This window comes from Takifugu rubripes, chromosome 5, assembly GCF_901000725.2.
Source record: "Takifugu rubripes chromosome 5, fTakRub1.2, whole genome shotgun sequence".
NCBI lineage: Eukaryota > Metazoa > Chordata > Actinopteri > Tetraodontiformes > Tetraodontidae > Takifugu > Takifugu rubripes.
Window position 1 is genome coordinate 3,398,302 of NC_042289.1, and position 59,908 is coordinate 3,458,209.

Consider the following 59,908-nt stretch of genomic DNA (forward strand, 5'->3'; position numbering starts at 1 on the left):
TAGGCCGACGCACCATGGAATAGGCAGCACGACACAAGCGGGCCAGTTGTGCACCGCGCACGCGCACGTCCATGCGCACCCCGCTGCGCCGTCGACCTCGGCCACGCCGTGCAGCTTCAGCACAAACAAACATCCGCTGTGATTGGCTGACGTGCGTCGACGCGTGTCTCGCACATCACCGTAAATCAAAGCCACGAGTGCCAAAGGAAGGTGAATCGCCATGGCAACACAGAGCAGGGGTACGGAGAATTTCAATGATGAGCAATACGTGCACGAGTCCCTGTAGGCGACAGAAGAGCAGCTCCTTTCCGAGTCCACTCTACCCTCGTTTCAGCCTCCAAAGTTTATTGGAAACAAACGTACGAGACACTTTATTTGCTAAACTTTAACAAACGCTGAGTTTGGTGGATTCAGACTGTGCAGAGACGACGTTGCCGAGTCACAGGCGGAGCTGAGCCTGTGATCCGGTGGAGTTCCACCATATGGGCGGAGCTCCTGCTGCCGTTTAGGGTGGTGCAGACAGTCTGGCCGCTCATCGGGCCAGTAAATTTCTGTGCGTCTCGCCAGAGCAGTTTGGATTTTATTCGTACTTACGCACTTCAGGATTGGATGCTAACGCATTTCGTGCCTGTGTACTTGGACATGTGAATGACCAATAAAGTGAATCTAATCTAATCTAATCTAATCTAATCTAATCTAATTTCTTGAATTCTGAATTCTGCTTTTGTGATTAGGAATAGGGAAGATCTGTCTGCGTTCCTGGGTTCCTCACAACCTGGTTTGAAGACCCGGTTGAGTCATTAAGAATTCGAGCCTGCTTGCTGGTCTGTCTTCACCGAAATCTCATGATTTGCTCGTCCCTCTGCTGCCTCTAACAGTGTCAGAAGGAGACGTCGGACGTTTGTCTCCGTCCACCCACCCGATCCTCCGTGCTTCATCCTCTCATCCCGACTTAAGAAAGAATTTCAGCCCATAAAGGACCGACTGGCCTCACGATGTTACAGAACATCTCCAAAGCTGTCCTTTTTTTATGCGGCACGCTCTCATGGTTAGAAATATCAACTTCCTGAAGGTCTAATCAACAAGTCACAATTGTTCTCTTATTTCGAGCAGTTTTGCAGCATTTAAAGCCTCGTTGGAGCTGTTGGAACTCGCCTGTATTTCATCGACTGTCCGCCTCAGTGCTGAGAGGTTGGGTCCATTCCCAGTCAAGGCGATAAGCTGCACAGGAGAAGTGGGTAAAACAAATAGCTCAGTTCAAAAAGGAAGAAAAAAAAGTCAATAAAGGCAAATAAATCAATCGAGAATGCATTTAAAGGCAAGAACCCGGGGCAACCTTTCATTACCGTTATTCTTATGATTATATGCTCTTTTATTCTCTTTGTAAATCCAAGTATATCTGTTGGAAGCTTCAAATTCCCCAAATGGCCTTTAGTGCAACGCACTGAGTGGGACACATCTAATAAAGCACAAATGCCATTTAAATGTCACGCAGGGATATGTGACTGAAAAAGAAAAGGAATAAGACAGGAAGCCGCAAATATATCCAATAGAATTACGCAAGGATTCTGCCATCAAGGGTCGGACACAAAAATAGGCATTTCGATTGAGGAAAAGGAACTCACCGCTGCATTCTCCTCTTCAATCTCAAGCTTATTTCCAGCCGTTATCGCTCTTTAACTGTTGCCAAACTCCCTTCTATCTGCCAGGAAGCTCCTTCTCCTTCTTCTTCTCTCTTCTGGGTGGATGATTGAAGACAAAACACAGGGAAAAAAAGAAGAACAAGGTACCTTCTGAGCCTCTGTGGTCCCTGTAGGCTTGACTAGATAACTTTGTGCTTCTGCTTAGATCACAAAGGTGCGTAGGATGTGACGCTGAGAAAAAGAAACTGAGCGCGTCTGGCAGCCGAGGATCCTGAGTGTCCCCCCTCCCGTCCTTCTCTGGGGGTCTCCCCTGGTTACTCCTGTTCACCTCCCACTTCTAAGGCAAATGGAAGACGCTGGAGCGAGGTGTGTTTGGTCGACTGGGGCACCTGGTGTGTGGTTCCAGTTACGTTCTGCGTCGGGTGAAGCGCTGGGATGCAGACAGAAGTCTGTGTTCACTGTAATTCTGAAGCTGTTGAGGTATATAGTTGGTCGAGACGTGAGGCTATTATGAGCGCGTGGCCGCTGAGCTAACTATGCTGTGTCTTCTAATGATGGATCGTTACGATCTAGGCTTTGGGTGGGCATGAGCTGGCAGGCGGCGAGAAGACCGAGGTCACTGCTGCTCATTACTTTTGCACCGAGGTGAGCTTTAAGAGGCATGGAGGTTGTCACTGGTGAGGAGAGCGTGAGGTCACAGGTAGCTTCTTGATCCGCTTGGCTGATCTGGTGGAGGAGGTAGGCAGTGGGAGAAAAATCCCTGAGGTAACAGAGGAAGCAGAATCAGACACTAAACCATCCTGTAGGTCTCCAGGAGGCGGAAAGCAGATGAGGTTGGCCTGAAACAAGGGAGGGGCGATGGCGGCTGGAGGTCAAACTGCGCTGCATCTGGCTTGATTCGGTTCTTCTTAACATGCATTGGGTCTCCACCTGTAGGACACAAAAACATGCAGACAGGTTACAATACGACACAGGAGAGGAAAACATGGCGTTTTACGATACAGCGTGCGGTCAAAGTCATCTGTAAACACAAAAAGACTGGATCTTTTGCATTTCTAGGACAGGCTCTATTCAGCCACAGGCAAATGTCCCATACAACAACTAAGACCCTTCGTGTCACTGCAGCAGTCACCTGACCACCTCAGGTCAAATGTAGATTAATGTGGATTACTACAATTCAACCATATCTCCATCACTAATCTAGTTATCCACACATGTTTATGACTGTGCTATAAGAGAAAGGCTGTATTTTCAGGACACCACGAGCGTGCACGGGCCAGGCGTGCACGCTGGACAGTTCCAGGCACACACATTTGTGGTGGCATCAACAGGGTACTTGAACATCTGCTTTTGGCCCCGCGGGCCACCAAAAACACGGATCGAGTGGCAGCTGAATTAGAAGAGAGGGAGTTTTTTCCTGCTGTAATTGCAGTAAATTAGGAGCGTCGCGCTACAATCCGCCAAACACGCGACTGGCTGCAATTATACGCATACTAAAAAAAGACGTGCGCTGTCAGCTACCAGCAACGTGCCCATCATAACAAGCCATTGTATCATTTGCATATACGATGACACAGGCCCTGCTGCTTCAGCTGTACGATTTTCTCAACAACAACGACAACAAAAAGTGACAAATAAAAAGGGTTAAATGAGTCTCTATGATCAGCGACGGCTACAACCTCAGGGGAACGCGCTGCGCAGCAGAACATTCCGACTTTCCAAAGATCTACTTAAGCGTAGCGATGGCTAACGTCTTTCTATTTCCATAAAAATAACTGAAGGATTCAAAAGTGGGGGGGGGGGGGTGTCTCCAGTGGTGTGTATTTATGCTGGGGTGTGTGTAACACACAGCAGGGCTGATTGAGCTGGGTTCTCTATTTCAGAAAGATTTCCAAGGCTCAGACATGGATTTGAATCCGAATAACCTTTCAGGAAGCGCAGTTCCTCTCTGCATTGTCTTCACAACAAATGAAACATGCAAATGAAGACACAGAGCGATCTATGGGAAATGTCAGCATGTTCCATACATTCATGTTGATTAGAATTTTTAATTCTTTACCCTTTGGTACAGCTGCATTTTCCGCATTGGGAAGTTTATCCCTCACTATATTTGAAGAAAAGCCTTTGGTCTCTGTCAGACAAAATGAATCTTGTCTTATTATATTTGAAAATGAAATACAAATGTGCTACATATACATTCACATCATGTATAAAATGGGCCCTAATCAAGAACATGAAAAAAAACTCAACTCAAGCGGAGGTGACATTTGTCGAGTCCCTCTGTGGTTTCCACCTTAAGCAAGCTAGTAGCAATAACATGACTGCACTCCACAACGACGGTAGTTTGTAGGCTCAGAAGTCTGTCTGACATTCAAGAAAGGGGCAGCAGCAGGACGGGGGGTGGGGGGGGGGTGCGGAGGAGCTCATCGCTGGCTGGAGAGCAGCTGCAGAGCAAACGGTGCTATCAGTGTCAGACTGTCTGTGCCAAATCACACTCGTCAACCAAAATAAAGTGGCAAAGCGAGTTTATGATTGGCTAACCTGCTACGAGTCGATTCGTATCCCAACACGGTATTTAAGTACAGAAGATACAACACTGCTCTTCTGGAAACAGGAAAACATGGACACAGAACTGATTGGTGGGATGAAAAGGAATTAGAATGTATCCTTCAACCGCGTCTGGAAACTAATCCCCATTCACCTATAGGACCCCCTGGGAAAACGTGCATTATAATGGCGGCCATGTTGGTTTTCTGTCATTTTGGGAGGAAACTGTGGAAAGGCGGGAAACCGAACCCTGAGAACCAAACTCAGAGGCCCTGGACCCTGGACCGTCCGCAGTCTTTGCCCCTGTAGCCAACACTGGTTTAGCACAAAGACTGAAGCCCAGTCACAACATCCATCCTCGGCTTCAGGATTTTTAACCCACAGGTCTCAGCACGGGAACGTCAGTGGGGAGCTATCGTCTCCTGGATGACCAGGGGCGCTGATGTTCATGGCGACCCGATATGGACGCCACAACAGAATAATTCTGCCTAAATACGACTGTCTTTACCTGAACATGGACCTAAGTGACTTTGGTTTTCATTTATTTGCCTGGAATGTGTTAATAAGCCTCAAAAACAAGAACTGGCCGCAGCGTCCTGTTAAGTTAGGTCATTTTAAACAAAGGTTTAGAGCTTCGCTCCTGCAGCAAATGGATCTCTGAACAACTACAATAATGTGTCCTTATTCTGTATTAATACTTTTCTTGTCCAGGCTGAAATTCACAGCATTCTGGTACAAGCAGAGTGTGTTCCACAGGTCTTTTATATACAGCAGTGGTAAATAATCATTTTCTCCGTTTCAGAGGTGAAACTTTCAAAGCTGGACTTTGATTTCTATTTTTTTTAACTGCAAAAACGGGTTATGTATCAGCTCTATATAGTGTGATATACTAGCAGTGGCTAAATCCGAAGATAAAGAATGCGTTCCAAATTCTGAGCTCCCCACGGTGAGCAGGAGAGCCTTGAAGGATTCTGGATTTCAAATGCAGCTCTTGTCCATCATGTCTCTCACCAACACAACGAACCTACTGTATGATGATAGAAATGAAGTGTGCTTCTGTAAAAACCCTCAATCCCCCTAAAATGGCCCAACAAAGTGGACTATGATGCTTTCATCCTGCAGGTCCTTGTCTTCATATTCCAGGTGTGTACTGCTCTCCCAGCAGCTTCTTCATCTTCTGGAATACATGATTAATAAGCAGTAACTCAAAAAATATACAGCTCTAAAAGCTCCCAATAAAAGGTCATTCTGACACAGAGGTGTTGAGGCTCTACTGTAGTGGTTCAGAGAGTCCAGGGAAGGACAAGTAGGACAATGTAGGACAAGTAGGACAATGTAGGACAATGTAGGATAATGTAGGATAATGTAGGACAATGTAGGACAAGTAGGACAATGTAGGACAATGTAGGACAAGTAGGACAATATAGGACAAGTAGGACAAGTAGGACAATATAGGACAAGTAGGACACAAGATGGACCAAATTGGAAAAAGCTGAAGAATGTTGATGTTAGAAGTCTGGAATATTCCCAAGAGTTCTGATCAAACAAGGAATGTTGCTTATCACTGTCGTGTCGTTGCATCAGGCCATTTTTCGCCTCTGTAGTTATTTGTGAATGACCTTTGACCCCTGAATCACAGTCTTCCGCTCTACTGACTCAGTTTAAAATTCTGGATAAACAGCCTCCAAAAATGTAGTTTGTTGCCCTGATTTGCACAGAATTTGCACAATTCCTTTGTGTTGGTTGAACAGCGGGTCCCTCATAACCCCAAAACCCCCAAAACTAGACACCAACTTAGTGATGGAAAGTGAACCAACCAGAAGATTCTCTAAGCTACCGCTGGAGCTACGCAGCTATAACGGACACTGCAACAGAAAAACTCTCCTTCAGTGTTTCATAACCATTGTTGATTCAAAGCTGAGCGCAACCAAAGTGGGTCAGCGCACAGATGTGGCAGAGCCCTGGTAACCTGACCTTTGACCCCAGATTGACGGCGGTTCATCCCGCACTCAGTTAGCAGCTATTGATGCGTTCATCAGGATCAACAAAGAGACAGACGGACGATGGATAAAAGAACAAGAATTTTCTTGTCACCCATTCTGGCTCTAATTTCTGGCTCTGGCGCCTCGTGCACGATGATTAAAACTGAACCGCCGGCATCTGACGTTGGGCTGAAAGCGCTTGGAGCAGCAGAACACAAACACAAACCCTGTTGAGACGGGACGGCTGGATGACGTGAGCCGCTTTATTAATGCCTGATGGATTGGAGCTGCAGGCTTTATGGTGGAGTCAGTGCTGCAATCAAGCCTCAACAAAACAGAGCGATCCCTCAAACGATGAGCAGAAACCAGAGCTACTATTCAATTTACATCTTTTATTTATGTTTACAACAGCGTTCTTTAGGCACCAAAGTGGGCCAGAACAGATTCAAGAGGAGAGGAATCAGTAAGACGGCATCTCCTGCATGGTGTCGCTATATAAATAAAGATTGATTTGATTTTGATTTGACCTTCACAGGCAACTTCCAAAGCTCAGGAGCAGCAGCAACACTGTTCTGAGGAGCTTCTTCTTCCCCCTTCAAGGATGAGCCCGGCTGCCCACCAGGAGACTCATCTGCCTGGAGGTGGGATCCAGTTGGACCATTCCATTGTCCCACTGCTTGTCCATAAGATTCCGGGATACTTGAATCGTTTCCAACGTTCTCATCTTAATCAACCAACACCTCTCAATAGCACCTCCATAATGTGAGGAAAGAAGCTCCTCTGTCGGCTCTGTTCCACCCTTAGTGATGTAATGAAAATGCACTGAGCTAAAGTGCACGTGTTCCACAAAGTACAATTACGCCATTTTAATATTTTATGGGACTCTTGAGACCTGAAGGAATAGTGGGAAACATCAGGGTTCAAAGACTAATGAGCTCCAACTGTGTTGCACTGTTAAAAACACGCCTGTCCGGATTGTGTGTGCACACACACGTGGATGGACACAGACAGCTTGACCCTTTCCTGACTGTCTGCTCTACTTTATCCAAGGCTTTGCCTCGCCATCAGGTATTGTTCACGCTCCTTCTCTTTTTCCTGGTGGCACCAATTAACAATGAAGACATCAATTTAATGTGAAACCAGGCTACTTCTTAACCCAATTACCACATGTATTACCAGAGGTTTAGATAAATCGTGGCTTTTACAGTACATTTCAGGAAAACATAAAAAAGACCTCATCGAGCAGCAGGGGCGCTAGCAGGCTAACTATGTACAGGCTCACCATGTACAGGCTAACCACATACAGGCTTACCATATATGTACATTTTAAAATTGTTATTTATAATTGTTACTTATTAATTATGATGTACAGATTTTAGTGTGTGTGTGTGTGTGTGTGTCTGCTGTAAATAAGTATGCAAATTCAAAGGGGAATAAACGCATTGCAATAATGTAAGGTTCACTTGCCACATAACAGTGATTATTAAACATAAACACGTACAATTTTTCATATTAAGACAGAAAGAAATACAGTACAGTGAATTAAAACTCTTGGCAAGTATCTTTGAGAGCCCTCACAACATGATACTTGCCCAAAAGATTGGTTTCCATCTAAATGCAAATTGGATGTTTCTCAGGTTCCAAATTCAAATTAGTCCCAATTTTGTCTAATGGACTTTTAAAGTGCACCAGTGCTCCCAGAACATCTGGACTGATGAGTTTATAAGCACAAACTAAACTCCAGAGTCAAAACACACAAGTGGGAGTGAAAAAGGAAAAGAATGTGAGGGAAAAAAGAGTTCTTTTTTAGATGAGCAGGAAAGACAAAGTGATGATGATGATGATGATGCTGATGATGATGACGAAGCACGTCATCAGAGCAACAGCCATCAATGTTGCTCTGTAAAATTTGGGCATTTTCATCAGACTGCGTGACCCACAGACTCTCATACATATTTTTGATCTTGTGATTATAAAAAAAGCACAAGAAAAAAGGGCTCATTGAACATTAAAAAAACCAAACAGCACTGTGTATTTATAAGAAGAAAAGAGCTCATGTGGTTGAAAACAGTGGCAATTTTTCTAGAATGTCCCCTTCAGTTGCCTGCTCACAGCACTGACAACTGTCTTCATTACAAATAATAAAGGAAATGACTAAAAACTGGTGGATTTGGGGCCGTGGACATTTGGTCAGCCCTGTGGGTCCCTAACATGGCGCATGGTGCATGATGTGCACCCCACGCTACCCATGATGCACCTGGTTTTCTGTAAGTCCTTTCACACCTAATGTTGCAATCACACAACTGTCAGCTAAACTACTGCTTCAATATGAGTTAATCATTGTCGAAAATGCAACTTTACACCCAGGCACACGTCACCATTTAGTCTAGAGAACCACAGACAGAAGAGTCCAAGAGACTAAAGAGCGCCTGAAGACATGAAGGTCTGTAGAAGCTCTGCAAAGAGTGCAACACAACAGCAGCAGCAGTGCAGCCAGTGGTTCTGGCGCAGCAGCCAGTGGTTCTGACGCAGCAGCCAGTGGTTCTGGCGCAGCAGCCAGTGGTTCTGGCGCAGCAGCCAGTGGTTCTGGCGCAGCAGCCAGTGGTTCTGACGCAGCAGCCAGTGGTTCTGGCGCAGCAGCCAGTGGTTCTGGCGCAGCAGCCAGTGGTTCTGACGCAGCAGCCAGTGGTTCTGATGCAGCAGCCAGTGGTTCTGGCGCAGCAGCCAGTGGTTCTGAGGCAGCAGCCAGTGGTTCTGATGCAGCAGCCAGTGGTTCTGGCGCAGCAGCGGACCGCTTCATGCCAGAACCCTTCCCGACCAGCCCCATTCTCAAATCTCCATTGGAGGCTCATCATGTTGTAACTGCGGCAGAAGAAATGCAGCCGAGCTTGAATGCAGGTTCGTACATCCCTTCGCTGTGTCTCTGACTGGATTCTGGCTCCACTATTGAAAAAACTCTTTTTTAGGATCTCAACAAATTGGATTTCACAAGATCACATGATTTTAGTTAGATTTATTAACCTATTTTGTCCATTTGGAGTCATTTAAAGAGCCTCCAAGTCGACCCGGGATCAGGAACATCGTGCCCTCTTTACTGGGGTTTCATGTCTTATCTTGTGGATCTTTTCTCTGAAGATACTGAAACTTTGTTTAGAGCTGCGGCTTTATTAACATCTCGTTAAAGAACCGCAGTTTACTCAGTAACATTTTGGCTTTTACACTGTAGCTTTTTTCTTATTACCTCCACTAAAAATGTGACACAACGTTGTGTGGAGCACCTGTGCATCCTGCTATATAAACTTTATTAGCATTAGTGCTAATAGTGCTATCGGTAGTAGCAGTAGTAGCATTGTAATTATCTTTATTATTACTAGACCTGTTGTGCCAACACTAATTTAACACAACAATGTATCAAAGACGATCTCTGTGCACCAGGAGCACACCTGCCAGGCCAGGAGTGAACCTGTGATCAGGTGCTGTGATCAGGTGCTGTGATCAGGTTCAGTGGTCAGGTGCTGTGATCAGGTGCTGTGATCAGGTTCAGTGATCAGGTGCTGTGATCAGCTTCTGTGATCAGGTTCTGTGACTTTTCTTCCATAGTGATACTACTCAGCATACACGCCAAACATGCCACACCTGTGGCCGAGTCTTTAACGTGGCTCCATTTCACCTGATTCTTGCTTTAAGTGATCCACTCGATCACCTAATTGCTATGCCCTTCTGCAGGCGCTGAGTCAGCTGATCGTACACAGAGCCGAGGAGCTCTTAAGTGGTTCCATCAGACATTAAAATCACTGTTGCAGGCAGATGTGGATGAACGTGACAGGAGGAAGGTTTGTCTGGTTGTTGATGGCAGCGAGGGAGGTGATGCAGGGGATCGTGGGGAGATCTGGAGAGGATTACTGGCTGCCAGGAGGAGGAGGAATCAAACTATGTTAATGGGGGTAACCTTGTGTTCCCTGCGTCTACAGAGCCGACAAAAGAAAAGGAAGGGCATTTAAGAGCGACAAGTTGCAGCTTTACTTAATAGGAAGGCGCAAAAATGGTCCCTCATAAGATTTGTAACAGATGTTTGGTTGTATTTTATTTATAGTTGGAATGACAGTGTAATGAGAGGCAGATAGGCTCATTTCTGCTCTGGTAACTGACTGTTGCAACACTGAAAACGTCCCCACTGTGGGACGAATAAAGGTTCCTTATTCTTATTAGTTCAGTACAAAACGACACCTTTTGTTTTAGAAAACAAAAGTAAACATGCTTGGTTACCTTCTTATATCGGCTATGACTTCAAATCCACTACAGAGTTGGTTGTTTTCTAAGCTAACGTGAGCTAACGTCCACTCGACTCACACTTGACTCGGACTTGGACTGGAACTCAAGCTTGACCGGGAACGTGGTGACCTGAACTCCCCCGCTGGCCCGATCCGTTACAAGGATGGAGCTTCAAGGCCAACCCGCTGGGCTTCACGCATGAAATTAGCAGAGCATTAGCTTGAATCATGGATTTAATTCCGTTAACGTCTCTGTGACGTTTATACACCGTTAATAATTGAGCAGCTTACATCACGGGGTTGTTTTTCTGTTTTAATCAGGTTTAGTACTTTTAGATGCTTCAGTCCAGGGAAAACTGACCTGCTTCATAGTCCAATTTGATTAAGAAGCCCTTGAGAAGCTACTACCTACTATACATTCGTCTTTTTTATTTAGCATATTATTTCTCCTAACTTTAAGGCATAAAATCCAGCTATGGAGTAAACATCCAATCAATAGACATCAATGTTGGAGGAGTCCCAAATTGGGTCAAATCAAATATTGAGAAAAGGAATTTGGCTCCCGTCAGTTGTTGATCGTTACAGAAATATGCAAATAATAATGAGATTGCTGATTCATACAGGCCTAATTAGGCAGAAATTCTCACAGCCCTGAGTGTGCTGAAAGATAAATGGATTTGTGTTTGTGTCCACAGCTCCCGTTCCAGTGACGCCAGGCTCGTTTCGCTGCATTTGACGCTGTCTAGAAAGCAAAATAATCACCCTTCTTTATTAAAAGGAAGCCAGGCGCCGGGTTTGATTCATTATGACAACTGATTGTCAGATAATACATTTCTGAGCAGATTCCTGAAGGCTGCGGCTCCAAATCTTCCTCTTATTAAAAGCACCGACCACGTTGCACAAACTGCAGAGCTATTTTTAAAGAACGTGCCAGACTCCAGCTCTCACACCTCACAGCATCAGGGAGGTGGCGGCAGATTCCGACTGCTGCACCGGGCAGAATCCCAATGATTACCATCATTCCAATGATTAGCAAGCAGGAGGAGAAGCCCATTTCTAACATGCGCTACAACAGTCGGCTGCATCTGATGGGATGTTATTTCTTGTGTAGTTTTTTCTGCCCCCCCCCCTCCTTCCTTCTGTATTCATCTACAGGTATCGCCGCCTTCAGAGCTGCATACTGACCTCCGACCCCGCTGACCCACCCAACTTGACTCTAACGGCAGCTTACTTTACTTAGTATAATGTATTTCTGGATGTATTTTCTATGAGCTATGCCTATTCTCTCCTCTACCTCTCCTCCTCTCCCCTCCTCTCCTCTCCTACCCATTCTATCCTCTACCTGTCCCCCCTCCTCCCCACTTCTCCTCTCCTCTCCTCTACCCCTCTCCTCTCCTCTCCTCTCCTCTCCTCTCCTCTCCTCCCTCTCTCTACCCAGCCCCCCATCAGCAGGAGGGTCCCCCTACATGAGCCTGGTCCTGCTCAAGGTTCTTCCTGTTAAAGGGAGTTTTTCCTTGCCACTGTTGCTTGTTGGGGGTCAGGCCCTGGGATTCTGGAAAGCACCTAGAAACAATTTAGATTGTAACAGAAGCTATATGAATAAAGGTTGATTGATTGATTGAATCATTTCAATCTGCAGTTTCCTCCTGGACACCTGTCAGGGGAGGAGACGCAGGTGAGGAGTGCATCGAGTCAGTGGTGACTTGTGATGCGTCGCATCTCGTGCGCTTCATTTGCAGCGTGCTGCTGCGTACTTGGGCCTAGAGTTTCCGCTAGACAATAATAAATGATTAAAGAGCTTGGCATCGTATCCGGACACTGGCTCCACGTTTCTGTAAATCACCTCAATTTGAACCGTTTCCCGAGGAGATCTTAAGGACCGACGTGCACGTCATCGGTCCCATTTGACAACATTTGACTCCTCAAGCTGCAATAAAGCGGTAAAGACCTGAAAACTCAGACTCATCATCTTTCTGGTCATCATTTATTCATCGCCCACATCCAGACAGGGGCCATCCCATCATTTCACAGGTTATGCTGAGCTCAACACCGACTCTACTGGATGTTCTTCTTTTGTTTGTTTTTTTTCGCATTTTTATGGTTCCCCTGTGCCATTGAGGGCAAAATCTGCTTTTTTTCCCCAACTTATTTTATCGGGCAATCGGTAACTGCAAAAACGGGAAGCACATGGCCCAGATGGAGTCAGCGATATTAAAATAAAGTGCATCCAAATCAAACCCTGAATCACATTAGCATTGCTCGGCGATGCCAGATCTGACTAAACCTAATAGGTTCAAAATGTAATCAGTTCCTGTTGTGTAAGGCTAACTTCCTGACCGTTGCGCTAACACTGTTGCCCTTAAGGAAGTTTTCTTTGAACTGGTTTTCACAGATGTCATAGAGGATAAAATAGATAAAATATGGCCTTTTTTATTTTTATATCTGACCCCATGAAGGAAAAACTATTGGCCTTGGGGTCCGTCCCTGTTTCGTCTGTTGTCAGGAGCAGAACAACCAAAATAACATCCTCAGTTACGTGGATATTGTTGATTGGTGGATAAATCCCACGTAAACTATGCGATATAACTGCTTATTCAATGAATATTAACTGCATATTCATTCTAAATGGGACAACGCGAAAGAACTTGTGAATGTTAAACACAACCGGGAGACATGCAAGAAAACGTTACGCCAATTCCCCTTGATCTCCAGAGCTACGGCCGCGCGTTTCATCGGCGAATTGCTCTTCTGGCACTGAAATAAAATCAGTGAGCGCCGCTCTGTCGGTTCACCCAGCATGACTAATGAAGCCAAACAAGCACTAGTCATTTCCAACATTGGTGGGAAGTGGAGCGAGGCTGCAACACTGCGGTCATAGACGGTCGCTCGCGTCAACATTGGTGATGGTGTTGAGGCGGAGATGTGAAGGAAAGAAAAGAACCATTTATTGCTTTAACAGGCACATCTTATTATCCCTTTAAGGTCCAGTTATACTTCTACAACACAGAGGTGATGGTCTGCCTTCTGGCTGAAGTTTGGCACTTCCTGTCCTAAAGTGATGCAGAGATTAGTCCAAGCATTCATTTCTCCCAGGCTGGTTGACTATAGTTCACTGCTACTGGTCACTAGGAGCTGTGAGAGGCTCTACAGCTAGTCCAGAAACTTGGAGCTCCTTATCATCTAACTCGAGTGCTGCGCCCTCCAAATGCAGGTTTACTTGGAGTTCCTACAGTTTCCAAAAGGAGTACAGGGGGCAGAGCCGTCAGCTATCCTGGTTCTCTGGGACCGGCTCCCATTCCTGATCCATGTTGCACAGTGTCAGTTTTAAAACCACGCTAATAACCCTCCTCTGTGATGCACCTGCACCTCTCCCTCTTCCCCCACGTCCTCTATCCCTTGTCACACGAATGTGCACGTTACTGCTGGAGCCTGTCTTGTTTTCCAGCCTTGCAGATCCCGGATATGGTCTATCAAGATCTGAGGGTCAAGTGGCCCAGAGCTCTGTATGAGGACATCTGGAGCAGAGCTATAAAACTAATGCTAAACTCATACGTGGGATCTGCTGTAGAGAGCGGATCTCTAAGGATCTCCTGTGTGACAGCCAGTGCCACAACTGCAGTCTGTAAAGCTCTCTGAGCCAAACAAGTGATCCAGTTTGACTTGAACTGATCCTAAAAACACGCCTGCATGAGCCGGTTATGATGCAGCCTGTACGTACAACATACGTTGTTTTTGAGGACATTACGAAAACAGCTTAGGAGTTCAAGTCATGTGTCTGTACTTAATTAAAAAGCTTTCAGAGCAAAAACGCCCCCGGGTTTCTCCTGTCAACGCTCAGAAGAATGCTGCTGTTGACACCCTGCAGTAGGGTGCTGCGCCCTGCAGCCACCACGTGACACGCCCACTCCCTTAACGTTGAGCTCACCTACAGACCGCATGGAATAACTACTGCTACCACAGACCGACGTTCGAAATAAATGAAGTCGGTGATAAATCTGCAGACCTGACTAATTCCTGCCTTTCGTTGATTTTAGTTAAACTCTTAGTTAATTGGTTTAACCCGATTTAACAGGATTTAAACTCCTGAAACCTGTAGTCTACGGGCTGGCCTAGAGCTCTGCCGCTCAGGATGTACATTAAATCATTTATACATGAAGGCAGCTGTGACTGCTAAATTAAGCATCCGGTACCTGTACTGAGAGATTAGACAGTTTCTGTCCTCCAACCATAATCAGGGAACCTCAAAGAGGTGAAAAGAAGCAACCTGTTTCAATGCAGATAGAGCAGGGGGTGCTCTGATGCAAACAACAGCGTCCTCACTGAAACAGAAATACAGCCCCGACATCTGGCTTAAAATGTAAAAGGGGAAGGAAAAAATGATCAAATGCTTGGCTTCTTTTTATGTTCAGCTTGTTGCAGAAACAGCGGTTGGTTTATCTTTCGTTCACACGAGTAGCGCTGAATTTGTTCAAAAGGGAAGCTAGTTAACGTCTAGCTAACGCAGAAAATCCTTTATTCCGTCGGTTCAGAAACTCTTCGTGAAGCCTCCGCTGCGAGGAAATTCTGAGTTGCTTCCATCACGATCGTCAATCATTCCACAGCAGCTGCTTTAATCGTGCCGATGCAGCACATTAAACTAAAATCATCTTTTACATTAAACACAATGGTGAAGCTAAGGCAGCTTTACAAACATTTATTTTTCCTTGTTATAGCAAAACAAGAAAATCAGGGTGAATCCCAGGGTACACGTTCAGTAAATTAAACCAAAAAAACATGCTTGATACGCACTTACTTTGAGAAATCAAAGGAATTTTGTGGTGGAAACATTCTAAAAGACTCCACCAAGTCCAAGACTCTTCTCATTATCCACTGGGATCATCACTGACAACTCAACGTAACCTGAACAACACATTACACTTGTAATAGTGGTCTTCTTTTAAACAAATGGAGAGAAGATAAATCCAGGATCTAGACGTTTTGCATCGTTTATAAGGTCAGCCATAACCTCCAGTCACGCCACGTCAGTCTGGAATCGGGATTATTTCCTCAACTCACATCACAGCAACCCGGATAAAGACTACTGCTTTAGACCTCCCAGTGAATACAGCTTTGACCCAGATAGAAACAAAGGAGAACACGCTTAATCAGCTAACTATAGCTAGAGTTTGTGCATTTGCGATGTGGCGTTTGTGGTAAAACAAATAAAGCTGCTGGCTTGAGGCTAATCCTGCAATCCTTTGGACAGCGAAAACAAACCGACACAGAAATAATAAAACAGTCTAGATTACCAGTGTCACATGACACGATCGCTGTGAAAGTGTTACGTTGTTTTGACTTCATTTAGATTCCACAACAGGTCCAGATTGTGACGACCCACATTTGAGTCTTTTGCTACAGTGATGAGGCTACTAAGAAATTGTCTAATAAAACCTTTTTTGAACATTTTCCTTTGCAAAAAATGCCTCAGTGTTAGAGTTCCTGTCGATGGTGTCAGATATCAGCTTTGTGTTCATCCTGTCAACGACTGTGTCCAGCGACAGGTAGCTACAGCAATGACACCCGGCAGCTCAGCGGTTTGACGGGGGTGGCTAATTTCTGGGTCGTTTGCAGGTCAGTTCGATCCAGGATGACATGCTGCAACAACCCTGTCAGAGTTTGGGAATTTAGATTTTTGTGTAGTGTGAAAGAGGCCTAATAAGTCCACACACACATTTGCTTTGAACTTGTAAAACTTGCAAAAAGAACAAAATGGCAAAGTGCGAAACAACACGGCGACTGCTGGCCATGTGAAAATGCCTGTTGGAAAATCCCACATCCCAGGAAAAGCAGGAGAAAATGCTCAGAAATCGATGGAATGAACTTAATGAAAGCTCACTACGTCTACGAGCAATGTTCCCTCTAAGCTGCGCGCTTGCGCAGTCGCGCACTGCTTGCACATACTCAGCGCACAAGAACATCTATGCAGCGCACAAAATAAAATTCAACAGAAATGTATCAATTAATATCTAATTTTAGAACTGACATGATCTAGTTAATTAGACCAGTAATATTGTTTTCTGTACCATTTTACATAACTCGATGAGCGACAGGTGTCCAGCCAATAATCCGATACAGTTTACTTCCGCTACGCAGCCAATCAGCATTGACAGTGTTTGCGTATGTGCCCTGCCTTTACTCGCCGTGCACGTTAGCTAGTTAACAACAGTGCAGCGGAGTTAAGAGACGGAAATGCTAATCCCTTATCATGGCTAAACGAACGGCAGAGCCACATCCACTCATCAAGCCAAAGTAAAAAAGAAATGCGGTTCTTTTAAGATGGAATGGATGTCGGAGTATGTGCAAATAGAAGCGGTGAAACTGAGTGAGATTTAAAGCAGGACTCTCACATATAACATAGTACACATCTCATGAACAACAACATTTTTGCCTTTTTCATTTTATGTGCTGCTGTCATTTGATTCTTTTAATAAGCCATGTAACTTGCTATGATCCAAGGTTTTGAACAAGCGTGATACTGGTGTGGCCACAGCGTACCCATCTGATGTTGCTCACAGTGGTCCTCAGGGAGCTTGGGAGTCTGCTCAGACACATGAAAAATTAGAGGGAACATTGTCTACAAGTTCAAGCCTCCTCAGAAGTATTTAAAATATTCGCTGTAATTAGTCTTATCCCTTCAGAAATCAGTGCTTTTTTAACACATTTTCTCTACACTGCTGCGCTCACAGCAGCTTGTTTTCATGCCCAGCACCGAATCTCTTCCTTCTATCTATTTCCTGTCCCTCAGAGAGCAGCAGACAAACAGGACCCTTTAGTTATGATGAGAGCTTTACTGCACAAGACCACCAGCCCCCCCCATAAAGGCCTTGGCCTCCTCGCAGAAGAGCACTGGGAGCAGGGAGTCTGTTCTTTTCATGTAATCTCTGGAACACTTCCTGTTATGGCCACTCCTAATGCCGGTCTCTGTTCTTTTACAGGCCAGAGAATCCACAAGTGTTTCATTAGCTGCTGTATGGGAACGTTTGTGCGTCGGGGGAGTTCTGACATCCCAGCAAAGCAGTTTTGGGGTTTTTTATTGCTCTTGAACAATACACGCCCTGGGAAAGATGCTCCTCTTTTAGACTCTGCACACAGAGAGCCAACAACAAATATTCTTCAGTAATGCTGCTGACCTTCCTCCACATATGCAAAATATACAAAATACAAACAGAATCATTTCTTTTCATCATTTCTTGTCATCTTTAGTCTCCCTGCTAGTACCAGGTATTATAATGTTGTGCTAGTGCGGTATCACACCAGACTGGTGCAAAAAGTTCCATTTGTTGCCCTCCTACAGACCACTCAACCATTCCAGGTGGACTTTTCTGATCTGGCAACTCCTCCAGACTCTGAAATAGACAGCGAACCTTCCAGCCCTGGCATATAAATACACGCCCCCCCGCTGCTGCGCTGCCTCAGCGGGTTGCAACTGATGCTAACGTCAGTGCGTGGAGGGCTCTGAGAAAACGCTGGCTGGGAATCAGCCAGAGACAATGACATGCAAGAAGCTTTTCCTAATAGAGGCTGCTGACCTGGCTGCCCTACTTGCACCATTATGTTCCATTTCAATTTTGTCATTTTATGCTGGGCGGCAGTCAATATATACACTTCCCGTTCTTTAGCCGCGTTGATGTTCCAACAAATGCTAGTCAAAGTTTGGAATTCTCCTTTAGAAATCCAAAAATGTGTTCTGAAATTAATTAATTCATTAATTAAACAATTAAAAGTCTCATTTTGGAACCCCAAGTTTTTCCCTTCAAAACACGATTCCCATCTATTGTTTGTGGCATTGAGCGTTGACCCACTTCTCGCAGCTGGCACAATTCTGCTGGGGAAAACACAAACGCTGACTCGATCAGTGGCCGTTTCAAGCTTAAAGTTGCACAACGCAACAGTACACACGAGCAACATCCGTCATATCAGGCCGATAAATGATTACGTGCTCGTCACATCACGAGCAACAAAACCTATATTTTCAGGCTCTCCTGTCATGTCATGGCTGGTGATCGCCACTGGAGCACCTGACTCGGTCCAGGCTGTGGGCAACGCAACTTTTGTGCGTCTAAAATGTCATGAGGTGAAGACGGCATGGGCGAGAACTTTGACTGCAGTCAGGCGGTCGGCTGCAGCCCGACTCTGAGTCTCAGACTCGACCTGAATGGGCGACGACATAAAAGGGGCCGATGAAACGTGAGCTTTGTTATTTAGCGCTGCTCTCACCGCTGGTCTGTCAAGCACAGTGCAGCGTGCCTCATTAACATACATCCTCATGTGGTCCCAGATTGTGATTTGTTCTCTGACGTTGGCTTTGTTGTGATTTAAATTAAATGTGGAAGCGCCCCAGAGCAGCAGCAGCAGCTTTCTCTCTGGTTTTTTACTGCATAGTAGCGCACAAACAAACCTTTCTGCTTTACAACTACAGTGGGATCTCTACTTACGAACGTCTCTACATGCGGAATTTTCAGGTTACGAAACGTCTCAACGGGAAAATATTTCCTCGTTACGAAAGAAATTTCAGGATACGAAAGGCAAAAATATGCTACCGCTACTCGCAGCTCGCGGAGTTTAGCGAACACAAACATGCTTATAGCTGCTCTGCCATTGGCTATCGCCTAGCATCTTCCTGTAATCCCATTGGCTAGGAGGGACGTCAATATGTACCAGTTTGTGTGTATCCCAGCGTCGCCTTCGTTTAATTTTTATTTATTGTGGGTGTTCGTATGTTTTTCCATTAGATAGCAATGTTACCACAAGTGTTAACGTTCGTTGCTAGTAATGACAGCTAATGTAAGATTAGCCTGTAATAAAGTTCATTTTTTTCCTGGAGAAGCCTTGCACTGAATTCCTACATTTATTGTACGGTGATCTAATTGTAACATCTATTTGTTACATGTTTTGATGCATTTTTATGATTTATAAAAAGAATTATGTCCGAATTTTTGGGGGCTTGGAACGGATTAGGGCATTTACATGGAAAACGCTTCTCTACTTACGTAACTTTCAGGTTACGAAACAACTTCCGGAACCAATTAATTTCATAAGTAGAGGTCCCACTGTATGTTCACAATGAAAAACATGCTGCATGAGTTCTGGATACATGTTTACAGCCTAAGCAGAGCAGTCGGCCACGCCTGCAGATGGCGTGTAGCGTGACCCCCCTCCCGTCACCAACCAGTCATGTTGGCATTAGACTCTTCTTTTTCTCTGGTTAGCGTTTATTTGCCTGTAAACAAGGTGTAGTCCGTGCTTCTGGCAGAGCGGCGTTCTGACTTCGGTTGTTCCAGGAGATTAAAGACAAGTTTAAAACAAAAACCACACCAGTGTAAAGTTCCTTTCTGGGGACAAACAAGAACATTTTTAGACAGCTTATTCTAATTTTGTTCTGGAGATAAGGTGCAAAACAAAAAAGTCCAGTTTCATAAAGGGAGCCTTGTTATTCAATCATGATTTCTGAAACTACCGAGGGCCCCGAACCGGACGCCGGCCAAATTTTGTGCTTAATAGGAAAAGGGAACGTTATCACCCCAAAGTGTGTAACGATCCCCTGGACATGAGTGGGTGTGATCCTCCACGTCCTGTCTGTCTCCTTAGGTGACCCGCCCCACTGGATCCTGGCAGCCGCTCCTTCCACACCTGTTATGTAACTCCTTTTCCCTCAGACAGCCGGGGGGGGGAAGTCTATTTTCCTGTCTCTACCCCTCCACCCTGCTCCTCCCCCATTATATACATCCAGCCTCTGCTACAGAAAACCACCACAGAGCCTTTCAGCAATGAGTAATGTAAACAGAGGGAAGGGGGGGGGGGGGGTCAAAGGAGGTCATGTCTGGTTTAATACACACACACACGTATGTATGTATGTATGTATGTATGTATGTATGTATGTACGCGTTTCTTTAGACTCTCTGCTAGTTAAACTGGTCCAGTCAGATATCAGTTGCACTGGAATTTACATTGGAGGACAACAGTCATATAATCTGTTTCCATTATGTCAGTGAGCACAGACACTGATGAAAGAGATAATGTCACATTGTATGTGGCCATATTGACGCTTCGTTTTACAAAACATCGTAGAATTGGTGCAAAACATATCGGGAATGGGAAAAGAGACAGATAGGGCTTCCTTGCTTCCTTCCATATTCCACTATATTTTCCCTCAGCACGCTCAGGAGTGGGTTAAACATAAACTTTGACTAGTTTTCAAACAATTTTCCTACTTTTCTCTTTTTTTCTTACTTTATTTTTCACACATCCAGTGTTTTTTAATCACTGTTATTCAGATTTTTGGGTCAAACTAAACTCAAAATTGAATTCTTTGTTATTCATTTTTCTAGACACTATTTACTTTAAAACCTATCAACTATAATCTATAATTGGGTCTAACTAAATAATGATAATAATCATTATTTATGTGCACTATAGACATGAATACACCTGCAAAACAGGTTCCACACTGTTGCTGTCTTTCAACTGTTGTTCTTGGCTTAACTTCATGTTATGACTATGTCGCTTCCATTTTCCAAGGTTTTTTTTTTAAAACAAATGTTCAGATTATATAGAAAAAATTCATCTGATTAATTCTCATCCTCATATTCAATTTTATTCCATCTGTTTAATTTTGATAGAGCCAAATCTACAGCAAATCTTAAATCATGACAGCTGAAACATGCACTACACTTTATTTAAAAAAAAGTACTTCTCCAAATCTCCAAATATAATATTTTGGGGTTTGTGTGTTTTTTGTTTTTTTTTAGCAAAAGGGCAAAAAGTACTGTACTAGAATCATTATGCATGAACATTTTTCCACATTTCACAGGCACTTGTGCATGACTGCAAAGTTTTATGGCACAAAAGGGTAAAACGTTGTTGCAAAACGTATTAAGAGTAAACGCACAATTTAAATGTTAAATGTTATCAAAAATTGTAATTATTAATGAGTCAAAGCAACCATGTCCAGGACCTGTATATCTCCAGGACCCGGAGGTGTGCAGGTCGGATCACGGCCGACCCTTCCCACCCTGGTCACGGACTGTTTTCCCCCCTCCCCTCAGGCAGGAGACTACGGTCCATTCGGACCAGAACCTCCCGCTACACTAACAGCTTCTTCCCCTCTGCCATCAGGCTGCTGAACACCAAGTGACTTATCACTTAAGCACCCATGTACAGCAGCCAGCCGGACTCACAAACAATACACTACTCCTCATGGACCTGCACTATTTCTCACCACTCACTATTTATGTAAATACTGTATATAAGTCTTATTTTATTTTATTTATCTTATTCTAGTGTGGTGTTGATGTCTAATGTTATGTTGAATGTCGCAGCGGCACACCACGACAAATTCCTAGTTTGTGTAATACTGTGTATTACATGTACAATGGCAATAAACCTTCTTCTGATTCTGATTCTGATTCTGATGTCTCCAGGTGTGATTCAAGGCTCAGGGGCCTGGAGCCTGTGTGGGTTTTCTCCAGGTACTCTGGCTTTACCCCAAAGCAACATAACGTGCACAATCATTTGACTGGTGACACGAAATGCCCCCTAGACATGCCTGCGCCCGTGTGCGTGTGCGCATACACAGACTGTATGCCCCCTTCTACCAGATGATTCGGGTACTGTTAAAAGTCGCTCTCTCTCTCTCTCTCTCTCTCTCACACACACACACACACACACACACACACACACAGATGCACACGCGCGCCACTAATTAGGGATTACCTACGATTAACAGAAATGGAGGCACGGAAGTGTAAACTAGCTCGAACAAAATTCACATTACTGCACATCACATTAGCACGCTCATATGCTTTGGAAGCTGCTTAAATATGTTCTGTGCGTGTGTGTGTGTGTGTGTGTGTGTGTGTGTGTGTGTGTGTGTGCGTGTGTGTGTGAGAGAGAGAGACAACAAAAACAAACACCGATCTTGTAGTTGAACTTTGTCACACTTTTTCACGCGCACAAACTTGCGGAAGACGCGCTCGTGCAAGCTCTGCGCGCGAGCGCCGCGTGCCCCGCTGGGTGTCATTACTCTGCTATGTAGGACACAACGTTCAGGTTCTCTTATCGCTGCGATCCTATACCGCCGCCCGCCCCGCCCAGACCCTCGCCGCGAACCCTTGACGCTCCCGGCCCGGGTTTCTCCGCGCTACGTCCGGCCGCGGAAGCACATGGTCGGCTCGCTTTCGCTAATGACACCCGGCAGGACGTGTGCGCACGGCGGCGCTGACCTGTTTTCATTCCTCTAATTGGACGGTACAGTAAGCGGGCCGCCGGGTTGACGTGAGGACAGCCTTCGCGTCCCGGCCACCGCCGCCCCGGAAAGCAGCCTTCACCTGATTCTGCAAATGCAACGTAGTGACACACTTACCGATGCTCGACTTGTACAAAGCCACCTCCCGCGCCGTCAACATCTAGCCCGGTGTCAAGGCTAGGAAGTCAGGAAGGGGGTGGAAAATAAAGCAAACAACACGCAGGCGAGTCCGGTTGATAGCCTTCTCTACGACATCGCTGATAGCTGCCCCCCGTAGGTAGCCGCCTCAAGAGAGGCGTGGAGACGGGAGCGCTGGATCTTCCCAGGACGGGCAGAATTCACGGCAAGCGGAGCTCCACGGCGTTTATTTGCTCTCTGTGCGCGGTCCTCCCCCCTCCTGGTTGTGTCGTACAGGGTGAATGCGGGTCAGTGGAAGAAGAGCCTCCGAGTGGGGGGTTATTCATTCGGAAGTGAAACAGCGCCCTCTAGCGATCGCACGGGGGCGCGTAAGCACATTGCGTAATGAATGGATTCAGAATGACAGGAGAAAACAGGGAAACGAGGACGAGCAGTGGAAAATAAAACTCCTCCTTCCGACCAGGTTTATCGCTGGAACACTATTCCCCGCATTTCTTTCACATTAATGAATGTTTTCACAAGAAAGCATGTGTATAGAGTAGTAATAAAACAACTATGCCTGACCCTCATTGCTGCCCTGTTACGCAGTGTGGCATTATTACTGGTACAGACATTAATATATTAGCCCATATTAAACAGTTCCGTCATGTGTTTTAAAGATGTACATCTGATGAGAATTGATTCCATATGCTATTGTGCGTTGTGGTCATGTGTTGAAAGGCATTCATAACTGCATAATTAATCCCAATTTTAGTTTTCAGTATCAGATTTACATTGGCATTACCAGTAATGATTATGGCGATCATGGTTTGTGTCTGTAAATGTAATAAGACTCCTCATTGAGCTAATGTGTTGAGCTAATGTGGGTCCATATATGAATTTTATGGAAGTAAAAACAGTGAAGGTTTGAAGGTCAAAATAATCACAAACGTTCTCGTGAAATGTGTGCCAACATCAAAACACCACATAAGGAATCATCTACTCCATGTTGTTCTGGATTGCTTGTTTTTCCTCTTGCTTGATGGCTTTTCACCTGTCATTTCTGATGTGTCCTTTATGGTTTTCAGATGTACTTTTTTAGCACACGTAGGGACTTTTTGCCTGTTTTTAGGTACCATAAAAACACAGCAGAGCAGACTAAAGACACACATGCAATGAGATGGCACTTATATTCTCAGATATTTGTTATTTAACTTCAGTCAAAATAGGAACAGAGACACAGTTGAGTGTTTTTCCTGTGCACCTGCGGCTTTTATTGCAATAATACATCTGCATGTAATATATTTTCACATCCACACACACACACCCCGCACACACTGTAAAAGATCAAAGCCAACACAAACATTGGACACAAAAGAAAAAAAAAACAACACAAAATGAATCACCGATTATATAACCCCCCAGATATAGACGTTAATGCATGCATGCTCACTCACATAATCACATTCCACGACCCCGCGTGCGCTCTCCCACACCAAACACATGCAGCATGTGGTCTCGCCACACATGCACACGAGCGCACACCATAAGGGACTGAGATAAGTAGCAAAGGTCTCTCGATTCTATCATAAAAGTGCCGAGTATTTTCTTGAATGTGTAACACTGACGATGTCATACCTACAATAGCTAGACTGAACTGAGCTGTACTGTACGAGCACACAGACAGACAGGCCGACAACTCAAACATTTACTTTCACTATTACAGTCAAGTCAACATCTGTGGAACAAGAGGGAAGAATCATACTGCTATAGTATGAAATCAACTTGTGATTATCGTTTAAATTCTTCTCACGATATACTGTTTTGTCTATATATACTATTTACAACGACCGGGTTTCACACTGTATATTTAAAGGGTTAACATGTACACATGGAACAGCTTCTATGTTCTTTGACAGCCACTACACATCAAACTAAAAGCCTGTTGCCGCTTCACATTGTCAATATTCAAAGAGCTTTGGGATTTTGGCCAGTTTCGGATGATTTTGGTCTCTGGTTAGTCAAGACTTGCAACACACCTGCAATAACTACCTGCAGCAGGACGTAAGTCCGTTAACGAGTACAGTGAATACCAGAGCAAAAATGAAGAACTAAATCAAACATACATAGTTGCATTTTTTGCTATTTCTTTTACACACAAAGCACAAACAGCACTTTTTACAATTATATATTTTGTTTGTTTTTACAGATAACAGATCTGGAGCGGTACGACTTGCAGTGGTGTGTGACGATATGCGGTTCAGTGCAGTTTTCCATTAGTAGGGAGGACGGCGGGACAGTAGCGGGCTTGTGTGGACAGCGATACTCCGTTGTGCGTTCGGTAAGGATGGATTCACCGGCGGCTGGACCTTCAGATCTTTGTCCTGTCCCTTTTATTCATAGAAGCTTCGACCCCTGGGGACAGAAAATGAAGAGAAATAAGTAAGACAAGTGTTTGTTGCTTGTCTGTTGTTCCGATGTGGCAGGGCGGCAACCTCGACCCCTCGACCCCTCACTGATCTCCAGTCTACTCTACATGACTCAGAATATGTGTCACACAGTTACAAAACACTGATCCAGTGGTTTCCTGGGGTTGCAACCATGAAAGTCTGCCAAAATGTGGACTATGGACACATTTACATCTAATCATGTGCAAAAAGCTGATAGCGAGTGCTTTGTGAGGTGATAAACTATATACATCAGTGAGGCCTAATAAAGATTTTTTTCCTCCCATTTTGTTCTGTCACAAACACCATAAAGTAAAAGCGAAACCATCTAAGGGGAGGTGGGGATTTTGTTCTAAGCACTTACTAAGAAAACTACAGGGGGTACTAGAGACAGGTCTCATTGGCGGCTGTGGACCTTACCAGGACACAATTAGTGAGACAGAGAGCTTAAATGCGGATTTGATCGCCTTCATTCAACCTGGTGATTGCAAAATAAAGCTGTTATGTTCAGAGGTTGGCGCGGAAATGTGAGTGATCATTTAACCTTTGACCAAAGTACATCTGTGCTGCAGAGGAGATTTGACATACAGGGTGTTGGCAACACTGAGCATGGGTGGTGTACTCACGCCCCCTCGTCTCTGAGCAGGGACAGGAACTTGGACACTCTGTAATCCTGGTCCATCTAGACAGTCAAAGGAAACCCAGGGGAAAAAAACAGGAATTTGTATTATTTATCAAAGAAATATAAGTTGCTTCAGTTAAGTGTCAGAAATAATAAAATAATGGCTAAACTTGGTATCATCCAACATTTAAGTATCCAATAAATAGAAATATGGACTAATTATTTAAAGGAAAACAAAAGGAGTTGCCAGGCTTTTTTCTGTTGAGGGTTCTTTACCTGCAGTGACATCTCAATGAGCACCAGGAGCTTCTTGATGCCGATCCAGACGCGCTTCCCTTTCAGCTGTTGAGCGATGCTGGCGCGTTCTTTATCCGTGAAGCTGCCCAGCAGCTACAGAGGACACGACACTTTCAGCCCCACCTTCATGAAAAGGCCTGCTGTGTGAGGATCTGCCATCACCCGTACCTCTAAAGCGTCCACCAGCTGCTCCCCAGTAGAGATGTTGGGGATGTGGATGGTGGTGCTGAAAGCGTCCAGCATCTCCATCTCCTGTAACACATCTTTTCTGCTGGTGGTCCCGATGAGATGAGCAGCTTGCGACCCTGCAGGAGGTAAACATGGCAACATGCTGAAATCCATTTGAAAGCAAATCTACCATTATGCCACAAGGGTTTTGACTTTAAAATCACTTTTACATCACTACTGTATGTGCATTATAAAGAGTACATAAAAACTGGTACACTACGTCTGTAAATGATTACAAATCTTTGATGATATTTCACAAACCCAACTCAAATATTTGTTCACAAACAGGGGGGACCAACACAACAGTGTGGTGTTTGTAAGATGCAGGTGGGCACGACGCAGCCAGTCAACCCATCAGCAGAAAATAACCCCAAGTGTTTTCACATTTTCTCTGTGGTACTTTAGTGAAGAGGAAGCTCCTGACAGAGAGGAACGTTGCTGTTTCTCCTTTAGTAAAGAATCAGCCCGTGCCAGACGTTCTTCAGCCTCACGTTGAGCTTTCGCCATGAATTTACTGGCTACACTGTCTGAGATTATTTGATACTTTGACTTTAGCTGAACACGGAGTATTCAAATGCGTAGTGTTGAGTCATACAGAGTTTTCAGAGGACCCACAGACCTTTGGTGGAGCCTTTTTCAGCAGCACAAGGAGAGCCTGAAGCACCAGGTTAGAGAAACGAGGACCGATGGGGACGTAATCCAACAGGCGCTCGATGTCGTCGACCACAACGCAGCTGAGCTGAGACTTGTAGGCATCATCAAACACCTGGAAGCAACAAACAAACCAGGACAAAAGGGAAGACAGATGGAGAGGAGCCAGAGGGAAATCAATGCATAGACCAACAAGAACAGAAGGGAAGGATTCAATTCCACTTTAACTGTGAGTTTGCCAAACACGTGAAGGATTAAAACGCGCAGCAGCACTTACCTTTTTGATTGCCTGGCACTTAGAGATTTCTGAGTGTCCAATCATCTTGTCTGGAGAGCAGATCTTAATGAAGGGGAACTGTGAGTCCTCTGCAATCTTGGCAGCCAGTGCAGTCTTCCACTGTGAGGTGGGCCTGTGTGTGTGTGTGGGGGGGGGGGGGGGGGTGAGGGAGGGACAGGGGGTAGCAATTTACTGTCTGCATATTTGAGTAAGTATGTAAATCAGCAGGTGTCACAAGAGGCCTTTAGTGCTCTATGATTGTTACTATTACTATGTATAATAAATGCTAATAATGTGCTCAACAACGCGATGTTTGCTGCTTATCTAACTCATGTCATATGTCACGGTACATTCAAAATTCACAGGACTTGCTGTCGTCTTGTTTTCTACCTTCCAGTAACACCGTCACTAGCGGGTGTGCGATCGCTGTTCTGGTCTGCTGCACCAGCAGCTCGCCGTCGTCCAGGACGTGAGTGACGGGATCGCCCCATTTGATGATGCCGTTCATGATGTAGCTGGAATAGTCCTCCTGGTTGGTGCCGAACGCCTGGGGGACAAAGCTGGAAATGTTCGCGGGCTGCGGTGTTGCAGGCGGGTTCACGCGCGTGAGTACGTACGGGTTTGATGTCATTGTTGAGGGATCCCTTGAAGTCAGCCCTGGTGACCTGCAGCTTCTCCGCCCGCTCCATATCCACTTCCACTGTTGACGTAGCCTGTTGGGGGCGTTAGCGTTGGAGTCGAGTCAACATTCAAGATCAAATCAGCTCTGATTTCTGGTTTCTGCACTTTATGGATGCAGAAATCAGTCATCGGTCCAATGTGCAGGATGGGAAAGAGCTGAGGGACCTTGATGTGTCGGTTCATCGCTGTGGACTGAGCTGCCCTGACCAGCCCTTCCAGCTCGGCACCACTGTAGTTCTTCGTCTCGGCCGCCAGTTCCTTGATGTCCACATCTGTGGCGAGCAGGTTGAAGTTTTTCATCTTGTTGGTGTGGATGTGGAGGATCTGGACACGTCCCTTCTCATCAGGCAGACCTGGAGGTCAGAAGATGAGTGTGGGAAACATGGAAACCAAGGTATACCTCCAATCACTCACGCCTTGCTTTGTTTAAACCACTGCTCCTCGACGCACGGCTGAATTTAAGGGAAACTGAATCTCAGAATCTCATTTTTATTTTAGGAGTTTTCACAAATGTGGGAGTTCAATTAGGAATGACAGGCTTTTACTGAGAATGCCTCAGATGCATTCCTTTGGATGAGAGAATGTCTGGGAGTTGGGGCACAGCATATCAGAGGCTTGGATTCCTCCTTGCAGATGCTTTGGAAGGCCATTGTGTTTAGCTGTTGCTTGTGTGTTTTTTCTGCTATCTCCACTGTGTCTGTCACAAGCTGTTTTTCTCCTTCTGTCACATCTGGTCAGCTTTACGTGACAAACAGATTCAGAAGTCTTAATGACACAGCAAATGCATTAAAAAGAAAAATGCATCCCAAGTCCCATCCAAAATTGAAAGAGCCTTTCCTCGGCCCTGGCTGAGCTGTAGGCACTGGTGTCCCCAGACCTGTTTGCTGCAGCTTTAATTAGCTGTAACTCCTTGTTTGGGGCCTTAAGTGAATGGTGGTCTGGCTGACTAAAGCGGGTGACGTTGGTCTCACAAATGCTTTTCACATAACTGTCCCATCTGACAGATTTTCCTTTCCTATCCTTGATTTTCCCAGTACGAAAGACAGAACGTATCAAACCATGAACCAGCTCTCATTAGTTAATTGAATTTTATTTTAAAAAAAAAAAGCTGTACTGTTTGTGAATGGTAAATAACATGCTTTTGTAATATCCTTGAAACTGAAGAAGAAAGAACACGTACCAATCTCCATTTTGACCTCAAACCTGCCAGGTCTCATCAGGGCATCGTCAATGAGGTCTGGCCTGTTAGTCATACCTGCAAAGACGGGAAATGAACAGATGCTTACACCGGCTCCAGCACACGCCAGAGCTCTTTTGTTTTCATGGAGCCAGCCTGCCATCTGCCAATCCTTTTGATTGAATTCATTAAGCAGATCAGTCCTGAGAAAGAATGAGTGCTGCAGATTTATAGAATAAGGTGCAACACCAACACATTTTGATTACATATATTAATGCCAATCTAGTTTTAAGAACTAGTAGTTTTGGTGTTAGTGAATTTTGTGTTGGATTTCCAAGAATTACATATTTTTAGACCATCTCTCTCAGTAAAGGTAAAACGGAAGCCATAATAACAAATAGGCTGACTTATGAGGGTTGTTTTTTTCTTAAATCAAGGACAGGGTAAGATCATAGAGCTGAAGGAGATTAGAAGGAGACTGTTTCCTTTCTTCTTATTTTGAACTGCTTTAAGCGTGTCTGTTCTTTCCATTTCTCACACTTAATCATAGCCCCCCCTCTCAGTTTTCTTTAAATGTGTTACTTTCTTGTAAATCTGTAACTTTTCCTTAGAAAACTGACTTCCTGTTTGGTGGTACTGACCGATAACCAGGATGTTATTAAGCTGTTCCACGCCATCAATCTTGGAGAGGAGCTGGTTGACCACCGTGTCGTGCACGCCTGTGCTGCTGGCGCCCGTTCCTCTCTGCTTACAGATGGCATCCAGCTCATCAAAGATAATGATATGGAGGCCGCTGTTGGCCCCGAGCTGAAAGAGTTCCACATAAACCAGTCAACTCAGACAATCATGAGCATTATCTTCCAAATCTAAAGGATATTTGGCCTCTCTCACCCTTTTCTGCTCCTCCTCTGCTTCGGCAAACAGCTTGCGGATGTTGGCCTCCGACTCTCCCACATATTTGTTGAGAATCTCTGGACCGTTCACAACTTTGGGCTCACGTGCGTTGAGCATCTTACCGATCTGCCTGGCCATCAGAGTTTTACCACATCCTGGGGGTCCGAACAGCAAGATGCCCTTCACGTGCTTACATCCTGAAGGAAAGAAAGAACAAAAGTGTTACAAATACAATCTCTGAGGAATAGACGGGAAAATGGTGAGAGGAGAGCCAGAATAGCCGGACTACTCACCCATCTGCTCCACAATGTCAGGAGGAAAGACTCGGGATGCGAAAGCTCGACGGAAAATGTCAGAGAATTCCTTGTCCAGACCTCCAATTCCCATCTTCTCGAAGTTCCATTCTGGGTTGATGATCGTCTGCCGTGCCTCCTTGGTTTTGGCCTTACCTGCAAACACGCAACAGCATTATTTACTTAATTATAGTTATAAATGTCTAAGTGAGAATCAGGAAAAGATCCTCGGGATAAAATAAACCCCACTAAAAATCAGAAAGAAAAAAAGCAACATTAGAGAGAAACGAATATTCTTGGGATCTTACTGCCACCTTCTGCACAAAAGAGATACTACATGATCCAAAGTTTGTCTTTAGCTGCTATTCATCACTACATGTGCACATTAATGGAAAAAAAAAAGAATTGTGCTTTAAGCTCAATTATGTGCAACTATCCGTTACCACTATTCAAAAATAAAGAGGCCCCAGTTTATTTTCAAATATGAATGTGTTTAGCGTTTAATAACACAACTCTGTTAAGGAACCTACCAACAAGCGTCAGGATGAATTCTCCACTTTCTCGAAAATCACCTGGCTGTTGCCCACCATCAGCCCAATCTCGATCTGTTAGCGAAGACAGGTTCATGTACAGAGATCCATTACCACTAAATGGTGAAAGAGCTCATAAATATCCATGGAAATTCCTCATGCGCATGCAGATCAGCATGCCGAGCACAGGTAATGGCTGCGAGACAGATCATCCTGTGTTATCAACATGAATAAATAATGAACATTTGCTGCAATAAATTAGGGGTTGCAGTGCTCATCTGTATTACAGTGGTCAAACTGGTCGTCCCTTCAGTATGTATGAGCATAATAAGGATTAAATTAAGTTCAATAATATACTCAACAGTCCCAGCGGTGGACAACAACTCCCATTTCCTGTGTGTTCCAAGTTTTCTCTTTAAGCTCAAGTAGTAATTCAGGGCATCTGATCAGCTACCTTCTGTTTCTTTCCGGAGGCTGGTTCTCCTCTGAGGATGCTCGCATCCATGGCCTCAATGTCCTTTATCATCACGCCAAACATCTTGTCGCAGAAATTAAACACCAGCTGAGGGAAAAGGGAGGGATTCAACAGGGCCAGAGCAAAGATGAGATGTTTTAGTCATTGATTAACTGGACGGCACCAACACAAACCTGCTGGGAGACCGAAAACGCCTGGTTGTTTGAACTGCTGGATGAACTCGGCAGCCATCTTGTCAGAATCGTAGGGGGAGGAGTCGGTGCTTTCTTCTGCAGGAAGTCTATTTCGATTGTCATGGCGCCGATGCACTGCTTGGACTTGTCAAAGTTATAGTTGCAGACTGGGGGGGTTACAGAAAATGATCTCAGATGATGCTGGCTAGAAAAATACACCACAATGAAACTTATCACACGGCAACGCCGACAGCTGTAGCGCCAGGTTTTGGATTATTGGTTCCGTTCTTCAGTAGTAGCACTTTTTAATCCTATAAAAGTGATTTTTTTTTTGTAACAGTTGACTGGTTGGCTAAGTTAAGAAATGGAAAACCCTAATTGGGACTAAAATATTTACCAAAAAGTTAAATATAGAAATGCTATACCTTCCACCTCTTGACCAATGGAGATGCCAGCCCATTTCCTCTATAAGAACATTTGAAAGGTTAGAAAGAGTTAAACCAGTGCAGTGTGTGTGTGTGTGTGTGTGTGTGTGTGTGTGCACCTGTGGCAGGTTGAAGCCGATGCTCCCTGCAGCCATAGTGTGGTGAGTCTTGACTGTAAACACATATTTGTGATTGGGCGTGGTCTTTACGATCACGTGTCTGCAGAGAATAGCCTGTTGTTAGCATTTCGTTTTAGGTTGAAACGTGTTTCATATTGCACAGCAACATGTCTTCATATGAGGATGACCTCATCATAACTATTAAATTAGCCCTTTCATCATTACTCATTTCGCATGAAGCACCCTTTCACAAATTTGCATCATTTTCTGAGATTGCAAGACCTCATCACTTTACTCTTCTGTCTGCCTGCCTGCCTGTCTGTCTGCCTGTCTGTCTGTCTACCCATCCATATTTATCCATCCAGATTTATTTCCCATTTTAATATCTACCTACAAGCAGGCTAACAAAAGAAACTGTTTGAAGGACCAAATCCACCACAAAGGCTTAGAAAAACACTTTCTGCATCTGCTTGGGGTTTTGTGAGGTCCATTTGGAGTCAGATACCAGTGTCCAGAATGCCTGCTGCAAAGAAACAAGGCCCAAATGCCGTAAGCCACATGTTAGTTTGTGCGTCCAGTTCACAAAAGCCACTAAATCACCCAACCAGCTGTGCTGCATCTGGCCACACAAATGTGTTGATTGTGATACCTGACTGTCAGAAATGCAGTAACATATGCAATAGGCTGGTATTTCATACTGTTTTGCATGCATAAACTTAGAATCATTTTAATTCTGCCTTTTGCAGTTTAAATGAAAGATTTAAGATGAGATGTTCACCCTTTTTTTCAGGAATTGGGGAACATTTAGGTTGAAATGCAGACTAAGGCAGAAGATTACAGGGTGGATTTTTGGAGACGGTCCTCAGAAATGCAGAGTCATGCAGACTTCACTTCCTGGAAACCATTTTAACAGTGTCAAAATGTGCTGCAGGAGCTAATTTTGTTGTTAATCAAAGGTGAATCATGATAGCGACTGTGGCCACAACTGTGCAGCATTTAAGATGTATGCTAGATTTTATTCCAATATCAATAAACATAATTACAGAAGTGCATTTCTGCACTGTCGATACATTAACTGTGACTCAGCTGTTGCTTCTTTTTAACATAAATGCCTCTCCTTCTCCAGCAGCCAATTGTCTGTGTGCATCCTGGTGCTGCACAGGCGGCTGCATCCTGAAAACGAGGGGGGATCAAATACAGAACATGGCTTATCTATGATAACCAGGGTACTTCATAGAGACAGAAATGAGCAGCTCTAATTATTTAATATCTGTTGGTTACTAGGATACTAATACTTCTCAGCTCTGTTCCAGCAGGGCTCATCCAGAGAGTTGAAATTAAAATCCTGTAAGGTTGATGATTGCATGATTACAGTTTATTGCCAGTAATATATTTTAGAAAATTGATTCAAACTATATATCTGTAATGTTCTGCTCACAATGTCAATAATCTAAAGCAGGCAACAGCTGGTAACTCCTCTGTGGATGATAAAGAAAGTGATTCCATTGCCATGGCAGCAAAAACAAGACTAACTTCTTACTGCCTGACATTTTAGAGACGATCCAATGTACACCTTTTTTATCCATCTGGGGTCTAATCTCCATCTACTCCATGAAATTTGCTTTGTGAATAACATGGACTTTGACCAGAACATCAAGGATATTTTTCTTACTTACAGTTTCTTCAAGTCTCATACGTGTCATATGACATTTAATTCAGTTATTTTTGCTCATTTCCATCTGAAATCCTTGACATGACCTTGAGACTTCATCTCTATTTGGCCTTACTTTCATCCTAAGCTGCCTCCTATTGTGTTTTTAACTGTTCTCAACAGATGGAGAGTTGCTGATTAGCTGGGTGCACTGATTGAAGAGACGACTGGCTGCTGGCCATAATGACTACTCACTGTCCTGACTGCAGATCTTTCTCGCTCACCACGGCGCAGTTAGTCAGTGACAGCTCGTCTGTCGGGCAGCGTGCAGCTTGCATGGACTAGAGAAGGGATAAGAAAGGAGGAAAACACAGAAAACACAGCTTAACAATTTAACATAAGGAACACCTGCTGCACAGTTTACTTAAACCCAAATATAGTGGAAAGCAGAGCATCTCAATTTAACCTGAAACATATAAGCAACATGGTGAATAACGTCATTGTCAGTGACATTATACTCCATCCATCCATCCATCCATCCATCCATCCATCCATCCATCCATCCATCATCCATCCATTCACCCATCCATCCATCCATCCATCCATCCATCCATCCATCATCCATCCATTCACCCATCCATCCATCCATCTATCCATCCATCCATCCATCTATCCATCCATCTATCCATCCATCCATCCATCCATCCATCCATCCATCCATCCATCCATCCAGCTTCCGTCCCATATTCCTGATCATGATATAGTTCACGCCAGTGTATTCAGGTCGCGCCGACATATTTTACAGAGATGTGATCTCATCTGAAGCTTTTACAGGATGTCCTGCTGCTGCAGGCCTGACTGAGGAAATCTGGTCCTAATAGCAGGTCACCCTGCCTCCATCCACACTGCACAGGTCAGCTTGGAGACAATTTGAAGAACAATCAGAAAATATGTGGCGAGGCTCTGATAAGATAATGTACCGAGGGTCATTTGCCCTGTTTTACTTTCAGTAGTGAACAATGGGAACGCTACTGCATTAATATATAGTACATCTATTTCGTGGCATATGACAAATAAATATTAAACCCTTAATAACTCTATTAAAATGGTACTACATGAGTCAGATGGAAGCAACAGGGACTAAGATGCTTCTCTCACCATGTGACTAAAGCTGAGTGTGTCTGACACTGTTTCAGCAGAGCAAGTGTGATTTTTCACTGGCAGCAGCAGCAGAAATGCGGCGCGGTGTCTGTTCAGTATTCTCATCAGGTCTCATCTGTTTTCCTTCACTGTTCCCGGGCAGGACACGAAGCAGGGAAGCCCCGCGTGCACCAACATCCCTTGACTCTCCTTGTATCCTGTCAGGTTTGCATATCGTCAAGTCCGATGACCCTGTCGACACTCTGGCCGTGCACTGAAAAACAACCATCGCCACCCGCACAGTAGCGAGAATCAGCTGCTAGTTTCAGCAGATTCCTAAGTAGCCGCACGGTAACCATGGTAACTGCATTCAGCATTCAAGCGGAGTGCCTGAAGATCAATCACGCTTTACTGCCTGTGGATATATTGCTGCGTTTAAATTACAGCGTTGCGTGGAGGTAGCAGAGATTACAGCAGCAGAAGGTTCAAAAGTTCTCTCATACCTGAGTTCTTCCACACCTGCACGGGGTGGATCTGCTGTGGGCCCAGAAAGCAAAATACACCTCCTGGCAGGATTAGTGTCTTTGCAACCACTCATCCGGAAATCAACATTACACACCAGCTTTTAATCTGACGAGGACTTGAATTTCCTGCTAGCACAATGACCACGACCTGGCTGCAGCTACAGAGCAGAATATAAAGCCTGCCTTTATGCTGGTAATGCACCGGTGAAATGGCCCCCATGGCGTATTCATTTCTGCTAAAAGCAACATAACTGTCATACCAATGTTTATGTTACATCAATGTAAGCGTTTTTTTGGCGTCTGTATGTTAGCATACTCAATCCTTTCCCTTGTCATGATAAATGGATTTTAACACAAATGGGTGCGAATGAGTCCAGTCCAGAGGTTCAATGTTGCAGATATATTTAACTGAGTTTTTAATCTTTAATTTTATGGCTTTTACTGCAAAAGTAAGAGATTGTTTTGACCTGTTGCAGAGCCCTGCACAGCAACATTCAAGCACCTATGGGTAATGAGAACATGAGGATTGATTGATGCTTGACATAGTATTCATTACTGAGTCATGATAGTTGGCACAGCATCAGCCGTCCTCTTGTTTTAACGAGGATCCAGGGTTAATCTCCCTCCCCAGCACTGCTGATGCTCAGCTGCACCCACTGCAGCAAACCCACATCAGCATCATCTTTGTTGTGCTGACAGAGAAATGCGTAAATAAGCCAGATATTTTTGGCATCCTGCAGCAGGTCTCCTACCTGGAAATTAAAAATGAATGTAAACTGTCGACGAGAAGGTTCCTAGAATGACCCCGCCTCCATGTGGGGCTCGTGGTTCTCCCCATGCCTGCATATGTTTCCTCCAGGCTCTGGTTTCCTCCCACACAAACAGGCACATTAGGTTGATAGAACTACCTAATTGCCCCAAAGTGTGTGAGTGTGTGGGCGTGTGGGGTGTGTGCACACACTTGCACACCCTTCTGGATGATGGATAAAGAGCTGTTAAGAAAAGCTGGATGGAAGCTTGTATAAATCTGTGTTCGTTTTGGATCAAACGCAAAGATTTGGAGATTTTTTTCCCCTAATTATTAATTATTAATCAATGCAGGGTGTCGTTAGCCATGTCACACTAAATGTGTGTTTCATTTGAGAACTGTTGACTCAGGAAAGAGAACGGCATCATCTGGCAACAAAAATCAATAGAGTAGTTTGATGACTCTCTATGACTCAAACCAAATTGTTACAAACTATAATTACCTAATTACCAGTGTGTTGAATTTAATGGGATAAAAGTTCCCAATGATGTCAGAAATAAACTGCAGAACAAGTAATATCGCTTCTCAAAATGCAAATTCAATTAATTCCCAGCAGCCCTGCAATTAATTTTTAAGGCAAAAGTTTAATCATTTGACAGCCCTATTTTTGGTGATAATTCTCCTAAACAGCAACTTATTCCTTAAAATGGCTGTTGAATAACTTATTTATATAGCTTAGAATTTTCTAAAGCAGAAATTCTATGATTTTCTTTTGAGACAATATTTGACTATGAACACAACATGAAAGAACTTTATATATGATAAATATTTTAGGTTTAATCCCATTGTGGTTACCCCAGAAACCATCTGGTAACCTAAATAAAGAGATTTAAATGCCAAAGCAGGGATATTTTAAAACGGTCCACTATGGACTATCCAACCCCACAGCTTTAGCAAATTAACCATTTCTATTCATAAATAACTCGTTGCTATAAAGTAGCAGACAGCTGCCCTGAAAAATGTTCACATTGGTAGCAACTGGCATTAATCAGCCAGTTTAAATCATCTTCAAAACCGTGTCCTCCAGTGTCACAAGATGAAGATCTGACCCAGAGTCTGCCTCTTCGTCTTGTGTGAGCCCGGCGATTGTTGTCAACGCCACATCCAGTGACAGCTGCAAAAAATAGCTGCCAGGAACGAGGGGTGAGCTGTAGGTGCTGAGCAAACTGAAGGATTGGGGAGGAATCGCTGTGTGAAGCGCTGCTAAAACAAGGTCAACATCTAAGAGGTCATTCAATTTCAAGTTTGGGGGGGGGGGGGGGGGGGGGGGGGGGGTTGAGCTTGCTAACAAAAGGTTTTGACCTTTTGCAACCTAAAAATGAATTACGAAAACAGAGCTAATGTAAAAGCTATCGATGGGGCTTGAATGGAAAAAAAGCAGGTTCCAGTGGAACAAACTCACTGTTCTGTCTGTCTATTTTTAGCTGCTTTGCAACATTGAGCCAAAGAATTCATGTTGACGAGTTGGTGACCTGTTTACTCATTTGGTACAATTGTGATATGGTTCCCTGTCTACTGGTGCTAAGCTGTTGACAGTGAGATATATTTATTATCTCTTCTCAGAAACACCTCCACACTTTGGTGAAATGCCATCAGGTTTGGCAAAGAAACTGTGCACGAAAATCAATTCAGCAAAATATTAATTTCATTGGCAACAAAATGTCAATTTAAAAAAAAAGCTACACTGTGTTCCTTACTTCTATATATACGTTTGATATGAGTCAAGGTCAGATCGAGAGACGCTACACTTATGTCATTTAAATGTAATATCTTACAACGTCAAGTAGGCTACAAGATGTGTGAAAGCAACGCATCATGCTACTATGAAATCCAAGGACAAATAAGAAAAAAAAAGACTGAAATCTATCAGTCTGGAAAAGGTTACAAAGCCGTTTCCAAGGGTTTTTGACCCGGCAAACCGTGGCTAAAGAAACTGGTAACAATGGTGAACCTTCCCAGGAGTGGTTGGCCTTCCAAAATGACTAAGAGTACAATAACGATTCATCCATGGTGTCACAAAAAAACAGCCTTTAAACAAGTTCAGGCCTCACTTGCCTCAGTTACAGTCAGTGTTAATGACTCAGCAATGACAAAAGGACTGGGCAGAACTGGCACCCATGGGAGAGTTTAAGGCCAAATATTGTGATCCTGGACAACAATATCGATGAGAAAGTGGAACTTTAGATGTGACCTGTTACAACTGGCATAGAAATACCACAACAAGGATGCTTGTTGTGAATGATGGGACCACGAATCTCGTCTACCACAAAAAAATCTGCAATTTGTATTTACATGGAATATCTCTGTCTAATATTAAAATTGCGTGATAATCTAAACATTTAAGTGTGATATATACACAAAAAAGAATTCAGGATGCTTAAAGACCTGGAAAGAAGGAACGCGCCTACTTGTTGATATAGTACAGGCTAAATCGGCTTTCATTTTCAGCGGTCCGTTGCTATGCCTACCAGGTGGAACAACAGCTAGCTTATCTCACTTCAAGTGAAAATGTCAACAATGGTGGACTGATAGCCTGCACAATAATGCGTGATGTAAAACATTCTGTGACCTGGCCTAGCTTATCTTGAGTAAAATGGTCAATGCCCCAGGCCTTCAGATAAAGGGGCCCTTTATCTGAAGTGTATCTATACCTACCTTGTAAAATATTACGACCTGGCGGGCACCAGCAGTGGCAAGCAGAGAGGAAGGACAGAAGAAAGTATTTAAGAGGAAAGGGCTCTTCGTATGGAGTTGGGAAGGGCTGCAGGCTTCTGAGGGTGTGAGAAGCTTATAGCAGAAGAAATGCACATTCAAGCTCCACCCACTCATGCAGATCACACACACCACATGATGATGGCATGATCGCGAGGGCATGCAGCAGAGGTGGAGGGTCTGCTTGAATGATGGTTTCCTACGTCCATGACATTGACCAAGCAGCCATGCAAAACAAATGTTTATTAGTGTGTTTGTGGCATCTCTTCCCCAGCATAAAGATGAATGAGCAGTGAGCACTTAAGTGTCTCACTCTTGTTGGGCATGTGGAAACATTTCTAGAATCTTTTCCCACCATAAAGGATCCATGTTAATTACTAATGTATAGAATGGGAAATAACCTCCACTCCTGAAGATCTCCTGACAATCAGCCTTTTTCATTTCCCCCACAAATGCAGCACACGAGTGTAGAGGTGTGGATGGCGTATTTTCACAATTATTGTAGACACTTGTGAATTGTGGGTGAATCCAACTCATCACAGGCACCAACAAACTCAACACCAGCACCACAAAAGCTGTCGCATCTCTTCATCTCTCCAATTAGAGGACACAGACTAGCCGTCATTCCCTCTGCCATCATGCAGTGTTTATTTTAACCTATTTACAACATAACAGTCATTAATATAAGTTAAAATGTCATCAGTGGGTTTTTTTTAATTGGCCAAAAATACCATCAAGAATCAAGTACTTTGCTGTCCTATATCTTAGAACCATTAGCAACAATCAGCTACTGGATGCTAAGCTGCTAGACGCTAAGTGAAAACTCAGTTTGGAGAAAAAAACAACTATTTGTATTTATGTTTGTTATACTGACGTTTACACAATAGTCCCTCCCTCCTGATGTGTGCTGACAACCGCTTGATAAAACTCTCCAACCGTCGTTTTATTGGATTTACTTTGAGAAACAACAGTTTTTGCCACTGGTTGGCTGTTGTGCTGCTGCGATAACATTTGCAGTCCCAGGATTTGTATTGAGCGGCCACAGGTTCGGGCGTGTCTCTGGTGGCAATAACTCCGCATTTCCACCAAACATGTCACCTTTTATCCCCTCAGTTTTCAGTCTACTGCTCTCTTCACCAGTGATCCAGAAAGTCCAGTAAGCTGTCCCTGCTGGGGAGAAATGATCTGGGGTCACTGTGTAGAAGCAATCTAACAAGTTACTAAGCTCATGCCATTAAACAATAATATCATCAGGGAGGAAAGAAGTGTAATTTTAAATTCCATTCAGTCCCCCTGAACCTTTTAATCAGGACATAATAATATTCATCTTTTGCTGGTGGAGTTACTGTTCCTCACTGGCATGTTGGTGATATTCCTTTCTGAGTGTGCTGTGTATAAACCTGAGGGGTGGGGGAGTGGCAGAGAAACTGTTCCATCATTTCTCCAGGCTGTCCTATAAATATGACTCTTCAAAGATTACCTTTGAATTATTCATCTTCCCTCCCTCTGGAGGCAGATCAGGTCACATGTCTCCACGAGCAATCAATGGATGAGCGGTGGCTGATCGCCAGGATTTATGGTGCGGCGTTAAAACCCCTCAGCAAAGGCCGGTCCAGGTAACGCAAGAGAAATCAATAAAGCTTAGCAATAAATACTCCTAAAATAAATTCTCCTAGGATCCCATCATCCAGGTGGCACCTTTGGAGGGGTTTGCCCTTCCTTTATAAGTCAGATCATCCAAACAAACACTACCACTCAAAGATGTCCCAAAATGCTTTATCATCAGGGAGGGGGACCGTACCACACTGTTGGGTACTTTTACAGTAAGAGTATTCCATATGGCACAGGGAATGTATTTCAGAAGCAATTAAAAGGAAAATGGATCCAGAAGGGTTTCAGGCAGGGATGCAGCCACACCTAGAATGCCAGTTGTTTATCGATTGTTGGACGGCATTTTTGCCTGGACTGAACTGTGCTCGTCATGAATGAACATGGCTATAAACAGATCTTTGATCCACATTATAGTCTTGAGTGTTGGGATGGTCAGAAAAGTCATCTCTTGAAGGACTTCTATTCAACAATTTGGCAAATCCTCTCAACCCAGCAAGCTCAGTGGAGTCTCCCTGTAGAAAAAGCTATGATGAACAAATATGTTCCCCTCGTATTACTCAAACAAAATCTGACACTGCTGTTTTCTGTCTGCATGATCCACAGAAGAGGCCCATTGCCTAATTGCGTTCACTCTCAAAACGTTTTCCAGCTCGCGATTGGAGTCAACAGCAAATACAACAGCATAAGTATCAACAGCATAAGCATCAACAGCATAAGCATCAAGCCAACATTGAATGTGTTTCTTTTTCCCTCCCTTTTGGACACCGCCTTGGGCAATATGCGTCAGAGGCCATGGCTGTGCCCACTTTTGAAGATTAATATAAATAAATATCTGATATTTGAGTCAGTTTCCACAGCTAATAAATGACATAACCTTTGATCAGTACTGTGTAAAGACATGACTAAAGCGAGCAAGGGAGAGGGACATAAAAGCAAATGTGGCAGCAAGTGCTGATTTCACCAGCAAACGGACGCAAATTTGAGACATTTGGTTTCACATAATCCAAATTGTAGCGCAGATGTTACACTGCATATTACCATAGCTATATTACAGCACTTGAGTTATCAATGATTCATCCACTGCCTTGACTGTTATTCCATTTGTTTGCTCTTGAAAATACAGGAAGTGAGCGTGAGCAGAGATTAGTGCTATTGAGAGCAAAAACTCACACTGCTCTCACATTCTTAGTCCTTATGGTCTATGTTTGTTTCTGCTGTCAGTCGGTGTGGTTGTGTCTCACAACTTAAGACGTGCCTGAAAGAAATAACATTAATGACAGCTCTGGTTGGAGCAGGAAGCCATGAGGCTGGCTGCTACGTTCAGCTTTCTAAATAAGGCAGCTGAAGTGTCATAAAAATCGTTACGACACTAGCTGAGTCAGGCTAAGGTTCTCATAAAGTCAGTGGTTCGGTTTATGTCCAGAACCAATCGTTTTGCTCCATGCTCATCTGAAACTGACTGTGCTCATTGTGTTCCCTGAGTTCTGGGCTCAATTCCCCATCAGGCCCAGGAAGCTGATCGATAATCGATTAACTACAACTCCGTCCTCATGCAGTGTGTTTGTAGAGGTGTAGAATGTTGCACTTTTTAAAAGCTTTATCCTATCCCAGTCATATAGTAACGCAACTGTTTTGGTAGAATTAGCCAATGTTATTATTTTCAGAATAGATCATAATAGACAATTTTAATAACCATTAATGTTTATTAAATAATAAAAATATAACCACTGAGGCAGAAGCAGTTGAGACCATAATTCAGCCCAACAACTGAACCCAAACTTTGAAAATTCAGTTGTAAACAGTAACAGATGGGACCTACTGACAGTGTTCAGCAATGTTATTATTGCATGTGATCCAGGCACGTCAAACTCAGTCCTCGAGGGCCACGATCCTGCCGGGTTTTCTATCCCACTGAATGCACTTTCAGCCTGGTAGGACAGAAAACCCGGCAGGACCGTGGCCCTCGAGGACTGAATTTGACACATTTAGCCCCAAAGACCCTGCGGTCACAAACACTCTGGATGACCTAAACTCTCTAAAGTTGATCCTAAACAACAAGCCCGGTCTGCCACTGAGGTACTCTTGAGCAAGGTACTGTACCCCCAAATGCTCACGATTCACTGTACCCTGCCTTTTCTCATATGCAGTGAGGATAGGCTCCTGCTCCCTCCCTGTGACCTCAAAAGGGACAAATCTTGTGAGAAAAACAAAGAAAGTCAGCAAAGCAACAAAGTAATTCATCTCCATGCACAATCACACAGTCACAGATGCTCACACACACAGAACCACACGTTCACTAGTTGTGCACTAAGACTGCGGCTTGAACTAAGGAGATGCTACCTTTGGGGGGGGGGGCAACCAAACTGGAGGAGGTCATGATGCATTAAGGCAAAAGGTGCCACCACAGAGACACCCCCCCCCCCCCCGACCTGGGCAGACCTCCGCACCAAGATGCCGATCTCTCTAGGCAGCCAAGCCGAAGCAGTTCTGCGGGACATCAACCCCATCAGAAGACCAGAGACAACTCACAGTCTGGCAGGCCCTCCTGAGGAAACACTAGAGCTAAGGTGAAGGCATAAAAAGTGTAAAATAAAGTAAATATATCAGAATAAATGAAAGTACATTTAGAAAAAGTAAGACTGCATGATAGGGTGACAAGGTCGAAATCCAGGGGCCTAAACCAGCAAAATAACATTACAGATATAAAACTGTAGAATAAAATGAAAAATATGAAAAGGTAGAAACTGAGGAACTAAAGAATTTTTTTTTAAAAACAAAAAAAAACCCAAAATGCTCCTCCGTGAACCATCACCTTATCGTGGTGGAGGAGTTTGCGTACCCTAATGAGCCTGAAGGCTATGCTGTCCGGGGCAGTTTGCCCCTGGTCTTCCAAGGCAGATTGGTCCTAGGTGAAGGGTCAGACAAAGAATGGTTCAAGACCCATCATGGAACATCTAAAGCCAGGCTTGGGGCTGGGGCTCGATGGCGAGCGCCTGGTGGCCGGGCCTACGTCCATGGGGCCCGGCCGGGCCCAGCCCGAACCAGCTATGTGGACACTCCCGTCTACAGTGGACCCACCACCCGCAGGAGGAGCATGAAGGGTCCGGTGCAGTGTGGATTGGGCGGCGGACCAAGGCGGGGGCCTTGGCGGTCCGATCCTCGGTTATGGAAATTGGCTTTTGGAACATGGAACGTCACCTCTCTGGCGGGGAAAGAGCTGGAGCTTGTGGGGGAGGTTGAGTGTTACCAACTAGATATGGTCGGCCTCACCTCCACACATATTGTCGGCTCAGGAACCTTGAGGGTGGTTGGTCACTCTTCTACGCTGGAGTTGCTCAGGGTGAGAGACGGAGAGCGGGGGTGGGCTTTTTGCTTGCCCCCAGACTCTCTAGTTCGACGTTGGGGTTCTTGCGGTTGAGTTCCGCACGGACCTGGCAGGCCCAAACGCTTAGTGAGGGTCTGTTGGGAATGCTTGGTGGAGAAACCCGTCAGACTGGTCTTCAACTCCCACCTCCGACAGAGCTTTGATCGTGTTCCGAGGGCAGTAGGGGACATTGAGTCTGAATGGGCCATGTTCCGCTCCGCCATTGTCGAGGTGGCTGTCGCGAGCTGTGGCTGCAAGGCCGCTGGTGCTGCTCGTGGCGGTAATCAAGCTGAAGAAAGAGGCCTACAGGTCATGGCTGGTCTGTGGGTCTCCGGAAGCAGCTGACCGGTACAGGTTGGCAAACTGTCCGGCGCCTTAGGGGCAGCAGGCGGCAACTCGCCCACACCGTGTTAGGTGTGCGTGGGGAGCTGCTGACATCTCCTGGGGCAATTATCCGGCGGTGGAAGGAATACTTCCAGGAGCTCCTCAATCCTACCAACACGTATCCTCAAGGTGGAACAGAGCTGGATGACCAGGAGGTGGACCATCCAATTTCCGGAGCAGAAGTTGCCTAGGTAGTGAAACAGCTGTCCGGCGGCGGAGCTCCAGGAGCGGATAAGATCCGCCCGGGGTATCTTAAGGCTCTGGATGTTGTAGGGCTGTCCTGGTTGACACGCCTCTACAACATTGTGTGGACATCGGGGGCAGTGCGCTTGGACTGGCAGACCGGGGTGGTGGTCCCTATTTTTAAGACTGGGGACCAGAGGGTGTGTTCCAACTATAGGGGGATCACACTCCTCAGCCTCCCTGGGAAAGTCTATGCCAGGGTGCTGGAAAAGAGGATTAGACTGATAGTCGAACCTCTGATCGAGGAGGAACAATGCGGGTTTCGCCCCGGTCGTGGAACCACGGATCAGCTCTTTACCCTTGCTGGGGTGCTTGAGGGGAGTTGGGAGTTTGCCCAACCAGTCCACATGTGTTTTGTGGCTTATGACCGGGTCCCCAGGAGCATCCTTGGGGGGTGCTCCGGGAGTATGGGGTGGAAGGTCCCTTGATAAGGGCCGTCCAGTCCCTGTACCAAAGGAGCAGGAGTTTGGTCCGGATAGCCGGTTGTAAGTCGGACTCGTTCCCAGTGAGGGTTGGACTCCGCCAGGGCTGCCCTTTGTCACCGGTTCTGTTCATAACTTTTATGGACAGAATTTCTAGGTGCAGCCGGGGAGTGGAGGGTGTCGAGTTCGGTGGGCGGAAGATCTCGTCGCTGCTTTTTGCGGATGACGTAGTTCTTCTGGCGCCATCGAACAGGGACCTCCAACAAATGCTGGGACGGTTTGCAACTGAGTGTGAAGCGGCAGGGATGCGGATCAGCACCTCCAAGTCAGAGTCCATGGTTCTCGCTCGGAAAAAGGTAGAGTGCCTTCTCCGAGTTGGGGAGGAGGTCCTGCCCCAGGTGGAGGAGTTCAAGTATACCGGGATCTTGTTCACGAGTGAGGGTAGGATGGAACGGGAGATCGACAGGCGGATCGGAGCGGCGTCAGCAGTGATGCGGGCGCTTAACCGATCCGTCGTGGTGAAGAAGGAGCTGAGCTGGAAGGCAAAGCTCTCGATTTACCGGTCGATCTACGTCCCAGTCCTCACCTATGGCCATCAACGTTGGGTGATGACCGAAAGAACGAGATCGCGGCTGAAATGAGGGGAGGAGCTCGGAGTAGAACCACTGCTCTTCCACATCAAGAGGAGTCAGTTGGGGTGGCTCGGGCATCTGGTTAGGATGCCTTCCGGACGCCTCCCTTTAGTGGTGTTCCGGACATGTCCCACCGGGAGGCGGCCTTGAGGCCGGCCCAGGACTAGGTGGAGAGATTACATCTCTCGCCTGGCTTGGGAGCGGCTGGGGGTTCCCCCGGAAGAGCTGATGGAAGTGGCCGGGGAGAGGGCTGTCTGGGCATCCCTCCTGAAGCTGCTGTTCCCGCGACCCGGATCCGGATAAGCGGGAGAAAACGAAACGAAACGAAACAAAATGCATGAAAAAGTAAAAGATATAAAAAGAAAAAGAAAACAACACACCCAGACTTATTCAGTGTTAAAGTATCACTATTGTAACATGGGAATAGTTTTTCCCCAATAAAGAATTCCCCCAATACATGAATTACTAATCCAACGGTCAGCTTGACCAAGACCAGTAACAGCTGCCACAGTTAAGTATATTGGAGATGAACAAGAAATGAGAGGTAATCAGAATGTGGTCTTTCCTGCGTGCACATGTACAAGCATCACACTAAATTACTTGCGAACTAGTGTTTTAAAAAACACAATCCAATAAATGTGTAGTTAAGATGCTCTGCATGCATTTATCTACTAAACAGTATTAGCTTCAATTGATTGCTGCTGATGTATTTATTTTGTCCCCTGTTTATCCTTAAAGTTTTAACACGCAAAGATAAAACCTGACAAAGGAAAAGGTCCAGCCATTTTAAGCAGTATTGACTGCGCTCCCTCGGGTGGTATGCCTCATACAGTAGTCAGACGGTTCAGACGATGCAGAGGTCTGTTGAACTAAACATTGCTGAGCACTGCGGGAAAAATAGAATTAGCCCACTGGAATTCCTCCAGCTTTTATTGAATCAAAAACAGAGCCATTCTGAGCACAAGGACTGATGTGAGGAAACAAATGGACACCCTGATGAATATCTACACACCCCGCACTGCCAGGTCTCTGTGGAAGAAGCCTTCAACGCAAAGATGCAGACTCATTTATGCCGGTAATGCTACAGTTAATCACACTCTGCATTAAGAGGTGCAAAAAATGAGTTTTTTCTGTCCTCTTGAAGGTCTGTTAGGTGGCTTTTTTATGAAAATCAGAAAAGATTAAACAGATACAAATTTGCAAGGTGAAAAAGATCTGAATTGGGATTTAAACCAATAGCAGCGCTGCGAATGTCTGACACAGATGAAATAGTCTGACCAACATATATGACTGTAATTACAGTTACATCAACCATGTCTTCCCCCGGCAGTTTCTACTGCATGTTTGAAATGGAAGTCTGTCACTTTTGAGACGGAATTCAGCTGTCAGAGCGTGCAAAAATCAAAAAGTGTGTTTGGGAGAGTGAAGGAGACACACCTCTGTCATATCTGCACACAAAGCCAGTTTACTGGGAGAATTCCATTCCTGATGAGTTACCAGGCAACCAGGAAGAGGCTGATAGAAAAGAGTCCCTTACAGGGTGGCGGAAAAATAAAATACTGAGAAAAAAAAAACATTAAACGTGCTTATTTTACAGACAAGAGGTAGGATACACCATAGACGAGTCACCAGCTCATCCCAGGGCTAACGTATAGAGACATACAGCCGTTCACACCCCATGCAAACATGCAGAGAACATGTAAACTCCACACAGATAAGCCACTGGTTTCAAACCACGGACTTTACTTGAATTTATGGCTGTAGAAATGTGATAATATACTATAGCGATAGAAGCTCTAAACAATATTGGCACTATAGAACAGAATGCTACTTCTATTTTGTATTGTCACTTACAAAATATAGCACAACCAACAGAATAGAATAAATTGCACATATTACTCATCTTTGCTCCTATAAGCGACAGCTCATGGCCCTGCCTACTTGCCCAATATTTAGGAATGCACCACCACGTTGCCCTTTTTTTTCCTTTTGTAGTTACAATTATTACAATTTCAAGGTATGGCACTGATGCCACTCAAACAGTAGAATTGTGTGTAACAGAAATGGTTTCTAAAAAAATTGTAGCGATTTTTTTTAAACCTCTGCTTAGCCCTCTTCTTTCTTCATGTTCCATCTATTCTTTGGACAGGTGGTATAAATACAAAATAACTGCACCGAGTGCATATTATGACAAATATTCAGATTCATATTTTTAAAACATCCTAACATCGGGTCCCATTTGTATTCATATAAATATATATGAATTCTGGAAAAAAAAACTTTAGCATGTGCTTCCACAAGGTAGAGCACGTAGATGACTTTAATATTATCGTTGATTAACAGGTTTATCTGATGTTTGATGAATACAAAGCTGATAGCCGTCACTGAAACAGCACTGCCTCCATGTTACTGTAGATATCCTGCAAAACCTGCATCCACCTGGCATCAACAACCACCAAGTAACGGCGATGGTGGCTGAAACTGTCTGGTCGATGAAGAGAGTGACACCAGACAGGTTACACAATCAGCGGAATACACAGGAACACAATCCAGCCGCCGGCAGCTCTGCTCCGCTGCTCTCCGCCGCAGACAGATCTACGCCGTTGTTCAGCGGAACCATCACGTGCATGCTGGGTCGCTGCACGCGCAATGGTCGTGCACGGAGATTCTGGCTATTAGGTGACTAGTTCCACCTGGTTACGGGCAGGTCGTCGAGGCTCATATGCTGACCGCTTAACGGTTCAAGGGCAAGCAGAGCTCGGGATTAACCTCCGGAGAAGGCTCCGGTGCGAGGGTCTGATGCTACAGTTCAATTTTGATGGCAATGACATCCCGCTGACACATGCTCGGAAGGTGTGTGCGCAGCGAATCACGTGAAATAAACCGATTCGGATGTCGCGGTGACATTCAAGCGCTGAAGGCTGCAAGGCTCCCCGGAAAGAGGCAACACTCGTCCGACATTTTACGCACAACGTGTGCTTGATCTATTTCCCTCTCGCATCGGCAAAGATATGAGTTAACAGTTACCAAGTGAACCTTATTCATATAGTTATGTCTTACCCGGGCCGCCATCTTCACGGTTGCGTTTGCTTCTGTGATGCAGCTCGGTTCTGGGATGTACAGGACGGCGGGGTCGAGGAGCGGAAAAGGCGGGCACCAGATGGGCTTATAAGATGCAGCGCACCCTGCTCTGATTGGTCGATCCCAGCGGAAGCGAGCCGATTAAACTCGCGTGCGGCTCGGGGGGGTCTCGAGTCGACACGCGGTTTAATCTGACGCCTGTGACGGTGTTTGCGCATCTGACTGGGCTGATTTTTAATCACGGAACATTTGCAAAATTAAAGACGAAAAGGACTTATCACTCTTATCTTGGAATGTGGGAGCATTAAACTAATTTAAAAAAGTATATTACTTTAACTAATATTCGATCAGCTTTCATCCAGAGTCTGTGGGACAGTGTCACGTGATTAACAAAGCTTTTTGAGCGTACGTTAGCTGTTTATAGTTAGCACCATGCTATTTCTGACTTTTTAAATGCATTCAAAAGCAATCCATCTATCGAATGTCATGTGCACGCATTTATATGAGCTATTTTCATCCTCTAGCCATGACTGGCATGTTTTGGAATCCAAATATTTTATCCTCTGTAAATGAATAAATGAACGCATCGCTTTTGTTATACTTCAGAGCTGCTTCAGGACCATGGACAGCACCCACTACAGGCGGTACTGGGGTAGCATTCTGAAGCCTAAAGTGCTTCTGGAGTCATTGGTTTTGGGCTGATAAATCAAATCAAATCAATCTTTATTTATATAGCGTCTTTTAAAATCAAAATTGTTTCAAGGCGCTTTCCAGAACCCCAGGGCCTGACCTGGAGAGAGGAGAGGAGAGGAGAGGAGAGGAGAGGAGAGGAGAGGAGAGGGAGAGGGAGAGGAGGAGGGAGAGGAGAGGAGAGGAGAGGAGAGGAGAGGAGAGGAGAGGAGAGGAGAGGAGAGGAGAGGAGAGGAGAGGAGAGGGAGAGGAGGAGGGGAGGAGGAGGAGAGGAGAGGAGAGGAGAGGAGAGGAGAGGAGAGGAGAGGGAGAGGAGGAGAGGGAGAGGAGGAAGGGAGAGGAGAGGAGAGGAGAGGAGAGGAGGAGGGGAGAGGAGGAGAGGGAGAGGAGAGGAGAGGAGAGGAGAGGAGAGGAGAGGAGAGGAGAGGAGAGGAGAGGAGAGGAGAGGGAGAGGAGGAAGGGAGAGGAGAGGAGAGGAGAGGAGAGGAGAGGAGATGAGGGGAGATGAGGGGAGAGGAGAGGAGAGGAAACCATGACCCAGTGGGGTGACGATGCATCAGCCTCCCGTACCTGGACCTGATATAGCACGATAAGTGTTTAAATGATCTACTTGTTGTTGTTGTGTCTTCTGCATACCTCAGTCTCTGTTTATTTTACAGCAGGCAGTTGTGCAGTTTGTGGCAGGTGTGTGGCATCCCCCCTGACACCTGTAGTGGACGCTATTGAGAACCTGTTCTTATACATCTCCTGGTTTTTTAGTCGCCCTTTTCCTTCTCCTGAAGCTGGTCTGCTGGTGTGCAGCTCCGCTGAGCCGTGATGTTCCAGCGTGGTGTGTCACCTGTGTTCATTCTCCTGGACCTGTGTGTCTGCTTCACCTTCTGGTTAGTTGCCGCAGCTGCTAGCATTTGTGGTATTGATATGCACAGGCTACAGCAAGCCACACAGGTAAACAGTGTTGCACGTTTAGCACTATTTGAATGTACTGCCTCACAGCTGGCTTTGCTTCTTTAAAGCGTGACCAACTGCAATTTTCCTATAAAGCAAATAAGGCAACAGCTGACACCATTACCACAGTTCTCCACGCTGCACTGAGCCACACGGACAAACAAGGAAGCTATGTCAGGATTCTTTATGTAAACTTTAGTTTGGCATTCAGTACCATCCTGCTGAACATCCTCACCAAGAAACGGACTGACGGTTTCCTGACAGACCACCCACAGGCAGTGAGGGTGGGGCCCTCCACTCATTCAACACTCAGAACAGGCTTATATACTCAAAACAGGCTCTATACTGAGTCCCTTTCTGTTCACGCTGTATGCACATGATTGAGACCCCACCACCACGTGGTCATGTGGTGTCTGGTCAGGTAATAACCTCTTGAGAAGGCTCAGGAATTGTCACCTGGAGGCAGATCTGATTAGAACGTTCTACTGTTTCACAGTGGAGAGCGTGTTAACATATGGTATTATATACTGTCTGCACTGTAAGGGACAGGAAAGCCATGCGTGGAGACATAAAATCGATGCAGAAAACTATCGACCACACTTCCCCTCCCCGGAGTACACTGCAGAATCTCAGGGGGGCAGCAGGGCAAAGAGATGATCCATCACACCCCAGACATAGCCTTTTTAATCTGCTGCCTTCCAGCAGAAGGTCCAAGGTTTTGAGGCAACATACAAACACTTTTATCCATGGGCTGTCTGGCTTTGAACAAAATTATAAGCAATACAGGAATGACATGTGGGTGAGACAGTTTGCAATTATTATTATGTTGTATATGTATTGTTTTTGTATTTATTGTTACTAACTTGTTTTCTTATTGCACTATGGGGGGGGTGTGATGAACCAATTTCACTGTGACACTGCGTGCAGCGGCAATAAATTATATTCTATTCCACCTTTCCTCTTGGGTTTTGTGTGTGGTTACTAAGCTCACAAGCAGATATTCTTTGCAGCTAACCAACACACTCCTTTTATATTCTCCCCATCAACTCTGTGACAACAATCAGCATCACCTCTTTCTGCCATCACACTCGTGCCTAACTTCTACATGCATCACCTCCCCCTTTAGTCCCTAAAGTCCCTGCAAACCTGACAGAACCTTATTGGGGCAGCTACCTGTTCAGGGGAATCACCTGCACCTGAGCCAGTGTCAATAAGGGACACATCTGCAGGGCTACAGGTGTGACAACATACCCCTGGATACAGTGGGTGGAGGAGAGGCGAGTAGATTTCTGGGCGGGGCATCCCGATCACAGGCATACCGCATTGCTACAGCCTGTCATAGTGGATGGTCTGAAGAGGGGGTCCTCCCCAAATGTGCTCCTCATTTGATAAGTGACTCCGACATCCATTCATCTATGCACCAAGTAGCCAGTTTACCTCTCTGACATCACGCTGACTTTTTTCCTTTTTATTCAATGATATTTTTGCTCTTAAAAATCCCACATTTTGGGAAAACTTCCCGTCAGCTCCTTTGTCTCTTTCATTAAAAATATTAACCCACAAGATGCAGTGACTGATTATAAAACAGGCAATGCCCCTGGTCAGTGATTCAAATACTAACATTACTATGTATAAATGTCTAATCTCTTTAATACATTACCTGATTTGTATCGACATTCATTCTTTATAAGTGTTCCACATCTGACACACTGATCCTAACCCATACAAATACCTGCATTTTAATTTAAGATTTTTTTTGATAATACTAGACATCATCTTTTATGTATCATAATACAGCGGTGAACTAATAATGATACAAGAAAAACAAGGACATGCTTATAAAGATTTTTATATAAAGAACCTGTTACAGTTGATCAAATAGTTCTTAATTCTCACTTACATATTCAAACATCCACATAGTAACAGACTGCGGCATCAGCACTCTATGAACACTAGTAGCCTTGATTTTTGTTCAACAAAGATTGTTGTTTATACAGTATCACAAATGAAAAAGGAAAGAAAAGATAATAATAACTTCATCATTATACATCATCACCATTATGTTGGACTTTTTTTTCTTTTTTTTGTCTTGTACTTGTGGCAAGATAAAATATGGCACATATGAGTTGATCGATGATAGGAGCACAGGTAGGCTAACCACAGTCAACCCCTGGAGCTCATTCTAAACCTAGAAAAAAGTTCATTCAGAGGTTACGTAAAACCATCTTTCTTAGAACAACTGGATGGACTGAAGCAGGAGGAAATAAAATGAGAAGCAAATCACAACAAATTACTATCTGAGCCTAAATATCTGGTAAGCTTACTTCCCATCACTTATTTAGAAGATGTAAAAGAAGTAGAAGAAGCCTTTTAGATGAGAGCAGAAAAGCTTTCAAGAAAGAAGTGCCTTTATTTTGTGCACTTTCAACTACAATAACCAGGCTACAAAAGAAGAATCCTTGCTCTTTTAAGAGTCTCAAACTGGCAGGAGTAAATAACAGCATATTTCTCAAGGTGAGCTCTAATCAGCATAGTAGTTAGCGTATAAGCTAAAGACATTGCCCAGCTTTACAGAAGTTAATCCATAACGGGACCATACAGCAGGCATATTCTAGAAGCCTGTTTCAGTCCATGATGTAAACTCTACAGCCTCCTTGAGTTTTCCTTTAGGGTGTGTAATTTTGGTTGGCTGAGTATACCGAAAATAATCTTTCAAACTGTTTGAAGAACCAGGTGTTAATTCAATGCAATGTAACCTAGTATAAATGTTATTCTACCATTCTGTTAGTTTCATCCCAATATTACATACTCTGCACTTATATCACCCAGTGCATTACAAGTATTATTTTGCCAACTAATCAAACCCACACGGCTTACTTAACTAGCTAAAGTCTGAACTTGTTTGAGGCTCCTAAACACGTGTTTTGACTACCGTTGCCAAAGTTAACCGCCTATATTTAGAATCATCACAAAGTCCTTTTAAGAATTGTAAACGGTGAGTTGTCAGTACAATAAAGCAAGGAAAATGTGATTATGCAACAGTCATCTTGGGAATGTCATTCAGAGAAATGCTACTACGTGTTCATCAGAAACAGCGAGGAAGAAGGCTGTGCAAACGAAAGCTTGTTTGCCACGTTTGTCATTCTTAATATGCATAATTGTCTCATGAGGTCTGACTCTGTATCAAGGCTACATTATTCTGACAGCGTGGTACCCACTGCAGCCCATCATCAGAACGAGCAAGAAATACAGATTTAAAATTGTCTGCATTATGGAGACACCTAATCTGGAAAAGAGTATGATATTTAGCTTAATTTTAAAAAATCCCAATTTGCATATATATCTTTTTTTTCTATTTTTTTTTTCCAATAGTGGTTTTATGTATGAAAACAGGCCAAATATACTTGTTCAGAAACTACAAACCCAATAAAAGAATCGGTCCAGGTTGGGATAATACCAATTTTGACACATAAAACAGTTGCGTATTGATATCACAAGTTTCACTCCAAGTGCTTTTATACTGAAAAAGTCTCAAAGTCTTTGAGTTGGCTCATGTTGCTTTATAATGTATTTCTAGACATGGAATGAGTCTTTATTATGGCACAATATTTCTGCCCTTTTCTAAAAAGGAAGGGGTTTTTAAACATGTATGGTTGGACTGAGTGATGTGACATCATTGAGGTTGTTGTTGAGCCTTCATTCAGTGGCACCGAGTTGTCGATGGCTCCAGAGGAAGCCTGTGTGCTGCTCCTTTCTCCTGTTTTTCCACATCATTTGCAGCTGGAACTCCACCTCCATTGGCACCATTGGACAGATTCAGCTTGATATGTTTGCAACCAACTTGAAATGAGCCAATTAAGTTTGACTCTTGTTTCTATCTCTGGCAAGGTTTCAGTTTCCTAAAGACACTGTTCGAAGTAGGATGAGTGAATTTTGAAGCCTGTAAATAAGAGATTCCAGGCATGACAACGCAGCAACTACATCTTGTTGCACGGTTCTGCCATAACTCTGAGCACCATGGCGCCAAGCACACCAGTGCCGATGAGAGTTGTCCTCGACTGGTGCAGCATTAGTTAAGGTTCAACCCTCCATTCTCCTGCCTGGATGTCACATCACAGAGTCTAACCTTCAGCAGTTCAGCACAGCGACCGCTCAGTCTCTTCTGCAACGCGTGGTGCGGCGTGCACAACACAATGTGGCGTGTGAGGGAACCAACAGGAGCACACATGCATGCCAAACAAAACTGGCTGGCTTAAAATGACGGACTGGACCGACGGTACCGGTTCCTGGAGCCGATGGCAACTGTCACTTTAGCTTGTGGCTGTAGTATGGAATGGCGGAAGGAGGGTGTGGTTGTCACGGTAACCAGTAGAGGAGCTCTCTCCAGGCCAGCGGTGGCAGAAACATCACTAATTCGAATTGGTCACATTTCTCACCCAGGTAGCCCACACACACTAGAAAAATAATCTTTTCTTTCTTTCTTTCTTTCTTTCTTTCTTTCTTTCTTTCCTTTCTTTCTTCTTCTTTCTTTCTTTCTTTCTTTCTTCCTTTCTTTCCTTTCTTTCTTTCTTTCTTTCTTTCTTTCTTTCTTTCTTTCTTTCTTTCTTTCTTTCTTTCTTTCTGTCTTTCTTTCTTCGGGAAGGGGGGGCAGATAGGTCATTGCTGGGTTCCCTATTGCATTTGCCCATTTTTTTCTCCATTGTAGAAGATCTTCATCATCATTGTCAATCTGTTGCCAACTGGATCAGCATTTCATATTATTAAAAAATAAAACTCCGATTGAATCCATAACAGATTATAGTGGATGAAGCCATTTTCTCTTAGAAATGTATACAGTACTTAAGTGACATGAATGAGTGCAGCGATGCCACCTCAGACCCTTTCTGTAATCTGTAATCTAAGTTGTGCTGTAGTCGATCACAGCTCATCTATGCTATTGGATTTTTTCTACATGTTTTATTGGTTTTGAATGTGTTAATGAGTGCAATAATTTGGAATGGAAATAAGGGACATTGGAGTTGGCAATAAGCAGGTGCTCATGTGCAACGACAGGTTAAAGTGACCCCATGCAAGGCTCTTTTTCATGACTCTGGCATTTTCTTTATAGCGAAACTGCCCTCGACACCGTCACACTTTTTAAAGTTTAGGATATCCGTTCTTAGCAAACTTATTGTTGTCTGGCATTTCTAAACTGATCAAACATCAGGAAAACCCAGTTTCCACCTCAGTGAGTCAGGCTGATGTTAGGTCTCTGGATTCAGGGCAAAGATGCCAGTGGTGCAACTCTTGCTCCAGCCTGCAGGCTGTGCTGACAGAACCACAGGAACCAAACGTTTGTCACCTTCTGAGCCCAGAGACTGAGGGACTGGTCAGCTTCTATGCTATCTTATAATGGTGGCTGATGGTGCTGCCTGCATCTCAGGTGACCTGACAGGATCTGCTCTGTTGTGGTGAACACGTCCTGGAGGCCTGAGGCGGCCGTCAGGTCAGACACAACAGTTCAGTCGCTCTAAAGGTCTCCTGGTTTAGGTGGTTTGTTTGTTCTCAGCTACCAGCAGGAAATGTAATTACACATCAGTTAAGAAGCCAGACAACAGTGCTACTCCTAGCTGCACTCTATTACATAAAGTCCAGCCTTCCTCAGCCTCATCACGCCTTTCTTCCTTTCTTCCCTCACCCTCAGCTCCTTCCTATCGGTCGAGCCCTATAAGGAGTTTGGTCTTCTCCTCCTCTTTCTGCTCTCGTTCTTCAGGTCTGCAAACACCTGGGTGAAGAAGTGAGGGTCGGTGTTGATCTGGAGCATTTTGCCACTCATGCGGTTGATGATCTCCAGGCAGCGGTCCCAAAAGGCCTCCTTCTCCGCCTCTACTAGGAAGGGCTTCAGCGGGTAGGAGATCTCATTGCCCATGTAGGAGTAGGACAGGTACAAGCAGGGTGAGGAGCGAGGCCTGCAGCTCGCGCTCGAGGCCAACTCAGAGGAGACCCACGTCACGGCACAGCATGTAGAGGAAGACCACGTTGGCCGGTGTGATGAAGCCCTGGTCCTGCCAGCCCTGCAGGAGGAGGGATCGGTCCACGCTACGCAGCCACAGCACTGGATCTGTCGGGGACAAACGCTTAAGGCGGTAACAGCGGCGGCACAGGAACTCACCCAGGCTGCGCATCAGTTCATTGGTCGAGGCCTGTGTGGTAAAGTGCCAATGAGAGAAGAGCAAATGAGGGTAGGAATCACAAATCTAAACAGGGATCAATCAGAGCTAACCGAAAAATGGGGAAGTGTGTCTGGAAAAAGGCTTGTTGATTATTGCCGATTAAATTAAAATGTATTTTTTAACAGGAACTGTGTGAAATATGGATGGACCTGGCTGGGTTTCTATGTTCCAGAATGGCTGGACACTTATATTAAAAATCCAGTGTGCAGTTTTAACACTTTTCTCTGCTCGCTCACCTGGACAATGACCCGTTTTGGCGTTCCTGTGGCAGTAGACGGCTGTATCCCAGATCCTGTGAGGAATTCTTTTTGGCAGTGACTGTAACTACATTAGCCAGGGTCTTGGAGGTGGGCAGCTGGGACGAGGTAGTGGGTGCTGGTGGCTGATGGGTCCTGGCTCGACGAGTACGATGACAGGTTGGCGCAGGACTGTGACTTCTTCAGCTTCAGGCTGTGTGACGCTGTGAGTTGGTCATGGCGGGGTGGCATGGCCTTCTGGAGAGCTTCCTTTCCCCCCATCTCCACCATCCGACTGCAGTTTCTTGGACCCCTTCCTCTTCGCTGATACGGCCACGATGCGTTTCCATGGCAACACATTAATTATAGAGGGACGCTTGAGGGACTTTGCAGCCGCGGTGGCAAGCATCTTTAGAATTCTTACTGTTCTGGACCGCCGTGTAGTGGCCCACAGTGGCGGGGCCATCCTCAAATAATACCGCTTTGCGGTAGCTGGGAGACAGTGACAACACGGTACCCATGATTCCCGGGTAAAAGACGTCAGAGGAACACAGAAGAGTGTAGGCAGCAGTGAGGACAAATATGAGTGTCTAGATGAGGAAGTTGACCCTGCAGCAACAAACAGGGAAGCAATATTATCTGTTATATTGGGCTAATTAATAATAAAATAATGATAATATATGCATTCACTAGTGGTTGTAATGAAAGTCAGAGTATAGCTGTGAATACAACATGGAATAAATTCAGTATTTCTTCATTTTATTGTATACATTTTCAGGAAGACTGTTTTGTGTACAAGTAGCACAGTGCGGTTAGTCCTTTTTTGCATCATCACCCTTTTTTACTAATGAATTCACAATTTCACCATTTGAAATCACGTCTAAAGTTGGTTTGCACATGTCAAGTTGCCAATTTTATTATTTTAAAAAAGGGATGTTGCTGCATTTGCTTTTCCAAAACAATCTTGACCTAATGAGCTGACGCTATTTCCCCTCGGTTATGTCTTTAACACGTTACATACAATAATAACGCCATTCCTTCACACCATATCGTTATCAGGGGGACATATAATAAAGGTGCTTGCGGTTTCTCTTGCAGTCAAAGAAAATAATGATACATCAATACGCTCCCTGCGACCTTTTTCAATGACAATAAAACCTATGATCGCATTCTGAACGAGCTCTGGCGTTATCTGGGGCCTGCATTCCGCCCGCTCATGGGTGTTATATAAGAATCGAGACGAGGGCACGGAGGCATGAGAAAGAAATGTGCGCAAGCATCCATCTTAGCTTCAAAATGGAAGCCTTAGAAGGCAGCTTCTATGCTCTCACGCCATTTGCGCACCTGCAGAACAGAGACTATCCGCAATTCAAGCTACGTTCAAGTGCACAAAATTGTCGCGGTCAAACACCTGTGCGCGAATTTTTGCGCAACCGTTTGGGGCCTCATTCGACCCTTTCGTCATTTGTTGAGCTGACATTAGACAATACTCCGCTTGTACTCATCAAGACATCCCCCTGTGTTTTCCTACCTTCTAATAGAATCTTCTTGCGGACGCCATAAATCACACCTTTGACCCCCACCCACTGCGTTGGCAGAATGCGGTCAAAATGTACAAACGTCTGCTAGCTTTTCACACGGGGTTAGTGTGTGGCTTCCAGGTTGCAAATGCGCTTCAGTTTATATGCTAAAGGCGACAGGTTTGCCTCTCTGGGTCAGTTGCCTTTGAGCAAAGCTTCATTTATAAAAAGTCCCTGGCTTATCGACGCGCAGCAGATGTGAAATGCGCTTCTCCTCTTCACTCTCGGAGATTAAGAAGATGTCTTCCATTGAGAGCTGAAAATGTCCACCGATATCCCGATATGATGCTCGTGTGACGAGGAACCCCCAACGGAGGTAATAAAAAGCGCCCATCCAAAATGCCTGCTGCCCCAACAAAGACGGAAATACCGAGGGAAAAAAATGGCTACTAGGAATTCCAAAAAATAGCCAGCAGCTTCCACCCTCAGCAAACCTGTCAGACAGAGAGAAGACGAGGGCCCCGATTGCGTTGATTGCGGGCATCTGCAGTTATTCGGGTTGGATGTGGGAGGAAAGTCGGCGACATCTGATTGGCTGCTGGTTGTGGATGCTGCCGCCGCTGCTGCCGCCCACCGTCACTGCAGCGACACTGCTGAGGCGGGGGTTCACTGTCCGAGGTGCTGAACCAACCCATATGGACCGACGCCGCTGCTGCTGGCACTAATAATAACAATAACAATAAGGAGGAGGAGGAGGAGGAAGAGGAGGAGACTGAAGAAAGCAGGATTTAAAAAGATGACTGTGGCTGGACAATGCTTACTGAGGCTTGGTGTCATTACATACATGCATGTGAGAAACAGCAAATTCAACCTGTAGCCATTTAAAAAAATAAAATATAAATATATTTCAAATCTTTTAATTAATCATGGGACATCAACACAATTCTCATCTTTTTGCCTGATTTGAACTGAAACAAACAGATGTGCTTTAACTGCAGATTTTCAGCTTTACTTTGTGGGTATTTACACCCCAATCAGGTGAATGATGCAGAAGCACAACAGTTTCCATGTGCCAAAATCCTAAATCAAATGTTTTTGTCTTTATATATGGTTGCAAATCCTTTAATTACAGGTCTGGAACACAGAAATATTACCAGATGCTGTTTTTCACCCCTGGCGATGCACTGCTTCATTTTCAACTGGTTCTTAGGGCACATTACCTTCAGTTCAATCAGACCAGTTGATTGACTTGGCCGTGGCATAACATTCCACTTCATTACCTTAATAAACTGGTTGCTTTACGCTGCGGGTCATTATCCAGCGACACCCTGAAGCATTGTCCAATGAATTCTAAAGCATTTAGTTGAATAGGAGCTGATACTATTGCTTGAAACACTTCCGAATTCATCCTGCTGTGTTTGTCAGCATTCACATCATCAATAATACAAGGAAACCAGTTTCACTGACAGCCATACGCGGCACGCCACGACACTGCCCCCGCCACCAAGCTTCGTTGATGAGGTGGCATGTTTTTGGATCATGAGCGATTCCTTTCTTTTCCCTCGTCCCATGACTCTGGTACTGGGTGATCTTTGTCCTTA

The 59,908-nt window shown here is 44.7% G+C and overlaps 2 pseudogenes; both read right to left on the reverse strand.

Moving 5' to 3' along the window:
* Positions 1-25,912: 25,912 nt before the first annotated feature.
* On the reverse strand, positions 25,913-40,477 carry LOC115250018 (vesicle-fusing ATPase-like; annotated as a pseudogene).
* A 15,112-nt stretch (positions 40,478-55,589) lies between these two features.
* Positions 55,590-57,069, reverse strand: LOC115249941 (cyclin-dependent kinase 5 activator 1-like; annotated as a pseudogene).
* Positions 57,070-59,908: the final 2,839 nt, after the last annotated feature.